General features: G+C 38.8%; 1 protein-coding gene across 1 annotated transcript; it reads right to left on the bottom strand.

Moving 5' to 3' along the window:
- Nucleotides 1-16,225: 16,225 nt before the first annotated feature.
- Nucleotides 16,226-49,936, bottom strand: LOC149312521 (WD repeat-containing protein 1). Its single transcript, XM_089524789.1, has 15 exons — nt 49,741-49,936; nt 47,983-48,104; nt 35,782-35,872; nt 33,013-33,160; nt 31,363-31,543; nt 29,702-29,779; nt 27,318-27,398; nt 24,541-24,774; nt 23,946-24,033; nt 22,749-22,905; nt 21,556-21,643; nt 19,845-19,955; nt 18,140-18,313; nt 17,477-17,621; nt 16,226-16,891 (listed from the first exon to the last, which is right to left on the bottom strand). Exons 1-15 carry the CDS (start codon nt 49,754-49,756, stop codon nt 16,782-16,784), a joined length of 1,824 nt encoding a protein of 607 aa, XP_089380915.1. The 5' UTR covers nt 49,757-49,936; the 3' UTR covers nt 16,226-16,781.
- Between the last annotated feature and the right edge of the window lie 22,153 nt (nt 49,937-72,089).

The following is a 72,089-nucleotide window of genomic DNA, read 5'->3' as shown; positions in this document are numbered from 1 at the left end:
TGACAGTCATAGATGTCCTATGACTTTGCTCACAAAACATATAGATATGGCAACTTCTAACCAATATACTTTCTAAATATGGGAAACCAATAAACTTTTATCTTTCTCAAACTTTTGATTACATTTTAAACAACAAATATCTTAACAATATGAGCTATAACTATGAGGTGGTTATGAGCAATGATAAATTTCTTTCTTTCATGGCTAAAACTAGAAGCTCCTCCCTGCCCTAGTATCATTGTAAAACTAGTGCCAAAGTAAATAGATATGTTAAATATACATTTTGCAATGTAGAGATGAAAATAAAGTGTGAAGTAACTATTACTGTGGACTGTAAACTAAAGTGTCATAGAATTATAGAACTGGAGACAAGGACCATTCAGTCTAACCCACTGCTGTGCAGTAATACACAGTCAAAGAACTCCCAACAGATGACCATCCAACCTCTGTTCAAAAGACTCCAAAGAAGGAGACTCCACCACTCTCCAATGTGTGTTGACAGAACCCCCAAAAAAGAGTTTTGTGTCTCTGTGTGCTACTGTTCATGTTGCATGTAAAAAGTCTTGGGATATAAAAAATATAAACATACCATATATATTTGACTATAAGTCGATGTCAGGTTTTGGGGCCAGAATAATGGATTTTGGTATGACTCATGCATAAGTAAAGGGTAAAACTTAAAACAAAGGATGAAGCCAAAGAAAACAATGCCAAAGAACTTGGAAAATTCCAGTAGGCATAACTATTTGAGCTCATACTGAAGACTGGATAGATGAGATGGTGATTCCAGGGCAGATTACCCTCTTGCCTTTCACCAGGGGCATGGTTCCTTTGTTATATATAATGTTAAAGCCCAGTACTTACATTGATCCATGTATAAGTTGAGTCAAGTTTTTAGATCAATTATTTGACTAAAATTTCTAGACTTATACATGAATATACAGTAGCAGAGAAGTGTCAAATCAGGCACAATCTAGAGCAAAATCTAAATGCAAATTATCCTGAGATGTCCTATCAATAATGGCCTATGTTTCTACTTTTGGAGAGGTACTAATTTTAGTAGCAAAGATTTGATGAGGTGGCACAAATGACCTTTGCAAAAGTGTACATATCACTGAGTTAGGATTTACATTGGTGCACAAATCATTGGACTGCTAATGAACCACTTACTGTAAAACAGATACATAAAGCATTTACTAATGTACAGTAGATAAGAGATACTGACACTGCCTGGGAAGCAAGTGCCCTGGAAGTGCTGAGGCATTCGAGGAGTAGCAGAGCAATTGAGGGCCTATTGATGGGTTTTGCTCATCAATGAAAACGTGCACCACAGTTTAAAAAAAATTAATAGTAGCAGCAGTTGTTCGATAAGTGTCAGCCAAAAATGGTTTTATTCTGTTAAAATTTCAATTTTTTCTTCATGTAATAATCTCCAAAGTGAAGTCGAAGGCTTTCATGGCCGGTATCCATACTTTGGGGTTGTTTTTTTCAGGCTATGTGGCCATGTTCTAGAAGAGTTTCTTCCTGATGTTTTGCCAGCATCTGTGGCTGGCATCTTCAGAGAATGCTTGCCTGGAAAAAGTTTGGTCTATATATACTGTGTGAGCCTGGGAATGCAGGAGTGATTTGCACGTATATTGTTCTGTTGCTGATGGCAGGCCTCAGGCTGGGAGGCTAATGCAAAAGAGGATTAGTGTCTGCTAATTGGTGATCATTATCTACTGGGAAAGCCCCTGAGTCTGGGAGATTTCTCAGAGTATTGGTGTGTGCTGAGATGTGTGATTTTGAATGAAAGAGAGAACAGTGGGTTCAAAGATGGCAGCTTGTATTTTAGGTGTCAGAAGTCATCTGTGCCACACTTTCAGTTAATATATTTCAGTCTCACCAGCTTGCCTTTCTGTAAAATGAGTGTCTTGTGAACAGTTGCATGCCACTCTGGCACCCATTTTTGATGGTATCCATAATGCTTCAAAATGTGCCTACTGGTACAAACAAGTTGGGAACCTTTGCCACAGAATGAAATGTTAAGAGAATAGGACCAAAGTATGTGTGGCATTAGATATATTTTTTCATCTAACACAAAGATTTTTAAAGATGCAAATTGCAGCAGATAGTAAATGTACACTAATTTGTTTTAATATTTTATTTTATTTTTGAAAACATAACATACATAACATACATTTATAACATATATACATACATAAAATAAGGGGTCAAAGCAGGCCTGGAGGGGGAATCTAACATTTTCTCCTCTGTGGCAGTTCTGGGGAAAGAAAACTATTTCTGACTGGGGCATTTGCTAATGGGCAAAGTCCCTTTGCCATTAGGAACAACAGATTTATAGATTTGGCCCTTGGAACAGAATACTGGTTTCGCCACTACAAAACAATGCATGCCTTCGACAAACATGCAGATTGTTGCATGAGCAAAGTATTTGGAATATTTTATTGTGTAAAATGTGGGGGGAAGCACCACCCTGTGACTCAGCAGTGGTTCATGGAAGATGGATACGATCATCTAATAATCTCTCTTCAGAAAAATCAACAGGATTGATCAGGTATTACCCAAATAATACATGGAAATGAAGGGTATTTACCAACATTTGGCAAATGATAGCAAAGTAAATGACCTGATGATCTACATTACACATTTTTGTATAGGTAATCTACTATTAATAATAAATAAATAAATAAAGTTTTTATTTATATACCGCCCTTCCATCAGATCAGGGCGGTTTACAGCAATTAAAACACAATACAATAATGAACAATTAAAAACATAGCATAATTACAAAAAGCATAAAAACAAAAGGCCCCAGGTTAGCCAGTCCCGTTGCCAGTGCGGCGGAGGAGGCCTATAGGACCTTATTCAGGGAATGCGGTCCGGAACAGAAAGGTCTTTAGGTCCCGTCTGAATTGGGCCAGGGAGGTAGCTGAGCGGAGCTCTATGGGCAGCGTGTTCCAAAGGGCCGGGGCGGCGATGGAAAATGTCCTCCTGGTAGTGGAGACCAATCTCGCCCCGGGAATCCTAAGTAATTGCTGCCCAGATGTTCTGAGGGTGCGGGGCGGAGAGTATGGGGAGAGGCGGTCCTTCAGGTATCCTGGGCCCAAGCCATTTAGGGCTTTATAGGTCATCACCAACACCTTATATTGCGCCCGGAATTTAGGGTGGTTCCACTCTTTGGTGATCTCTCTCCATCATCAGCGGGTTCTAATTAGCTGACTTGGCAGTTGCCACACTCCAGATTGCATTGGGCAGCATTTCCCTGTCACTTCAGTTTCTCATACTGTTCCAGAGTCATCCTATGGCAGAGAATTTGGAGAAGTTTAAATGACAGCTGCTAGATTTCAGACCTTGAAACTGCTGCTGTTGCTGTATACCTTCAAATCATTTCTGATTTATGGAGACCCTGAGATGAACCTATAATTGGATTTTCTTGGCAAGAGTTTTAATGTTTACTGGAAAGTATGTTTTAAATATGTTTTAAGTGTGCTTAGCTACATGGTTTAAAAAATAATATTGTTGTTTAATCCTTTTAAAAACTTTTGTAAATTAACATTTTAGCTTTATCTTTTTAACTTATTGTAAGCCACCTTGAATCGCATTTTGGGAGAAAGTGAGATATAAATCCAATAAATTAATAATAAAACAAGATTTGCCTTTGTCTCCCTCTCAAGCTGAGTCAGTGTGACTTACCCAAGATCACCTAGTGGGTTTCTATGGCCAAGCAGGGACCTGAACCCTGGTCTTTTTATAGTCACAGTCCAATACTCAAAACACTATGCCATTTTCTTGAGACTTTGTTGACACTGAGATTGCCAGAAACTGCACCACAAAACTTCTAAACCTCCCAACAAAACCTCTACAGACACCAGAACCTCCTTCTTCCTATCGTCTTCTTCTTCCTTTTCCTTTCTCCTTCCTGTCATGATGATAACATAGAAAGCCAGTGCGGGTGCCATCAGAATTCAATGGAAACATCAGCAGTGGTCACCTAAAACATGTAATTCACTGGTGGGAGAGAAATTTATGGTGGTATAATTGCCTGTAAAATTGCACTTCTTAAAATGTTTTTAACCCCAAAGCTTTTTTTCCTATTTCAAGTCATACCACTTGTAACGAACCCCCTCTTAAAGATGGCAGGCGCTTGGGCTTTACTTATCCCACCGCTACCATCTATTATGCTGCCACCATTTATGTCACGGGTGTCCAAACCACAAGCCTTCTCCCCTTATGGCCAGCGCCTGGGACTTCTGTTATCCCACCGCTGCCACACAATTTCTAGTATGAACCCCCTTTCTCCTGGCCAGTTCTTTGTTTAATATAGTAGCGAGGACTTATTATAAACTTGACCGACACTTCTTGAAATGAACCAACATATAAACTTTATCAACACAATGGTTGAACATTTCTTTCTTGAACTGCATGATATTATGTAATGTAATGGATGTCTTTGGGGTTATTGGTGTTATTAGTTTTATAATTGGTTTTAAAAGGTGATTGAATGATGGATATTTTTATTGTTGTATTTTATTGCTTAATGTGGGGGGATTTCTTTTATTGGATTTGCTGTTGTCATATTTTAACTGATTGTAAACCGCTGTGATCATTGGAATAGCGGTATACAAATAAAGATTCATTCATTCATTCATTCATTCACTATGTAGCTGCTAGTTAAGGCACAGGTTATTTAATTACAATTATCATTTGACCCCGCTCTTAACACTTTAATGTTCTCCAGACGTCTCTCTATTACTCAGAGACCTTCAAATGGTCCAACTTTATTCAGTTAATTTGTTATGACAACAACAATAGTTAGGCTTGCATTGAACTAAAAAATAAATTGGACTTAGAGCTGAACATGTCCTTCTCATATAACAGTAACAGATGGGGTCCATCTACAACTAACTCTTTTCTCCGCACATCATTAAATGTTTGGCTGAAATGGAAGCATCTATCAACTCCAAGCTCCTTCTCTATCTGACATTTCTTTATACATCAGCTTTTTATAGATTCATCTAAAATGATTCAATATAGACACTGGACAGAATAGGGATTGTATAGGGTCCAAGACCTATTTTTGAAAGAGAATCCTAAATCAAAGGTGGAATTATTAATATCTCTTGCTCCTTTTTGTTCCAAGTTAACTGCAACTATATGAAATCATGGTATTCCAGAAAGCCCTGGCTACCACTGAAGATTCTCCCTGTACCCTAACACTATTTGAACACTACTGTGTTAAGGACACAATGGCCTGTTACAGACTGCCAAAATAAAGCTGCTTCGGGTCTCTTTGGCGGTATTCTATTTAAATGATGCATGCATCCTAAGAATCCAGAAGCTGCACCAAAGCTGCTCTCCAGTGCTTAGGAATGGAGTGTGGCTTTGGCGCGACCTCTGGACTCTTAGGACCCATGCATCATTTCAATAGCATACCTCCAAAGAGACCCGAAGCAGCTTTATTTTGGCAGTCTGTAACAGGCCAATATGTTTAAAAGGACTTTCTAGTAAGTTTTATAATTTAATCATGGATAATATAAATAGGAATGGCCAGCTTGTAAAAGGGGGATAGGAACTGTACTTAAACATAACCATTTTTGATGCTGAATGGTTGAATGGTTCTCCTCCCTTTAAATCCCAATCAGCTTCCCTTAAAGAACGCTCCTTGAAACTGATACACAAATGGCACCTTACTCCAACTACATTAGTGAGAATTACAAATAACACGCTTTCTAAGTGCTGGAGGGGTTGTGCTTGTATGGGTACATTTATACACATGTAGTTATATTGTGATAAGATCTATCAATTTTGGCTCTCTGGACGTTCGACTTTCTCAAGAATGAAAGCCTTGTTCCTTGTATTACTTTTGTCCGTATTTATTGGTAATAAGAAGAACTTAAAATGTAAATACACAATTTATTTCCTTCTTGCTGTTACTGATTTTGAGATAGCTCTGAACCGGAAGACGTCTTGTTTGCTCATGGAGAACTGGTGGCAAAGGATCTGGAATGCCTTATGAATGGAAAAGTTATCTGACAGGATCCACAAACCCACTTCATGTCATACTCCTTTGGAGGAGAAATGGTTCCCCTTTATGACTTTTGCTAATTTTTTATGGCACCGTCTCAACATTTGAACTTATGGAATGATGTTGTTTTCTGATTTGATCCATCTGCTCCATGATATATATTGTATTCATGAATTTTTTTTTAACTTTTCTTAATGAATTACAATTTTAATAAAAATGTTGAAAAAAAATCCTTGTCTCAACTTGGAAGGTAAGTGGTGTCAGCCCTGATTTGTACTTGGATGGGAGCCCGCCAATGAATATCAGGTGCTGTAGGCTATATTTCAGAGGAAGGAACTGGCAAAACCACCTCTGAGTATTCCTTGCCTAAGAAAGCCCTATGAAATTCATGGGGCTGCCATAAATTGACAAGTGACTTGAAGGTGCATACACACACCCATCCACCTCTCCCAATGTGCCATTCCCTACTTTATTGTATATGTTTCCTTTCACCTCTGTATTATTATTATTTTTGTATTCAGCTATTTTTAAATGTCCAAGATTATGTTTTAATAAGAATAACACTACCAAGAGAAGAAATAGCTTGTTATATACCCATGCTGTTAACAGTAAATACCATTTACATTGAAATAAAGTAGAAAAACATGGCATGTGACCTGAAAGGATCTGAAGCTCTCATTGGTCTACTCAAGTTGTTGTGACAGCCTTTGTTCCTTCACTTTAACTCAGTTTCCGTATTAAGAGCAAGATAAAAATCCATTATCAGATAAAAGACCTTTATAATGGGTGGGATCTTCATTTTTTTAGTACTAAAACAAAGTCTGTATGGAATTTGGCAAGGGTTTGGTATTTTAATGTGACACATATATACTTTTATTATTAAGTGTAAAAAAAAAAGGTCAATATGCTTCAACAGTGTGCCAAGTTACAACACAAAATTTTATAGAAAAGCCATTCAGGGCTGGTCATGGGAAAAGATCATAAGGCAGGAATTCCTTTTATTTTAAAAGACAGGTGGGGGATAAAGACATTGTTTGGTAAAGAAAGTGGTTCGGTTTTTCTACCCAGTACTCAGAAGTCTTGCACTAACTTCACCATCCCATTCTCAAGGAAAGTGTTAACTATTTGGCAAAAATACAGATAACTGCTAGTTCCACCACAGTCTCCCCTTTGGCCTTTTTAATGACATCTAAAGTTTAAGCCTGATGATATATATAAATAATTTGCTAGATTAAAGCAAACAGGTGTGGCTAGAATTGGATATTTCAGATAAAAGGTAAGCCCCTGGAGACTGGTCACAAAACTGGTTATGTATTATTATTATTATTATTATTATTATTATTATCCTTTATTTATAATGCGCTGTAAATTTACCCAGCGCTGTACATAAATTTTTTAGTCAGACGGTTCCCTGCCCTCAGGCTTACAATCTAAAAAGACACGACACAAAAGGAGAAGGGAGTGGTGGTGGGGAATAGGATCAGGTCCAGCAGATCTTCTCCACCTCCGAGGCCTGGACCAAGGCAGATGGACTGGAGGAAGGGCTTGTTTTGTGGCCTACACTGATACAGTATCTTCTAAATTCAGTAGAACATGGACTATAAAAGTGAGTTATGACTGATTTGGTCTCACAATGCTGAAGTTACCTCACTTGCAGAACATAGACACAGATGCTCAGGGTCAATGTACTAAACATTCCATGTCAATTATTCCCATAGAGCCAGAGGGATCATCTCCAACGTCTACAAAATCATCATAAGAAGACTTGTTTCACAAACAAAAAGGGTAAAATTAATTTGGGAATAAAAACTTTTTTAAAAAAAATATCTCTTTCAAATTGGGAAAATTTGGACCATCTTCCATACTAATCAGTTTCCACTCCAAAGAATTAAGTGATCAAAACAGTTCATACATTCCATTTAACACACTACATCAAGAGTCCACTTTCACACAACTGTTGGGAGATAGTGTGGTTGTCACACCAGATCAGACTGATTTATTGGCAAAGGCACTGCCCCAGATGTGGACCACCACCAAAATTGGGAAAAACTTGAGAAAAGTGAGGTCCCAGAGGATTCCTCCTTGCGCCCAGTGGGTTGGCCAGAGCTGGATACAGGCAGATTGGAAAACATGGGTCTTTTGCTCCAAAGCGTTGGATTTTGCAATAAACTGGTTACAAACCAAATGAGAGAAAATATTACTTTCTCAGAATTATTATTAACATTTTCCATCTTACATGGGGAAAATTCAGAATTGCCACATGAAAAGCTGAAAAAGCTCTAATAATAATAATAATAATAATAATAATAATAATAATAATAATACCCCACCTCTCCAATGTGTTTGAGGCAGCTAACAACATTTTAAAAAATTAAAAAACAATAAAATACAATATCCCAGAACGCCACCCACCCACCATAAGTAATAAATCATAACAATGAACAATAACAATAAAACAATACTGTTAAGATTATTAAAATGGACAAGACAGGGTAATCAATGGGGGCAATTGAGATGCTAATCTGGGAAGGCCTGTTGGAAGTGATCCGTCTTGACCGCCTTTTTAAAGCTGTCAAGATTGGTGATATGCCAGGTCTCCGGCAGGCCATTCCATAACTTAGGAGCGGCAGAAGAGAAGGTCCTCTGGGTAACTGCATCCAGATTAGTTTTTGCTGGCTGCAGTAAATGTTTCCCAGAGGTCCTAAGTGTGTGGGGCAGATTATATGGGAGAAGGTGATCCCGTAGATAAGATGGAGCAAGCCATGAACGGTTTTAAGGGCTCCCCCCCCCAGAATTGAAACAGTAAGTTTTCTAGACTTGAAACAGTAAGAGCTTGGAAAACTACAGAATCTCTCCCTCCCTTCTTCCTCCATATTGGTTTGATAGGCTTTGGTGGACTGCTTTCGCTGAAAGATTGATAGCTAAATCTCAAAGAGGGGAGAAACAACAAAAGACAACTTAGAGGAAATATAGTACCTTACATCGTAGACCAAAGCCTACCATTGATACAATATCTTCCAAAAGCAGTAGAATGTTGAATATAAGGAGTGACATGTTTAAATGATACAGTAGTCATATAAAGATAAATGACATAAATAACATTTAGGGGGAGGAGGAAACTAGTGTATGCTGATTCCATTATGGGGAAAAAAGCAGGATAACCATGGGAAATATATTTTCTTACTCCAGCTAGATAATATTATTATGAATGAAAGTGAAAGCAATGTGATGTTATAAATATATAAATACACAGTGCCACTCCCTAGGATCCTGGGAAAATATAATTGCTGGTCTCCCACATCAGATAGTTTAGGCTGTGAAAACTGGTTGATAAATACTAAATATCAGCCAAAATACCTACATGTATATACAGCAAATGGGGAATAGAAGGAAAGCATATGAGTTAGGATGGTAGCATCAAGATAACCTCAAAATTGCCTTATTAGAAATAACAATTTAAGCAGTAATTAGGAATGGCTATATACCAAATGCATGCGACCTCCACATGTTGGGAATTTACTAAAGGAACAAATGGAATCTCATCATAATGGACATGTGATCCTGCTTATGAACTGGATTTGCAAACAGCTTATTGCCATAAAGTGTCAGGACAGAATCCTATGTTTTATAGGACTGATTTAATTAGGATGTAGCCAATTATACCATATTTATGAAGCATGTCATAAAATGAATGAGATGAATTTAACTAGCTGGTTAAGCAACAGAATGCACACTTAAGAATAGCATTAAAAAGATTGCTAAAATGAAGAGCACTCATTTAAAGATTATTTTTCCTTTAGAGAAATATTGTGTAATTGTCTGTTTCTGAAAAAAAAAACAACAACACAAGGCATCCATTGCAATTAATTTGAGGCTATGATTAGGCTGTGAATGAAAAGTCCCTTTTGAAAAAAGGATAATAAGTTTTATTTCTATTTTCCTGCCTCTCCTGACCGATCGAAGATAAAATAAATACAATCATATAGACTTACTGGCTCTCCTCAGATCACTACACTATGAAGAGATACTATGAAATGGAACCAATGCACCATCTAGTGCTAGGATGACAGCTTTGCAAGCCAAATATCTCTTCAACATCAAATTTTGAAAATTAAGACGAAGCCCCCTGATTTGTTGTGACATGTAAAAAGAAGCAAAGCTAAAAAGCAGGAATTGGCAGGCCAAAACTCTTTCAATACCTATATTCTTAACATTTTCTTGTAGTCTTCCTCTAATTTGATAATATGTTAAACATCGTAATCCTATTCCTTCTTCCTATAGTTCCTGTATTGTTTTTATTCTTTCTTCTTTTCCGTTTTTAGCTAGAATATCATTGTAGGTGATCCAGCTCCCTTTGCAAGATTGGGGGGGGGGGGGTAGGGGCTAATTTTGTATTGCAACTTTTACTGTACACCGCTATGATCATTGCGGAATAGCGGTCTATAAATAAAACATTATTATTATTATTATTATTATTATTATTATTATTGGTCTGATTTTGCCGCCGCCCCCATGGCTACACCTGGCTAGCCTTATGTATTATCTGCTATCTGATCAATCAAAAGAACAATTTGTATGGGAAGACTGAAGGGGAACTGTATTTTTTCCCTTTCTTGAAGAAAAGCAACAGGTGGGATTATTTTCAGTAGACAAGCAGCCGGAAAGGGAAGCGTTACAGTCTGCTCCTCATCTGTTCCGTTTCATTTGCTTGGCTGTAGAGATATGAGCAAAGTGGAAAACATCACAACACTGACATCTACACTCAAAACTGTATTTTTCTCCATGGCAAGTTGACTTGCGTAAGGAAATGTCATGCTTGGGTACATGTACGAATGGTTAATATCCACTATTTGCTTCCGAACGGTGTATAGAGACACTGATGTCTGAAACTAAGACTACACAAATTGTGTATGAATATAGTAATGTTATTCTGAAGCTGAAAAAATAGTCCTTGCTTGTGAAAATATTGATAACTGGAACCCATAAAGTACTGTATTTTCTGGCATATAAGACTACTTTTTAACCCAGGAAAATCTTCTCAAAAGTCGGAGGTCGTCTTATACGCCGGGTGTCGTCTTATAGGGCAGGTGCTGAGACTTCCGAGCTGGACTGGAGAATCTGCAGTCGCTGCATATGGTGGGGGGAGCTCAAAAACGGCCGCGGCCGCATTCCCACCATATGCGGTGATCGTATGAAAGCAGCTACCGCTCTGATAGTCTTGGAGACAGGGGGCACTGGGCAGGCAGGGAGAGCTGACCAATCCAAGCAGGCTTTGTATACAACAAGGTTTCCTGTTAAGGACCTGCATTTCATTTAAATTAACATATTGAAATCAAATCTGATGTTTTTTAAATTTTTATTTGGTATACGTTGGAAGAGGGGTAGTCTTATACAGCGACTACATCCCAAACTCTATATTTTAACTGGAAAAGTTGGGCGTCGTCTTATATGCCCAGTCGTCTTATACGCTGGAAAATACGGTTATCTATTTATATTCTAGTTCTAGAATGTGTCAGACATTGAAGATAATAATACTATATGCAAGGTAACAAATAATGCCCAGTTCCAGAATCATGCACATCTGCCATTAAAACAGGATTTAGTTACAGGTTTTGAAGGTATGTAGAGAGATCTTGTAGCATCTTTGAGAATATCTGAAAGAATTTGGCAACACTAGCTTATGTAGACTTCAGTCTACTTCCTCAGATGCGCATTTTGAAAGTGTTTATATTAAAATCCTTTCTTTTCAATTTTGTCTTGATTTCTTTCATACCCCCCCCTCTTTTTTGTTTTTCAGAAAACACATCCTGAAAAATTACAATAAATTTTGGATGGTTTTAAAAGAAAAAAGATAAGCCGTGCCAGTGTTGGCGGGAGAAAAGGTTAAACTGGTTGTGAAAGAGACTACCGCCCTTCAACTTGTCGAAGATGATTTTGTGAATTTCATTCAGCCTTCCTCAAAAAACTCTATCCTGTTTCAAGATTGAGAAACAGAACTGAGATCATGTAGCGTACATGAACACTTTATGCATGCAATGTCATCTCTAGCAATGCCTGCAAAGTTCTTAAACCAAGGCCCAAGAAGTTTCTTGAGGGTCATCGCTCATTGGCTAAAGCATTTATTTACAAGCGTCTTAATGTATGACAGACTTTGAAAGGTATTGCATGATCTGTATGTCATGTGCACTACCACTGGCACAATTTTTATAAAAGGATTTCAAAAATCAGAAGAGGATATTGTAAAATACAGTGATGGTAAGAGAGAGATGAATTGTGTGTCCATTTCAAAGTTCCTCAATGAAGGTAGCAATGAAAGGGCAACAGCAGCAGAAACTGCAATCCCTCATTGCGTCTACACCACAGATACATGTTTGCCCTCATCCTCAACCTTGTGGCAATGCAAAACATGGAAAATCGGGATTACTAAGTCCAGACAATTTTTTTAAAAGTCTCAGCCTTTCAAGTAATATTTTGCTGCTTGATGGAAAAGTGTAAACTGCGGCCCAAACAGAATCAATCAGCATAGAGAGCAATTTGCATTTGCATCACTGTAGTGTGCATTTGAAGATTCAAAACAAAAATGGATGGAATTTGGCATCTGAATGCACTAAAGCAATTACATGGACTCCTGTCTACTTTGCCTGAAAAAGTGGATGACATGAAGAGCTACTGTGGCATCTCTGAGTTCAAATTTAAATGGCTATTCCAGCAGGATGTGCCAAGCAAACCAGGTAACAGTGTGGTGGTGGGGTTATGCAAAGGTAACAAAATCGACAAAAGATGACATTTACCTGTATAAGCAGCCTGGAACACCATAGAAAGTCCAGCTGGGTCACAGTGTGATGATGACTTGAGTTGTATCAAATTTCCATATTGGATGAAATGTGGTGAGACGATTTTGCTCACCAGAATCAACTTGGCAAAAGTTCTGCTACCCAAGACCTACTGTATACTGGCACCATCCAAGATAATACATCTTCCTCTAACTCACATTACTTCTAGGACAGCAAATAAAACCAGCAGATGGTGCACCACGTGTGGAAAATAAGCTTGGAAGGATCACTGCAGAATCTAGGTGACAGTGGTTGGCACAAAGAATGACCTTTCACGGTGTGTCAATTTCCTCAACAGGAATTATTTTGTTATTAGGGGGCAGTGAGGAATTACCTCAATGGTAATATTTATGCTAGATCTTCCTTCAAATAAATTTTAGAAAAATCTTTTGAATTCACAACAAAGCTGTCCTGTATCCAGACCCCTTTTTTGCACCAAGGGATGTGTGTTAAGATATTCAACAAGAAATTGTCAACCTCATGTCTTTGCTGGCTCCTAAAGCATGGGTACTAATTAACCGTCTAATTAAAAAGATTGTATGTACAGCACTGTGTACTTTTACAGCGCTTTATAAATAAAGGACAATAATAATAATAATAATAATAATAATAATAATAATAATAATAATAATAACTGTAGATTATCCTTCATCCTACACTCATGACCAATCCTGTGGACATGGATCATTTTTCTTCACTAAAATACATTGCCATTCCTCTGGGATCAGAAAGAAACTCCAAAATCAGTCAGTGAACTTAAAAAAAGCCTGGTGGCGCAGTGGGTAAATGCCTGTACTGCAGCCATTCACTCGAAACCACAAGGTTGCGAGTTCAAGACTAGCAAAAGGGCCCAAGCTCGACTCAGGCTTGCATCCTTCCGAGGTCGCTAAAATGAGTACCCAGACTGTTGGGGACAAATTAGCTTACTTGCTAATTAGCTTACTTGCTGTTCACCGCTATGATCTTTGGAATAGCGGTATATATATAAAACAAACAAACAAACAAAAAAATAGGCTAGTACAAAAACAGTAACCCTTTCTTTTAAGGTAGGTTGTTGGCAGTAAAACCTTTATTAACAGGGTTTAACCTGAAACAGAATTCCACCACATTTTAAAAAGATCCCAATTGTGCCATATTGGTGATGGGGGGAAATTAATCATATGTATTTCCTAAAGGAACAGGCTTTAACCACTGTATATACTCATGTATACATCTGGTAATTTTAGTCAAAAATTGATCCCCCCCAAAAACACTGAGTTGACTTATCCATGAGTCAATTTAAGTACTGTACTGTAATTCTTATTTTAAAAAGGAACTATCCCCTGGTGAAAGGCAAGAATTTAATATGTCCTGGAAACACTGATCTCCCTTTGCTCTCTCATCCATCTCACCTTTAGGGTGAGCACAGACAGTTATGGCTGCCACAATTTTATAAGTTCTTTGGCATTGTTTTCCTTTGCTTTATATCCTTTGTTACAGGTTTTACCCTCGCCTTATCCACAGTCCATATCAAAATTCATAATTTTGCCTCCAAAAAATCTAACTTTGGCTTACATGTGAGGCTGATCTATAGTCGAGTATATATGGTATTGCATTATACTTCAGTTCTATACATGACTATAAATCCCACTTTAGTCAATCTGAATCTACTTTGAAATGCATGAAAGACTGTAGCTCTGGCATCTTCTATCCTTTATTCTAAGAACCTCGGTAATTTTTGGTGGATAAGAATGCATTTTCAAGAATTACCAGAGTATATTCAACTCCTTGGTAGCATGAATTCAATACCAGCGAGGGGCTCCAGGTCGACTCAGCCTGGCATCCTTCTGTAGGTTGCTAAAATGAGTACCCAGCTTGTCAGGGGCAATCAGCTTACACTTTGTAAATCGTTTAGTACACTAGAAAGCGATATAGAAATGTACTTGCTATTGTTTCTCATATGCCGCACTCAGGCTGGCATCCTGCTGGTTTATTCCCACTAGCGTAGAGCTATTCAATCGTTGAATGGCAAGTCAACAAATAGGTAAATCCCACTATCCTAGTCAGAATATTCAGGCTATTGTTGCCTTCCTAAATGTAATGCTGAGCTCTATGATCTTCCTGAACCTGCCTCTTCTGTCATGGGTGGGATAGGGGTGGAATATGGTGGGGAATCTTGAAGAAAGGCCCAGATTTGCTGAAAACGAATATACCAATGTACATTAGTCCTCTTTTGGTATGAAGTCCAGCTGTTATTTTGCCAACTTTTTAAGAATGCTCCCCACACAGGGAATCTTACATATATGGCTCAGGTCCAAGCTATTTGGCAGACTGTATCTCGCTGTATGGACTGGCCTGGGCTCTAAGATCCTCAGAAGAAACCCTTCTCTTAGAAACCCACAACCATTGCAAACACAGTTGGCAGGGACATGAGAGAGGGCCTTCTTGGTAGCTGCCCTGAGACTCTGGAACTCCCTTCCCAGAAAGGCCAAAATGGCCCCCTCCTTGTTGTCCTTCTGATGGCAGGCTAAGACCTTTTTTGTTTAGATGAGCGTTAAAAATGAAATTTTTTTAAAGTAAGTCCTGTGGGTGGTGTATTGTTTTAAAATGTATTCATTTTTAAATGAATGATCTTTTTAATATTGTAATAGTTTAATACCATTTTAACTTTCAATTTTGTTAGTGTTTTAACTACTGTGTTTTTTAGACTGTAAGATTGGGTCCCAATCTTGGGAGAAAAGCGGGATAAAAATAAATATAACAATCATCATCTGTGTAACAATGAAAGCAGTGCTACAACATTTCCCCACAGCCTTTTCAAAGTCAGGGGCCTCTTCTTCACCACAACCTAAACATGGCTATTGTGAAAAAGAATACAGGGTGTTTTGGCACAGACACAGTTCTGGACAACACAAGATAACACCTTTCTGGCCATTGAAATAAATGTAACCTCCGAGCCTGCATTTAGTGGAATTTAGAGTAAAATGTATTTTGAAAGAAACACAACAAAAGAGGGTAAAACTCTAAAGCAGAAATTTGTTTGTACCGGGTTTGGAATAGGTCCTCATAATGATCAGTTCAAGGCACAATAATGCTTTATTTCACTTTAATTCCTGTACTGAAAAAAGCATTTTCATAATTACTGTATGTTTTCTTACATTAACATTGTTTTCCTTATGAAACAGGCATATTTAAAGCAAATCTAGATGCATCCCTTTCCTGACAGACAAATCATGATCAAATATTCTCATTTGTTCAAAAAGGTAACAAAGGTATATCTGGAAAAATGCCTCGACATTTATTTGTAAACTTTAAATTCTAAAAGAATGGCAAAGTACAACAAACCCCCACATTTTAATCTTAAAAATAACTACAAATCTGGACATGAAATACAGAGAAGTTTATTATGGATGTACCCCACTTCGTTATCTGGTGAAGGAAAACTGAGGCAACAATTTGGTGCATTACAGACAAGCCAATATACAGTAGCTGCACACCACGATTCATTTTTGGATCACAACTAGCATTCTTACTATGACTGTTAGTACAGAAATGTTCTGCAATTAGAAAAAAATGAGAATTCTCTCATGCTGTACAATACCATGTGCAAGTATGTGTGTCTTAGATATTAAAAAATAAGGAACCAAATCAGTTTAAAATTCCTCTACGCCAAACTGCTAGGCTGTAGACCCTGGAATGTTCAGCACACAATTTTTATAAGCTCCAGACATAATTTAAGTGCTTCTCATGTGCAAACCATTACTGACTAAAGCTTTTCATAGGTCATTTAATTACAGATAAGAACACCCTCTGCAAAGATATGAGAATATGCTATAAGACCCCAGAGGCCATTACAGATTTGCTAACTTTAAGAAAGAGAAATGCCATATTTCACTCCAGTAGTTCTAGTCCCTGATGAGGTTCTCCTGATTGAAGGCATTTTATTTGTAGGAAATAGACCACTCTTTAACAGATGCATCATGCGATGTTGTTACCAAGGTATATTCATCCAGCCATGCCAAGCTGCTTACATGATGCAATCTGTGGGCATCTGGCAAAGGAAAAACGAAAAACAAATGTGAATGCTTGCACCTCACCTGTGTAGAATGATGTCCAATATTTATGAAGGTACACTCTTTTCCACATGATGTCACTTGCGCACTGGGTGCTACAACACTGGTTTCTATTCCATTCATAGGGCAAAATACCTTATCTTTCAGCATCAAGCAGTCTGTATTTCCCTCATGTCGCTATTAAGAGATGCCTGGGCACCAGGAGCGCAGCAAAGAGCTGCAATAAGACTTTGTTGTATGGCAACACAACAGGAGAAAAGGTGATAACAAGAGCAATGTCAACAGACTATAGCTGTAACTTCTCACTTTCCTCTAATTCTGTACAAGCAGAATTAAGGACTTTTGAAGCCATGCCTGAAGAACCTATTCAGAAATCTCAAGTCACCTTTACATAGACTTTATTTTTTGAGGAAAATATAGGTCTAAAGAAATGTTTTTATTACTTTATCAAAGGTATCTATAAACAAGAGACTTTACACTGGCAAGTACTCTGTTATCATGCCAGATTAGCATTTCTCCTTCAGACTGAGATTAATCTGTAACAAATATATATTTAAAATTACCTTGTATTTTGACTCTGGTTTCTGGGTCACTCAGTGTCCAAACATATACCATCATATCCATGCCCCCTGAAGCAAAGTGTTCATTATCTGGTGACCATGCAATGCAGACAATTTTTGCATGGTGTCCATAAAATGCATTATGTTCCTATTTAGAGAAAATACAAAAGATATTATGAGCAATTTTTAAACCTAAAAGGGAGTTCATTGTCAACAATTTATGAACATTAATATTCTATTAATACCAAAACTATAAGATAAAAATATGATACAGGTAGGGCTGAATATCCCTATTTAATGTCACTTTTAAAAACAGATTTAAATACATATACAAATGTTTAGTGAGAAGGAGAACAGATTTAAAACCAAAAAACCAAAACAAAACCTTGCAATTTTTAGGACAATACCCAGTTCTTCCACTGCTGTTCTAGTAATCCAAATGCTACCAGCTTTGTGTTTGCAAAAGCCTCCCCTCAAATAAAATGGTCAAGAATGTTAGTTGTGCTCCACGGTTTTTCAATAACCAAATAAATCTGTAAGGAATATGTGGAATAAAACTTCAGGTAGTCTCAACACAAGGTTACTAGATTTGCATAGTTAAAATTTGCTTCTTGTTTTTGAGAAATAAAAGTAAAAATAGTGTGGTGGTCACACAAGAGTCCTTACCGCGTAGCCATCAGCCACACTAAACACAGTGACAACCTTGCTGGCATCTGTCACTGCCAGAAAGGCACCGTCATGGGAATAGGCCAGATCAGTCACAGGGCCTTTCACTTCCAATGTCTTTTCATCTCTTTTCAAGGACGTTCCCTGAATTGCATACAAGTAAACGTTTCCATCCTAAAAGTCAAAATATTATAAGGTTGAACTCCATTCACTGTGCAAATATCATTAAGGGCCTTGTCAGTCTTCAAATTTTCTGTTGTCTACACTGAGAATTATTTTAGAAGCATGTTATCAGTTTTCACATATGACTGCCACAAAATCAAAAGGGGCAGTGGAGTATCCCTTTGCTTAAAGACTTGGAAAAAATGTTTCCTTGTGACACTATAAACGTCAAAATTTGACTGCTTATAAAACTGAAACCCTGCAATCTAATAAATGTGGTTTCCATGATCTGTTTAATGATGTTTACAAGTGTGTCTAACTTCAAACCAGAATGATTAAAAAAAATCACAAATCAAGCAAGTAAAAATACATAATATTGAAATTTATCCTTATCCACATTTATTCCAGTTTTTGAATAGACACACCACATATTTATTTCCAGTTTTCATGAAAATTAGTGGTGAACTTTATTCAGGTTTGTCACAGAAATTCTGATCAACAGCTGAAAGGTTATCAAGGCTTAAAGCATTTTGCTAGCAAAGATATCTTGTGCTAAGTTTCATTCTGAAGATATGGAAAGCTATCAATACACCAGTGCTTTGCTTTTCCATTATGTATGCTATACATGGCTATAAATTGCTATACATGGTTTTAAATCTGCAGCTTGTACACATGTATACAAACTGCACACATATTATATACAGTGGGCCTTTATTATCCGCTGGGGTTTGGTTCCAGGACCCTCTGTGGATAACAAAATGGCAGAGCAAAATGGTGTCCCTTACATAAAATGGAAAATCAAGGTTTGTTATTGACATTTATACTTCTTTTGAATATTTTCAAGCTGTGGATGCTTGAATCCATGGATAAAAAAATCTGTGGATAAGGAGGGCCAACTGTATAAGTAACTACCTTAACTATAAGTTAAAGTTGCCTTAACTCTGGTGTTCAATGGTTTTGTGGGGTTTTTATCATTGGACTGTTCTCTGATCAGTAATGATGTTTCACAATGTCACAAACCGTGCTTCTTTGAAACATACCTTTCAAACACCCGCACTCTTTCTTGATCTTTTGGGCTGAAATCCTCACAGGAGGATGAAGTGCCCAGGATAACCAAACATGTTCATCAGTATTCTCATTTTATACCACCTTATGAAGAATATAGCCTTAGGTGTATTTTAATAGTATGTAGAGAGAGTAGCTAAAAGAAGTTGGCAGCATGAGCTTTCATAGACTTCAGTCTATATACTCAGATGCATTATATTTTAATACTTTGTGAAGCTTAAACCAGTATTAGCTCATAACTTGGGTCTTAAATTGGCTTTTTCCTTGATAAACAAATAACAATGAATACCAATTATGCATTTACTGCAGAGAAAACCCTAAGAGGAAAAGCTGGTCATGAGACAATGAAGACTTTAACTTAGAGAGTATCTTTACTACAAAAAGAATATTACCACATTCACTGCCACACTGCTATAGTACCTGCCAAGGGCTTAGTGATCAGAAGCTGTTACTTTTATGAAGCAAATAAAATTCTTACTGTTCCTCCAACTGCTGCCATGCCACCTCCTGGGTGAACCGCTACTGCTTCTGGTTCAAAACCTGGGTTATCAACCACAAAACATTTCTTCTTATCTTTCATCAAGACAATCTGCAATGGCAGAGAAATATGCAATTCATTCCTACTTCCATCAAAATAAAGTTCTAATATGTGCTCTGATGTTTATACTGTTATGAAAGTATCCCATTTGTACAATGTTACATTTGTAAAGCTGACAATAAAATAAAATAGCGAAAAGAGAAAAAGAAATTTTCTATTCTGTAGGTTCAAAAGATTTACAACTTTGCAGATTATAGCACAGTTTAAAAATCCAACCTATCACTGCCGAATTAAATTTGAATTTGGGATACATCCAAATACTATCGCACACCTATTTGCCGTCGATGTTGCTGGATGGGTGCATCCTGGGTAACATCTGGCTATAATCTGAGTTCAGCCAGCTGATTTGCAAAGTCGGGATGTTACCCGGGGTGCACCTGTGGCAAAAACATGTGCGATAGTATCTGGATATATCCCGAATTGAATTTGGCAGTGGTAAGTCGGTTTTTTAAACTGTGTGATAATTTTCTTTGTATTATATGTGATGGCTATGTAAAAAGGCGAAACAGTACTGGTTTCAAATACACAAATTAATTACAGAGATTTTGCAAATTAAAATATGTAAAAGCTCCCAAAATATATTTATTAGGAATGTTAGATAACAATTTAGAAAAAAGTCAGGAAAATATTGTTTTATATAACAGTAGATGCTAGAATAATTTATGCAATATATATATATATATATATATATGGAAAAATTAAGACATTCCAGACACATCAGAATGGATATGGAAGATGTATGACTGTATGGACAATGACAAACTGATACAACTAATCAGAAATATACATATAGAAAGATTTAAAAAGGACTGAGCAAATTACTTAAAGTTTTTCAAAAAGTTAAATAACTGGAGTGGAATTAAAAATATAAGTAAAGATTGAAAATGAATGAATAAAATGTTTATAGACATACAGAATATTACTGATGAATAGAATGGGAGTAATATTTATTGTGAAATTTACAAACTTCTACAGGGTTGTTTCATTAAAGATTTTTGGTTCCGATATAAGAAAGTTAGATGGGATAGTGGAAAGAAAATATAATTTTTTCTCTTGGAAAAATTAAAAGTACAGAGTATCTTAACTGTATGACCCAAAAATTAAGAGGATAGGAATTTTGTCTTGTTATTATTGTTATTAGTGGTATTTGTTTGCTGATGTGCTGTTAAAGTTATTGTTCTTATCTGTGATTGTTCTGTCTTTGAATGTTGTTATGGCATTCACACACATATGGCAGGTCTGTGAACATGCCAGCACATGCAAGGGGATGCTATTCAGGATATTCACACATTCATTGAAGGCTATAATGTGTCAATGGTTCATCAGTTAGAATGCTATAATTAGGTGAATTAATGAAATCAATTAAAGGTGTTGTTGGTGTGTGAGTTTTTTTTGGCTAACTGATTGGCCAAATTGGACCTAAACTAGCCTTGATCTCTCTCTGCCAAGCCTACCTCATGAGGCTATTGTGAGGATAAATGTAAAAGGAGAGGTTCAGTGTTACTCCTTGTACTTGTTGGAGGAAAAGTGAAAATTAATGTAGTTGCTAAATAAAATAAAATATTTGCAGTCCATTTTTTATAATACACACCTCTCCAATGCATACAACCACAGCATATCCGCCAGGTCCAACAGCTATACATTTGGGCTGAACATCCATTTTTATAGCATCTTGGCCACTAAAAGGAAAAGAAAAAATGTTTTTCCCCCTAGATAGAGGACCAAAGGTCACAGGCAAATATGTACTGTGATAAAAAGAGTAAAAGGGGTGTGTGGGTGTAAGGCAATGGAGGATTTTGAAGGTAAAAATAAGGTATTTATAATAGATCTGAAAACAATTGGGTATCACATGGTAAGTGATTTTGGCAGCAGAGTACAGGAGTGTTATGAGATGATCAATCAGAAAAGACTGCAAGGGATACTGGTAATTTTCTTCATCACTTCAAACAATATGAAAAGTGGCCACAAATTAGCATTTTACGCTAAGACAGGACTGGAGAAAGAGGCCTGCTATATAGCCGCCAAAGCACTCATAGCCTGAAGTCACCAGACACCTTAAAAAGCATAAAAAAATTATTGAGAAGCACCTCCAAACATTTTCCCCACTCACCTTCAAAATGGAGGAATTGGGCATATTTCAGATTCCTGAAACTAGAAGTGATATCGTATCTAGGAACATGTTGCACATTCCACATTGTTGTTATTTTTAATAATGTGATACATTTCTTTTAATTACTTGCTGATCTAGTAATGTTTTATTCTCAGATTTCTTTCATACCTTACTCTGTTTCAGTGTTCTGTTTATATTTTGACCAACTGTTACTATATAACTATTCCAACAGCCATTCTATCTACTTAAGAGGATAAAGCTGAGCCAAGAGGATAAACCCTCAGAACCAACAGTAGAGGTGGTTACAGAATTACTCTGTCAATTGAATGTGACTTTTGATAGACACAGTTATCATAGTAAACTATGAAAAGTAAGTGAAAAGGCAGGCCCAAATCCATGAGGTTTCTCTAGAGAGAGAAAAGAACCACTGAACATGATGCTCTTCCTCATTGCCATTCCCTTCTCCTTTTGTGTCATGTCTTTTTAGATTGTAAGCCCGAGGGCAGGGAACCATCTGAATAACTATCTGTAAGCCACTCAGAGCCGTTAGGGCTGAAGAGCGGGGTATAAATACTGTAAATAAACAAACAAAGAAAGAAAATAAACTAGATTACCAATACAGGGTCATTTTGATTTGCTTTTAGTAAATAATATTGGTGAAATTTAGCACCTACCTGTAATCTTTTTTACTGAGACTGGTGTAACGCACAGTATCATCCATGCTGCAACTGACCAGCTGCTCCATTTCATCCACAGCCATTCGTGAAACCAAATTTGTGTGTCCTTTCCCCAAAAAACCATCATTTTCCCCTGTATCAGAATCCCAATAATGTGAACAAAATATTAAGGAAATTTATTTCATGATAAGTAGAAACAGTAAGCTCCAGTATTTAACCAACAATCAAAATGATTCAGTTCCAAAGATGTGCTAGGTAGGGTTAGAACACAATAAACACATTGATAGCTAATAAGATGTAGTACCAAGATATGTGTGATCTATCTCCCAACAACTTTAAATAAGCAAACAACAATAAGACAACACACAAATGTCATTGAAGGAGCCCTGGTGGCGCAGTGGTTAAATGCCTGTACTGCAGCCATTGACTCAAAACCACAAGGTTGCGAGTTCAAGACCAGCAAAAGGGCCCAAGCTCGACTCAGGCTTGCATCCTTCCGAGGTCGCTAAAATGAGTACCCAGACTGTTGGGGGCAAATTAGCTTACTTGCTAATTAGCTTAATTGCTGTTCACCGCTATGATCTTTGGAATAGTGGTATATAAATAAAACAAATTATTAATTAAATTATTATTATTGCTTTGAGGATAATTTCAGAGAGTTGCACTAAGTTCTTTCAAGGTTGCTGAAAATGTCCTGTGCAAAAGAGCACCAGAAAGGAGCCTGAAATTCAGCAAGCGACTACATGGACACATCTTTTGTGTTAAAGATGCTAGGTAACTTAGTACCAAAAATTACACGGCAAATTGCAGCCTCAATGAGAGAACAGAATAATTAGTATGCTTTTAATATGTTTTTTTATTTAGCACAGTGCTTCATGGACTCCTTTGAGAATCAGATGACTATTATGGAACCCTTCCCCAGAAAAAAATACATAAACTTATAAACTCAAAATTTTGTATAAAATTAAATTCATAGCTTTCGAAATACACCTCCTCCATACAGTCCCAATAAACATTTGAAAAGATTTATTTTCAACTTAAAATGAACTGTGACAGCAGTTCAAATATGAACTGACTTCTGATACTAGCCTATTTGCCTATGAAGTTCCAGTGAGTAGCAAGGAGTAGAAGAAATAATCTACTGACCTCAAATTTCTACCTGCAAAAAAGGTTATTTGGCTATTCAAAGGATATTAATATGTCCATCATGACTCCCAGAGTAAATATAGGATTTTCCTCCATTTTTATGCACTGTAAGACATTGTATTGATTTACTGTGACCCTGCAAAAGAATACATATAATTTACATTTTATTTTAAAATAGAATGAAACTTAATTAAATATTTCACAAAATGAAACAGTATGAGGTTGTTTTCACTTGCCCAAGGTGACTTTCTTATCTCTCTGATTTAAGCCCCAAGGAGGGCAAGAAACATAAGCCAAGTGTGTCAGAAACACCACTGGGCTTGGCATACAGAACTAACTTATGGTCTTTTGGATCCTATCCACAGCCTGAATGGCCCCTAAAATATTCAGAGAGAGGTGACATACTCCCAAATCAAGGTATGGGTTTTTCTGGTTCAAATTTATTAACATTTCTTTCCCACAATCCAATGCTTAAGAATTGGTATGTTTATCTTAAATGAAAAGATTGCCTCTTTAGTAACTATGTTAACTGAACAGTTCAGCCAACAAAACAGAGGATCAATATGATTGTAAGGACTGTTAGAAATTTCCCTACAACAGCAATCCCAAAACTAGCAAGTGCATGCATAACAACCCAACAAACCTTTATGATGCGAAGAGGTTTATCTGGGTTATTCTCATCCAGATAGTTGATGTAGCCAGAAAGAGAAATAGTCAACAAGTGGCCTTTTTGCCATAAGCAACCCAACTGCTGATCCAGAACATTTGATCCCATATTAAATGTATTCACTATACTATTGGCACCAACATCCCATATCTTAGCTGTTTTGTCTCCAGAAGCTGAAAGCAAGCGATTGCCATCTGGACTCCAACTAATCTGTTGGGGAAAGAAAAAAAAAAAGAACACAAGATTTTGAATTACAGCTTCATAGTATGCATCAGAGATGACCTCTGAAGTGCCTGGAACAGTGTTCTCCAGATCATAAAAAAACAAGACCTTGTGCGAGATCTGCCTTCATCATAAAGCCAGTGTTATTATGGCTGCCCCAGTACAGCCAGCAAATGTTGAACAAAATAAAAAAAATTAGCTTACACTTTGTAAACTGTTTATGGAGTGCTTAAGTACACTGATAAGCGGTATAGAAATGTACTTGCTATTGCTAAAAAGAAAATTGTTACAGAGACGCTGCATTCTTACAACCTAGAAATGGTTCCCTACAGAGGGAAACTAGGGCTAGTAAGTAATCAAAGAAGTCTTAGATTGAAATCCCATATACTGTCAGAGTAAATTCCAATGCACAGAGTGGGACTCTTTTCATCAACTGTCACAGTTTTAATTTACTTGCATGAGGAGCAGAAGAAATGGTTTTGTAACAGCAAATAATGACAAAAGTTTTTTTGTGTTTTTTTTGGGCTATGTGGCCATGTTCTAGAAGAGTTTCTTCCTGACGTTTCGCCAGCATCCGTGGCTGGCATCTTCAGAGAATGCTTGCCTGGAAAGGAGTTAGGTATATATATATATATTGTGTGACCGGGGAAGGCAGGAAGGATTTGCATGTGTTTTGTTCTGTTGTTAATGGCAGACCTAAGGGTGGGAGGGTCTGCAAAGGAGGATTAGTGTCTGCTTGATTAGCGCTCATTTGTCTGCTGGGAAACCCCCGACCCTGAGAGGTTTCTCATTTGCATTTGTTGAGTCTTTATCTTGCTGTTTTTCAGGAATGGTAACCAAACCTTGTTTACTTTAAAGGTTTCCTCTTTCCTGTTGAAATTGTCCAGTGTCTGTGGATTTCAGTGGCTTCCCTGTGCATCCTGACATGGTAGTTGTTGGCATGGTCTAGAATTTCAGTGTTTTCGAACAGTATTTTATGCCCAAGATGGTTTGTAACATGTTCTGCTTCTGCCGATTTTTCTGGCTGACCCAATCTGCAATGTTACTCATGTTCCTTGATTCTTGTTTGCACCCTGCATTTGGTGGTCCCTATGTAGACTTGTCCACAGCTGCATGGTAAGCGGTAGACTCCTGTGGCTGTGAGAGGGTCTCTCTGGTCCTTGGCTGAGCAAAGCATTTGCTGGGTTTTTTTCATTGGCTTGTAAACCATTTGAAGGTTGTGCTTCCTCACCACTTTACCTATTCTGTCTGTGACTCCTTTGATGTATGGTAAAAATACCTTCCCTTTGGGTGGCTGCTTGTCTTCACTCCTACGGGTTTTTCTGGGTCTGTCAGCCCTTCTGATGTCTGAGCTGGAATAACCATTAGCCTGTAGAGCGCAGTCCAGGTGCTTCAGTTCATCTTCCAAAAAGTGGGGTTCACAGATGCATTTTTCCTAGTCTACCAGTGTTTTGATTATGTTTCTTTTTTGTCTTGGGTGATGGTTGGAGTTCTTGTGCAGGTATCTGTCTCTGTGTGTAGATTTTCTGTATACCGTGTGACCCAAACGTTGGCTCGGTTTGTGGATGACTAGGACATCCAAGAATGGCAGTGTTCCTTCCTTTTCTTTTTCCATAGTGAATTGGATGTTGGGGTGGATGTTGTACAGATGGTTCAAATAATGACAAATTTACTTGCCCTCAAACAAACCACTTGGCCTTTTAGCCTGCCACCTAATGCATTTTTTGTTTTTGCATGTTTTGATCTTGACTATTGGAGGAGGGGATGGCAGAAGAGTTTGAGTTTTGCTTTGCTTTAATTTTTGTTAAACACTAATACACAGGTATATTTCTTGCTTGTTCAGATGAAAATACCACTGGCTCAATGGTCCTAGTGTAGGTGGGACTAGCAACCAGATTATAATCTATACTCTCTGAGCCCTTCTGCATCGATCATTTGTATCCAGAGATCACCATATTCCACCAACACTCACTCCTCATCCTACTATATTTCAGATGTACCAGAGGTGGACAACTGGTGAATTCACTTTTCTCTGTGCTGGATTAGGGTCTAAATGGCTATCATATTCAATTTATGTTTATGGCCTATTTTTTTATCCTGCCATCACTTCAATTGTAATTCATATTTTCAGTCTCACACCCAGGGGTGAATCATCATAAAGTGGAATGTTGGTTTCAGACTGATGTTAGTTTAAAAGTTGTTCTGGTACCTTTTTGATGTTACATGCCAGAAATTTTACATTGATAGGCAGTTTGATCTTACAAAACTGACTCTTCTGCTTCGGGAACCCAGCTGAGTTTCCCAAAACCCTTTTGGTAGCCGAACTGTTAATTTTGGAGTGGGGAGAACCAATTTCTTTATGGCTGACAAGTGATTCAAGAATTCTGCCACACATGCAGTTTTAGTGCCTGTGGTGCAAGGTACTGGTGATGCGTGTGATAAAAGCAAATTCGCTGGACAGAGGTCAGTAAGCAGCATCACATATGACACCATCACTCAGGACAGATGAGGAGTGAATCAGATATACTTACTGCATAAATGCCTCCATCGTGTGCCTTATTTCCACCTAGAGCAGCAACTTTCTCTCCAGTTTTGCCATCATAAATAAAAATCTTTCAAAGCCAAAAAGAGACAATCATTAGTTAACTGCTTTTACAGTGCCTAAATCATAGAAAACATTAAGACTACCGTATTTTCTGGCATATAAGACGACTGGGCGTATAAGACGACTCCCAACTTTTCCAGTTAAAATAGTTTGGGATATACACGCCATATAAGACTACCCCTCTTCCAACGCACACCAAATAAAAACATCAGATTTGATTTCAATCTGGTAATTTTAATTCAAATGCTTATGACATACAGATACTTAGCAGGAAAACCTGTTGTATACAAAGCCTGCTTGGATTGGTTAGCTCTCCCTGCCTGCCCAGCCCTCCCTGTCTCCAAGACTATCAGAGTGGTATTGCAAACACGGCTTTTCCCCCCATACTCTGGGCGTCCCGGACACCTGCAGCTTGCTCCGTCCTTCAGTTACATATGCGGCGACTGCAGATTCTCCAGTCTAGCTCAGATTTTTCAGCACCTGCCCTATAAGATAACACCCGGCATATAAGACGACCCCCATCTTTTGAGAAGATTTTCCTGGATTAAAAAGTAGTTTTATACACCAGAAAATACAGTACTTGTCTGCAACTATCAAATCAAGATTTTCAGGCAATTTGGTGATATAACCTCAACATCAAAAAATACCAAGAAATTTTGAATTACTTAAGAATCTAAAGATTTCAAACACAGCAAGATATTAGGTTTACAGTTCCTGTTTACCTTAGGGTCAACATAAGTCTGAAATGACTGGAACCAATTTATAACCTGCTTCTCCTCCAAAGAGCTTAAGGACTCTCCTGGGCATAGACTGCCCCAGGCTCCCCCAAAACATGGTGGAAATGCTCCTATGTCCCCTAGAGAGCATTTGGGGGCTATTATTATTATTATTTGTATAATCCTGGAGGTCGGGGCAGCTCCCCACCCTTTCACAGTTGCCCATCTTGGGCTATAAATTATTGTATATACTCAACAATAAACTATCATATATACTTGACATCATGTATAAGTCAAGGTCAGGTTTGGGGCCAAAATTATGGATTTTGTCATGACCCATGAATAGGTCGAGGCTCCTTTAGTGTGTGTATGTGTGTGTATGGCAAGAGAGACTCTCATTGAGGCTCTTGCTTCATGCTTCAGCATTCATTTCAGCCAGATGCACGGATGGGAGAGGGATTCTTAAACAAATAGCAATATCAATCAATCAGTCACCCAGGACTCTTTCTGCTAGGCTTCAGAGAGAAATAAACTCTCCACACAGCATGGGGAAATCTGAAAGAGCCGCTATTACATTACACAGTGACCTGTAAGTAAGTCAACCTGGGGTTTTGGGGTCAATTTTTGGACATAGATTTTTAGACTTATAGATGAGTATATATGGTATTTAAATTCCTCACACTGGCACAACATTAAAGGCACTTTGAGAAATTACCATGAATCTAGCAAAATCCAACTGTTTGGAGCCCTGCTTCTACCTGCTGTATTGTTAGCACAATACTAAATAATGATCTTCTAAGTCCTCAATATTTTATTTATTATATGGGTTCCACATGCACCAACATGCAGATAACTATCTTCCCTGGTTCCCGCTCAATTTTTTTTATTAACCATAAAAAAAGATAAAAAAAAGAAAGGAGGCCTGAGCATTGCAAATCAAACTGCTTCTTTGCCCATCACAAGCACCATACTTGTGCTATACTGGGCACTGGAGGTTGAGGCCTCACCTCTGCCTTATATTCAGTTCCTAGCTAGGCTAACTTGTCTCTGAGCTTCTTCAGTTTGATTTCTGCCCAACAAGCAAGGATACAGAAGATCCAATAGGTTTCAAAAGTTGTTTACGTGTTGGAGCACTGACTTGTATTCAAGTCCTTTAACCAGATATTTTTCTTTTAGCCAGTTTGCCTTCCACGACATGGGTGTTTTTATGAATGGCAAGATGCACCATCCATCTGTGAATGGGTAAGCCTCCACCTACAGCACACACATGGTGTGATAGTGCCTGCAGGCTACACTCAAAATACAAGATTTAACCACTGGCACCAAAACATTGGGGCCCCTCAGATAACTTGTTATGAAACTGCCTTCTCAGACTCCATTTGGCTGAGCATACTCTCCTTTGACTGGCCATGACTCTTCAAAGTTTTAAACATAAGGCCTTTTCTACCTATTTAGCTGAGATCCTTTAGCTGAAGTTAATGGGGATGAAGTCTGCAATCTTTAGCAATCAAAACATTTCCTCCACCATAAAGCTAGAGAGGCTTTTTTCTTTCCTCCAACTGCACCTTACTAGTAAGAAATGGGATATGTTTACCTGGCCATCTGCACTGGCTGTAGCAAGCCTATTTCCATCAGGAGAAAACCGTACGCAGTTAACAAAACGGCTGTGATCCTGTAGAAGAAGAAGAAGACGACAGCAGGATGTTAACTTCCTAAAATGGAATGTCTGTTATTTTGATCTCTTAGCTGCTCTCTATCTTCAATCTGTTAAAGATTGGGTAAAAAAATGAAAAAAAAAAAAACGTCCTGTTTTGGGCATGTAAGGCCTAAGCAGTCTAAAATACAAGTTGTCCCTTAGAGAATTATTGGTACCCCACAGTGGAGTCAGAACTGGCAAGCAGGAAAACCAGGTAGACTAAAGAGGTGTCCAGAAGATGGGGGTCTAAGAGAAGCATTCTGTACAAAACAAATAATATAAATACTCTTGATGCAATGTATCATTTCCCCAGAAAAGTGTTAAAATTTATTTAACATGTGGCAGAATGAAGGACACAGTGAAATAACAGTCAGGTACTCATATGCGCACCATGATCCTCCATCCATTCTCTGCTTCATCAGAGATCATCTGCAGAAATCTGTTTATACATCACATTTTGTGAAGGAACTCTGCAGTGCCTCATTAATTACTGTCTCACCAACAAGAGTAAAATATATTTTTCAGGAATCCCACTATGTCTGTTGCAAAAGTGCCAAATTCTTAAAAACATGTACACATTACATTTCTGAAGGTCCAGGAACTGCACAGAGCTACATGCTTCCCACCCAAATTTTAAAGAAAATACATTTTATTTTGTCAGTGCCCTACTCTCTCAAGAAGCCATAGGCGACAATTCTGCCAGCTTTTGAGACTTCCCTGGCCTGTTTTAAGCTCAGAAGAGGTCCTCCACTTTTGGCACTCGAAAAAGCTCCCTGCCCCCCAGCCTAAAACAGTGAGAGAAGGATAACCTCCTGGCATAATTGGCCTCTATGGTCTCTAAAGGGCTGGTAGAAAAGTCTTTTCAGTAAAAAATAAAAATAAGGAGTGGGCCACACTAATCACTGGATTTTTGATCTCGTGTACAAATCTCACATATGTTTGGTCACATGGGGCAACACTATTCCAACACTACATATAGGCTTTGTATGGTGACAGCCATAAATGTACATGGTTAAAAATGCTTCAAACAATATTTTAATATTAGACTCTTCAAAAAAGAAAATGTGAAGACATGTACATACCACTCTTTTCAAACTTATAGTCTACTGGCCACTTAGATGTATAAGCTAAAAAAAGTATTAAGACATCCAAAAGAGATACAAATAAAAACAGCCCTTTCATGTGAAGAAGTGCTCACATGAACAAGAAGCAACAGAGCAGCTAAGGTTCCCCAAGCCTAGGCCTAGGGGAAGAATTTATGTGAATAGATTTTTTATGTGTGTAAGCTTTTCTGAAACCTGAAATCTTGGCTATAAGCGGTTTAAGGTCTTTGGGCAGGTATGCAGAGATGTACATGTGCATATTTTCCTTCCTGTACATGTCCACACCTAATTCTTTGGAACAGCCAAAAGTCACCAGAATACAAGGTGTAATCAGAAATTGCTTCTTACCCACTTTGTGAAAAGTGATTTCTGCATGTATGGGGAAATGGGGTGGGGGTGGGGAATTGGGACTGATAATAAAACTGACATGCAGATAAGCAAAGAAAGCCAACATACACTTATTGTAAACTTGAATTTGAATGGTGGTCCTTCAAAGAAAGCTGCACAGCTGTCATCACTGCCAGTTGCTAAGCGGTAAGGTCTTGTCTGCTTAATATCTACACTATTGATAACTTTGTTGTGGCCAGCGATCTCACCTACTGAAGAACCGGTATCCCACAGAAACACTGCTCCAAATCTATAGGTGAGAAACAATCACATGAAATAAGAAAGAAGAGCTATATACAGGACTTAATTTCTTCATCAATCAGCATCTGGAATGTACCTGACAATAACAATTAGATCACACAGTTTATCATAAGCAAGCATTGCTTCTCATTGTTTTTAGGCACTCTGTACATTGTGCATAAATAAATAGTATAATGAACCAAAACACCTGCTTCATGAACTCAGGAGAAGAATGAACCTCTGTAATACTATTCTGGCCAGCCATCTGAAGCTCCTTTTAAATACTAAAACAATTCATCTCATTTCCATGCTCATGGAATAACTTAGGGGGTGAAACATACCAGCAGTTTCAACTGGCTTCGGGGTGGCGTGGGGGGTGCAGCCTTCAGATGACACATGCCCTGCAACTGCCCCCAAGCCAGCATCATGCCACCTGCCTGACCAGACAACCAGCAGCATTGTGGTACTCCGGCGGCATGCTGCAGGAGCACTGAAAAGCAGCCACAGAAAAGGCACCCTTTTTCCAGGGCAAAAGGGGCAGCATTTTGCAGCTTCTTTTTGCCCTGGAAAAGAGTCAGATCGGAGCCATGGAGTGCAGTTGCTGCGGCCCTGATCCAGTGCTCAAAGGGGCAGCATCAAGCCGTCCCTTTATAGGGCCGTCTGTTTCAGCCCCTAATCAGCAAGGGGTTGAGCCAGGTCTATATAAACAGCTGTTTCTTTAATGTATTCCTTTTGTATGGTCTATATCAGCAAAGAGCAGAGTGAATTTACTGTAGTTATAACACCAGCAGCATCCCTGAAGAATTGCTCTTGTTATGAGTGCTTAATATCTTAAGGGCATTTACTGAAGCCTATTTCTTATATAATATCACTGAAAAGAAAAAAGGAGTAAAAAATAATGCCAATGTTTCTAGAAAAGAATGAATCTCATGCTACACTTGGGCAGCAATGCAGCTGACTCCACTTCCTGATTATCATTTTACTTCTGAAATGGAAAAAGACTATCAATAGAGAGTATCCATCAACATTAACAGATTATATTAATGTTCTCCTAAAATGAAGTTGTAATTTAAAGGAAAACAGGAATAATACAGAAGCAGATACATATCACCTACACATCCTATTTTATCTGATCTGATTCCTTTGAAGCATACCTTTCCTTTTTCCCTATCTTAACTACAAGAATTCTTTAGAAAGAGCAACTTTAGTCCAGTAGATTATTTTTGTGGAAGGAAGGAGACTGGAATATACATTCCAAGAAGCAGCTTTCTTTCCAGTAGTTATGTTAAACAGATTTATGGTTTAAGAGATTCAGAAGAGGAGCTTGTTGAATCACTGAGACTGTTTCCAGGGATATGTGCTATTAAAAGATCGCTAGCTGTCAAATGAACTCTGAATCTAGAAATCAAAGCACAAGAAACAGATACATTCTTCTGTAAGACTATGAGAATTTGATTAATATTTTCTCTTCCTACTCACTTTTCCCTTCCTTCCCCAACAGCAGCAAGCCTCTTGCTGTCTTCAGTCCATGCAATGTCTTTTATTTTTCCTGCAAAAGGCTGATATTCATACTTCAGCAAATGTTCCTTCTGTGTGGTATCCCAAATTCTAAGCTTTCCAGAGATATCTGTCATAGAACAGCAGCAGATGAAATTACTATTCCAATTAGATCAAGTTGTTGCATATAACCATCAAATACTACAGTCAAATTTTCAGTCACACCTCTTCTAAATCACCTGTCATTTAGGACATTATGAATGCTAGCATTTTATGTAAATTGTAGCTATCATGACTGGTTTGCTATACATAAAGTTTTGCAACAAATTTTCTCAGAATGATGGATAACATACCGTGTTGATGCTGATCTTTGAATGTTTCAACATGGTATATGCAAATAAGCTGCTCATCTACATTTATTTTACTTGTCTATTTTTAACCACAACAGAAGAAATGTTGACCTATGTTTGTATTGTCCATATAACATGCTTGCTTTTGTGTGGGCTTTATAAAGATCAGTTTGAAAAAGTTGATGGATCAAATATTTCTAATACCCCCTCCTATGTATATGCACTTGTTTTCCAAAAATCTCTAAAAACAAAACAAAATTTCATGCAAATCACTGTAACATCAATACTGTATTCTTTTTATGTTTAGAAGGTTTCCTCTCTATTTAACTTCTGCCTATTCAATGAGATGAGAACTAGACTGTGCTGTTACCATACCACTGTGCGGATAGTAGGCGGAAGACTAATAAGATGGGAACTCCATAAGATGCTTGCAAAAATACTGTACTGAGAGCAGCAGCATCTCCCACTGGTCACCCAGTGTTTGGCACTTGGGGGCTGGGGGAAACATGTGGCTGAGATTTACCATATTTATGGAAATGTTTCTGCCTTTAATATATTTTTTTGCATAGATTCTTTGGAGTCTAAATAATTCATCATCCTATTTTAGTTTCAAATTCAAAAGTGGAGTGACTATGCATTATTAAGGGCAGCAAAGAGGGGATCCCAGGAGAACAGATATGATCTTGTTGCTTCTCATAGATTGATTGCATAGGTGGAGCCTTGCATACCCGCCTTGAATCCCATTGAGGGAGAAAGGCAGGATATAAATCCTGGAAATAAAGTAAAAACTAAATGCAACCATCATAGTTTGCATGCCCAAATGTAGTGGTAACATAAAGCATTTGATCCCTCCAGGAAAAGCATAAAGACCAGGCTGCTTGCATTGACAGTGCCATCAATAAGAATCAAGGGAGGAAACAGGAGATCAGCCCAACCTACATTCCACTCTGTCCCACCATGCATGAAGTCTACTTAGAAAGTCTTCAGTGACTGGTTTAAAAAAACAACATACATTTATGCCTGAAATCACTTCTCGACAGTAACGCCCTGAGAAGCCTTCCTCCATATATGAAAGTTTGCCTTGAATGAAGCTGACAGGGTTTGGGATAGAATTAGTGCTTTGCTCAATACATTTCAGTCATCAAGATCATGCTTATTCAAAGAAATGCTGTGAGACTACTACAGATTCTTTTACAATGTGCCAAGTAAAAAGAACAAAGAATAACAGAGGGGATTACAATGTTTTGGGGAATACCAAGGTGACAGGTAAGAGGCTAACCGTTACGGTCTGGGAATCTTCAAAGTTATTTATTCAAACTATGCTTTGAATTCATTCAAGGTGGAGATATCTAAAAAAGTGGTCTTCTAGTGCTTCTTGTGTTCTGCAGGTCCCCAGCAAAAGTGGCTGATGGAAACTCACAACATCAGCTGTGGATCCAACCATGACCAGAGATGTGGCCATGCCCCCTGACATTTAAAAGCAAATTTCTAATCCTTTATTGAGGACAAAAACAAGACTTAAAAATATGTCGGCAACATTTGGCAAGTTAAGAGAGTGAGAAATATTTCTAACTGCAGGAGGCAAATTTGCATAACTTATAGAGAAAATTTATAGAGCAAGTTTTTGTAGAAAAAGAGCAGTACAGATCTCAGAGTTTTGTGGATTTTGGAATATCTGCATACACATAATGATTTTTCTTGGAGACGGGACCCAAGTCTGAACAACAAATTCATTTATGTTTTGTATACCGTTTATACACATAGCCTGAAAACAAATTTATACACAATTTTTTAAAAAATAATTTTGTCCATAAAACAAAGTTTGTGTACAATGAACCATCAGAAAGCAAAAGTGTCACTATCTCAACACCCATGAAAATAGTTTTGGAATATTTTGGAATTCAGAATTCTGGATAAGGGAGACACTACCTGTAATTCATGCAAAGGTTTCTTGTGTTTTTTAAGTTGGAAAATGGAAATCCACTACAACTTTTGCAAAACAACTTGAATTTTGGCCTCAAAATACCCTAATTCAATTTGGAAACCTAGTGCATAAACATTCAAAGTCACACTACTGATTAGCATTTATGTATCATTTTCAAATGTTCAGAGCACTCCTCATATATTTTCTTCTTGAAATCCTTATAGCAGTGTATGTGTGTATGTATGTGTATTCAATGGCGATCACATTATACAATGTTCAGAACAGAACCACACTCATAACAAAAAACATAACAGAAAAGGGAACCAAAGCCCACTGAAATTAATGACCTTAAGTAGGTCTCAGACAGCACAGGATTTCAGCCACAGATTACAAATAGACTTTGCTTTTGGCAAAATAGGTAATAGCTACATTATGATGTTTTTTCTAAGCAACATGCGTAGTGGCATTATACTGTACCTCCAGATGCAATGTAGAAGCCACTGGGTGCATACTTGGCGACCACAGCTTGATGGGCATGTTCAGTGTAGATGTCAGCAATTGCTGGATTCTATGAGAAAAGTATAATTTCAAAATATAACTTTTCAAACAGGCACCTCTTGTCAACACCCTCTGCCACCAACACTCTCAAAACAGAAATAAAGACTTTGGCCAAAGTACAGAGACAGATTCCAACAGCTAGTAGTTACCCATGTTTAACTTTCTAATACCCCCTCCTATGTATATGCACTTGTTTTCCAAATATCTCTAAAAACAAAACAAAATTTCATGCAAATCACTGTAACATCAATACTGTATTCTTTTTATGTTTAGCAGGTTTCCTCTCTATTTAATTTCTGCCAAGCAGAAGCCAGATCATTGAAGCAAATTCCTAGGGACAGTTGCCAAACTCATTTAACTATGTCCCCAACATCTGATTCTCAATTATACCAGTGGTTGCCTCCAGATCTAACAAGATCATCATGGACAATATTTCTCCTACCATGGACTAGTTAGTACTAAATTCTCAGACTATATAGAAATTAAACACTGGACTGGCAAGTCAAGGATCATGCTGTCATTTGTGTGTATCTGAAGCACTAAGACGGCCACTGATTCCTCCACTGAACTAAATTAAAGAGAAAAATGGAGGGAATGAAATCCGGTTGCAACATTAGTGTTAGAATTTGACTTCCTGAGGAACAGTCTGATGGAAAACAACCAAAACAAAACCTGTCTGCCCTTCTAAAAGAGGAACTCAAGCCATGAGCAGGCAGTAGTTGCTACATGAGGTAAAGGACTCTGCTTGCTCATCTTCTTTCTGCACCCAAATTCCACATATCTGAGGTTTTTTGTTAAACAAGTTGGATTATGTGCATATACGTTCTGTATTACAGACCAATATGCATACACACCAAATGTATATGCTCCAACTCCAAATAAGTGTAAGTTCTAAATGCATATTCGGAAGGGTGCAGGGAGGATAGAGAGCTGCCATGTAATGGGTTACACTGTACTGCAGCCATTCACTCAAGACCACAAGGTTGCGAGTTCAAGACCAGCAAAAGGGCCCAAGCTCGACTCAGGCTTGCATCCTTCCGAGGTCGCTAAAATGAGTACCCAGACTGTTGGGGGCTAATTAGCTTACTTGCAAATTAGCTTACTTGCTGTTCACCGCTATGATCTCTGGAATAGCGGTATATAAATAAAATTTATTATTATTATTATTATTATTATTATTACACGAACACAGGTCTTTATAAACAGCAACTCAAAAAGTGAGGACAATCCTGACACTGCCACCACTTGCACCATGAAAAATGTGACTGTGGAACCCAATGATGTGGGATGGAAGTTTTCCAAGGGAAAAACATACATTACAACACTTTTCCACAGAGTATTCCAGTTTTAAAAATGTGTTTATTAGAATACAATTAGCAATTGCAACACAGGTCAAGTTGGACAATCAAAGATTTGTCTTAGAAATCATATATATTTCTGAATGCATATCTATTTTCAGGCATGTTGAAGTATCTAGGCTAATGTCTTATTTTCAACATCTTCTTTTTCTTCTTAGGTTTTAAACATATGACTTACGTTTAAATTATTTTAAAGCAATCCAATAAAAATAATTTCTAAAATCTCAGTAAGAATAATTGACTTATTTTTTTGGCCTTAATCAAGTTTTTTCAGTTCAAATACCTTTTGGCTGTTAAAAAGTCAAATAACAATTCGGTGTCCAACATTAACATGACATTTTGAATTTAATAAACAAAACTGAAGAAGTCTAGCATGTAAATGAGTTTCCCAACAAAACAGCCAAAAAAGCTTCCAGAAAAACCACATCACTGAAGACAGTTAATGTCTCACCAAGCAAAGACAATCAGGAACTCCATCTATGGACTCAGCTGCCTGCACCTAAAACCCAACTCTGAATTTAAGCTGGTATCCTTCAAGAAGCATGCAAAATTCAAACCATCAGCAACTCAGAGGTTTCAAATTAATAGGGACCCTATTCTACAAGGCAAATTGGAAACTGATTTAAAAACTGAGACACTGGGTATTATCTTTTGGGGTGTTTGTGTGTTCAGTTTATTTATTTTAAAAAACATATCACAAAAGGACAATACACTTCATACCTAACACCTATACAAAAACAACACACATCATACCTAACATCTGTACAAAAACAGATAATACATTAATAACAAACAAAACACCACTTCTATTGGTATTATTTTCTCAATTGTTTTGATACTGAATCATTATGACGTTACTTTTTTGTCTCCAAACTATATATCTCTTATCACCAATACTTACCTATTTCTATTACCTAATCTAAACCAATTACAAATTCATTACCTCCTTTCTGTTGGAAATACATTTTCAATACTTTCCACTGTGTTTCAAATTTTTCTAATGATTTGTTTTAACATCTGAATCAACTTATCAATTTTCCATACAGTCTTATAATTTCAGAATCCAGTCTTTTACATGTGGACATTCTTTTTTCTTCCACTTGCTTGCATTTAACACTTGTGTGGCTGTGGTCATAAAAATATAGGTTTTCTGTACTTTTTCTCCAGATTCTCATTTGTTATCATACTTAGCAGGTAAATTTTTGGGTCAGCATTCTCTTTTATATTCAAAATTTTTGTTACTTGGTTATGGATTGAGTTGCAATATCTTCTGGCCAATTTACATGACCACCACAAGTGATAAAAGGTTCACGGTTCATTTTCAAATTTCCAATACAGTGGACCCTTGTTATACACTGGGGTTTGGTTCCAAGATCCCCCGTGTATAACAAAATCCGTGTATGCTCAAGTCCCATTAAATATAATGACATAGCAAAATGGTGTCCCTTATAAAAAATAAAAAATCAAGGTAAATGTATACTTTTTTGGGACATTTTCAAACCGTGTATGCTTGAATCCGTGTATAAAAAATCCGTGTATAAGAAGGGCCGACTGTATATACTTTTAATGTTCTTATTCATTTTAGCTAACTTCTAAGGAGTGAGATGCCACCTATATTCCATTTTATATTTTTTTCCTTCAAATCATAGTTTAAGGTGTATTAATTCTTTTGGACCATGATTTTCCCCACCGTTGTAATAAAATATTTCACCCTAAAACATGGGCCCACAGACACTGGCTATTTTCAAGCTTCTTCTACAATACAGATTTGAAAAATGACAGAACGGATGGCAGTTTAATCATTCGGGCAAGATTTAAACATAGGTACACTAACACAAAAAGTGCATAACATATGTCCGAGATATATTGTAAATAATTACAAAGGACAAACATAGCTACAGGCACTTCCAGCATGTCATCAAAACTGAGGGGAGAATGTGGCTACTTAACACTGCTGTGGTTCCTCCACCTGTATATTTGGCATCCAGCCTGTAACACACTTTCTATAAATATAACACAGTAACTCCATAATACATAACTCCAGAGTACAAAATATATAAGCACAAAGGAACCTGTACTGGGGCTAACATTTGCACAACATTTTAATATTTTCTAAATTAAGTTTTTGTAAAATGCCTAGTGTATAACAAATTCCATCCAGAAACCTTATCTCTACAGCAGTCATCACTGAAATCATTCCAAAACATGCATTCCTTGTTTTAAATTTATAAAAGTGATTCAGAGTCCCAGTGAATCAGCAGTATGGTACTGAGTTTCTTTCAACACCCACACATCACAATTCCACCCTGCCACACACACACACACAACCTGTCACTGAATGTTTGCTAGATAAGCAAAGATACCTAAGGTTCCTTCTGTTAAATGAGGGTTTATTCAGCTAGGATCTGAAAACAGCAGAAAAGCTCTTCCTTTGGAACCATTGGGCCAAATGTGATATCCACAGATCACCTAAAAGGGTCAGAAGAAGAATTCATACCATATTCAGAGAAGCAGTTTAAATATCCTTTACATAAGTACCAAATGATAAAACCTCTAAAGCATTTTCTCGTGTCCATACAGACATCCAGCATATGCACCAACACTCCCATCCTGTTGAGTGAATATATTGGTCCTTCAAAAAGGATCAAACCCACAATAGCAATTCATAAATGATCACCAAATCCACTACTTAGGGCCTAGCCTCCTGTCTGTGACATATGCAAACATAACTCAAGGTATGCCAGGTGCTGCTCAATCTCTCCATCCTGCTCAGCTGAGAGTGTATGCCAAGGAAATGGGCATTCCATTGAAAGCTGATATAGCTTCATGTTCACTCCCTCTGTACATTTAAGAGAGCCAGCATGGTTTAGTAGTTTCAGGGTTGGAATATGACTACAATAACCAGGGTTCAAATCCCCACTCAGCCATGGGAAACCACAGGGTGACTAAATCACACTCTCTCAGCGTCAAGGCAAAGGCAAACTCCCTCTCAACAAAATTTGCCAAGAAGACCCTCTGATAAGAGTCCCCTTAGTGTCACCATAAGTCAGAAATGTCCTGAAGGCACACAACAACCACAACACATTGTTTCAAGAAAAACTGCTGTTTTGTATCTTCTGGTTTCCTCGCTATGTTTTTATTAAAGGGTTCTGCTAAATCTGGGTTCTCTGCTATTGAAAAAGATGCACTGTTGCATCTGGGCATGCCCTGGGGTGGCATCATCTTAGTTTGATGTTATCCTATGAATTTGTTTTAGAGAATATGTTATACATGGTCATGTTCATGCACTTTAAATCTGCTTCCTTGTGGTGTGAATGCTGATAGACAATGGACAAAGATCTTCCAAGTCCTTGTGGATGCAAGGAGACTATGGCTAAAATCCTATTAAAGCACCAACACTGCAGTTTATGGCAGCGGATGAAGTCTGCTCCTTTCCTGAGCTGCACAACAACAAGCCAATATGGGGGGGGGGGCATATATGTGCCTGGATATTGCCCGGCTTACTTGTGCTGCCAGGGAAATTAGCAGCCTTCATCCACTAGGCCCTCCAGCATGCTTGCTTGTTTCTTTCAGTTGGCTCTTTTCTTCCGCTATGTAAAGCAAGGCACACCGAACCTGCCTGCACTCCCATGACCAATCACTGGTCAAAAGGTGGTACTCCGTATACCAGGTTATAACAGAATATTAATTTTTGTCCATGAATTTGAATTGTTGAGTTTTCCATTTGAATTGTTGAGTTTTCCATTATTCACAGCATCTGAAGTAGATTTATTTCTTGGCACCTTTTCCTACCCAAGCTTTGTTTTGTTTGTATGCTAACAACAGTAGCAACAGTAGCCATATGATGATGATGATGATGAGTGTTAGAAGTACTATTAATATACAAAAATGTTTAAAAAATTTTTTTAGAGAACATGCATGGCCAGTCTGTGGCTCAAGAATGCTTATGGCTCATGTGTCCATGCAGTCTGCAGTTCATGGCATGCCTCTCAAGATGCAAACAGACTGGTCACCTTCAGTCACCTGGGTTGCAGGCATCAAAGGCAGAGAGAAGATTGTTTGTAAGCTTAGAGAAGAGTGACATATCAAAAAGTATTGCCTACTTTTGGAAAACCAAGGCGAGGTTGCAGGCGGTAGAGGCCCATCCTCTCTTTCTCTAGCCATGCTCTGCTGCCTCCCCAGCATGGCCATAAGGAAATGGGAAGTTTTTGTTTCCATTTTCTCAATTGTAACAACAGTATATGGAAATAAGCCAGGATTGTAAACCATAGTTTAAAGTTGCCACAATTGGCTCAGCACTGGTTAAGACTAAACTCAATTTCTCTAGGCTAACATATAAACCATGTGATTAGATGAAATTGGGAGCAAGAGTTTCCAGTTCCCTCATGTCTGTCTTGGAAGTATACACACATGAAGTTAAGGTTCATTTGTGCAATGAGGTTTAGAATTATGTAAATTAGTTTCAAGCTCATATATTTCAAACGCAGCCAGCTGTACATTTCTAACACACACTACAAACCCGAGTCTTTCATCCTATTTCTCAAACAGAGCTACTCTGCATATGGGGATGAGAATGAGCATGAGGAGAGAATGCTTACTATTTATTCCCAATACTAGTTAAAATAAATGAAAATCATAATATGGTTTCAAAGCTGATTGATTTGAAATAGCAAGAAACAATGTCAAGTTTAGACATAACAAAGAACTGTGGTTTGTTTTAAATATGAAATTGAAGCCTTTATTGTTTTCATGTGTGCAGAAGAGAGGCACACGAAGTTCTCGTGTGCCGAGGTGAGCCCACAATGCATTGTGTTGGACTCCTGATAATTAAATGTAAATGAAAATTTGAACTAAGCTGTACTTTACTCTTTTCTTGCCTTTTTGTTTCACCTGACAAATTGCTGTTTTTTCAGCACACATCTACACACCATGGAGGGGGGGTTAGAATATAACCATCTGATGATTTCCTATTTAAAAGATTCCGTAGGTACAGCTGATAATACCAAGACTTACTAGAAGGTTGGTTTCTTCTTTCTTGTTTGAGTCAATAGTAATAGCAAGTACTGCATATACCCATGTATAAGTCTAGAAATGTTAGTCAAAAAATTGACCCCAAAAACCTAGGTCGACTTATTCATGGGTCAATGTAAATACTATACTTTAACTGTTATTAAAAAGAGAACCATCCCTGGTAAAAGGTAAGAGTGGTATCTGTCTTGGAAGCACTGACCTCTCTCTGCTTTCTCTTCCATTCATCCTTCAGTGTGAGCCAAAACTATTATGCCTGCCAGAAGTTTGTATGTTCTTTGGCATTGTTTTCCTTTGCTTCATCATTTGGATCTTTTGTTGCATGTCCCTAAGTTTTACCCTTGACCTATCCAAGGGTCATATCAAAATCCATAATTTTGCCCCCAAAACCTGCCCTCAACTTATACATGAGGTTGACTTAGAGTCAAGTATATACGGTACATTTCTACAATGCTTATCAGTGAACTAGCACTCCCTAAGCAGTTTATAACGTCTAAGCCAATTGCCCCCAACAAGCTGGGTACTCATTTACTAAAAAGACTAAAGCTAGAACATTAAGGCTATGATAATTTCTGTAGCATCCAACATTCACACCTCCTCTTTCAGCAAACACAAACAAGAGAAACTCACTTTGACAAGTCACTGAAACCAGAAACTAAGGCCTGTTACAGACTGCCAAAACAAAGCTGCTTCGGGTCTCTTTGGAGGTATGCTATTTAAATGATGCATGGGTCCTAAGAGTCCAGAGGTCGCGCCAAAGCCACACTCCATTCCTAAGCACTGGAGTGCAGCTTTGGTGCAGCTTCCGGATTCTTAGGATGCATGCATCATTTAAGCGGCATACCTCCAAAGAGACCAGAAGCAGCTTTATTTTGGCAGTCTGTAACAGGAATAAGAAAGCTCTGAAAGAAAAAAAGAACAACATATTTAAGGTTGGTGATGAACCAATCAACCAAAACTTAAATGCATTCAGCTATGTAGTACTCTAATTCAAAAAGGTTTTCCCCCCCAGCACTGAAATGTGATATACATGTGACAGCCTGCAACTTACTCTCTAATACTGTGGTGGAAGAGGGAGCCACCAAAGTAAAATATTAATGCAGTTGGATAATCCAGTCTTAACTGATGATTTCATGGTGCTTTCTAGAACAGTTTAAGAACTTCCACGTGGTACACCTTACCTCCCATACTGTTTGTTATAAACACAGGACAAGATGCCTGAAAGATATAGTCAAGGGTGAAAAAGTCTACCTATATGAACTGACAACTTATTTTATATTAATTTATAATCTATCACATTTTCACTCATCCTTCCTTGAATGATTTACTTGATGGGCTTACATTTTACATATTTTAGCAAATGGCTGGCTGCTTGTTGAAATATAATTCTGAACGAATTACTGCTAGATTATACTATGCTTTCTCTTTGATCACTACAGGTATACCTCAGTTACACAGAAACTAGAAGTCTGTGTTTCTCCAGCCCTCCACCATTCTTCCTATTGTGCTACTAAAAATGTCAAGCTAGATAGAGGACAAGGAGGAAAGGGGGACTGGGTGGCCATAAGAAAACTTTATAAAACAGCTTCTTTGTTAAAGGTTTGTTAATGGAGGCATTGAAATGTTGCTGTGTCAAAATTGTACCCCCTCCCAACTCAAACACAGTTCACAAGCATGGTGCATAATTAAGAAGCTGCCTCACCCCCTATTTAAATCAAGCTGACACACCTAGACTAAAATTAAACACGCAAGAGCTACAATCTTCAACCTTTTCTGTTTAAGGAAAAGTGTAGGGTTTGTGATGGGGTGGTGGTGGTGGTTAAGTTGTGTAAAGTGTTGAGAAGAGGATGGTGGAACCTTCAATGCACAACTGGATGCTACATCTTATCTCACATGGAGGGTTGCCAAAGCCAACCAACCAATAAGGAGATCAGAGTCAAAGGCTACAGTCTTCAGCCCAACTTAATGTGAGTCAGTTTTACATAATTTAATGTCATTTGCAAGTATATGTGTACATGATGGGGAGAAAAGTAGGTGCTTAATTTTCTGTTCAGTATTTCCATCACAGAAGTCCAGGTTCAGGTTTACTACCTTAGTGAGGATGATGGCTGCATGGTGTTGAAAACATTCTTTATAATGCTCTGCTTAAAGACCTCCTTCCTTGGAGGTCTTTAAGCAGAGGCTAGATGGCCATCTGCTGGGGATGCTTTGATTTGGATTTCCTGCATGGCAAGGGGTTGGACTGGATGGCCCTTGTGGTCTCTTCCAACTCTATGATTCAGAATTACAACATTCAGATACAACCAGGAAGCCTGTTCAGTCACACAAAATGCTACTTCCAAGCTGGACGCTGCCATTCTGCAATAAAGGAATTTTAAAGAGAGTGAAAGCTGCTAAATTCTCAAAATATTTGGTGTTCTCCATCAGGGCATGAATTAAGAGATTTGTTTCTTATCACGTTACACCAGTTACTGTGAATAGTCATTATGATTATTTTGAATATATTTAAGCGTCAGACTAATAAGCCACTCTGATAGCCTTTAGGGCCGAAGGGCGGGGTATAAATACCATAAAATAAATAATTGTCAGTTTTACTATATGAATATCATTGACAATGGATCACTTTACCTGCTTTACACCCGTGTTTGTGTTTTCTGCTTTCACACATCTCAGGAAATGCAGTCTAGTCTACAAAAGCTTATTCCATAATTACTGGTAGCCTTCAAAGTCTTCCAAGACTGTTTTTGTTTTTTATCCAAATGCCAGAACCAACATACTCTATATTCATACACACAACTGCATTCATGATGGGCTTGGAATACAGTACACAAGAACAAGTGTGATATAGCAAATCAAGTGGTGCACTGGGGTGCACTATGCTGCCCTGACTTTGCTGGAAGAGGAATGGAATGCAAATGTGATTTTATAAAATTGTAGTTTTGATCTCAACAGTATTCTTAGTATTCCAGTCTCATTATATACAGGGGCATAGTAAAATGGTGTTCCTTATACACATAGCAAAATCTAGGTTTTATTTTTGGAATTGATATTTTTGGAATATTTTCAAGAAATGGATGGTGGCTTGAAAATATCAAACTGTGCATTCAAGCCATGAATACAGAATCCATGGATACAGAAGGCTCACTGTATACACTTTAATTTTATGTACTCTCTCTATATAATTTTGCTGTCCAGTTTACAAATTCTATTCTAGGAAAACATTTTAAGATTGCTGTTGGGAGTGTCTTTCAACACCAGCATCCAAGGCAAAACGCTACAGATTGTTTAATCTTATAAAGTATATTGGCTTGAGCTTAGCAACTGGAGCTTCAGAACCGAGTACCTCCTATTATTCATTCTATCTCACAATGGTCAACTTGAATGAAGCAATAACCAGCCTTTCTGTTATCCTTGCACACATCTGCAGAGGCTAGCAAACTGTGTCCATGGTAGTCCTCCTGTGGCAGATGTATCACCAAACAGAAGTGTACTGTGAGTGACAGTAAAGGCACTAATCCCCATGGTTTGGTTTGATTACTGCCTACTCTTCTACAGATCACAATACAGTACTGGAAGGGCTCCATTAATGAAACGGAACAAGCCTCCTTCTCCAGTCCAAACATATCACAACATTTTGCTTTCCAAGTTGTACAACTCCCCCCCCCCCCCGGTAATTATTTATGTGTATTCATACATTTTGATGGATGGCCAGCCAAGATTTGGGGTCACCGCAATCTGTCCCTCTTCCTCCCAGGAGTACAGGGATTTGTCAGATGCCATTTTGAGCTCTGGAGGCAGACCATTCCTGATAAGCACCGCAATCTGAGAACACTCCCCCAGCTCTAGATCCATCATAAAGAACTGGGTTGGGACTCAGTTGGGCAGGGAATGCACACCACAACAAATCTGTCAAAGACTGTTTCCACATAATGGTTTGGAAATGATTTCTGCAAAATGTAATGTCTGGCTTCTCTAAAGACACTAGCAGCAATATTATGTATTTGTAACACAGGAATCTTCTTCTAGTCACTTCCAAAAATCAACACTGTCCATGTAAGAAATGCCTAACCATGTGGTTTTCAGCACTGCAAAGAGGAATTTTCCATGAGTAATTCCCAGTAATAAAAAGTTTCACCAGACTGAAGGGCTGTGTCCCTAGAAACACAAACATTGCTAGCAGAGGTACGCTTTTTAGACGAGTTGACTGAGAAAAACTATGGTGGGTACTGATAACTTAAGTCCAAAACACTTTGTAGGAATAATCCAGTTTGAGACTGCTTTAACTGCCCTGGCTCAGTGCTAGCGAATTCTGGGAACTGTAGTTTTGTGACACATTTGGCCTTTTCTGTCAGGATAGCTCTGGAGCCACAACCAAATACAATCCCTAGGATTCCCTAGCACTGAGCCAGGGCAGTTAAAGCGGTCTCAAAGTGGATGATTTCTGCATTTTGGACCTTAAATTTAAATACCATGACAGTTTCCTTGCTGCCGGCCATGGCTTTAGGCCCCAGAACTGCTGACTGTGCTGTTCTGTCCTGAGGCAACATAAGCAACCGCAAAAAGCCTTTTGTAATTACAGTCTAAACCATGCTATGTTAAAAAAGGAAGACATTTACAAGTTCTCATTTTCATCCAAAAACATTTCCCTAATGAAGCACATCCCAGTAAAAAGGGGGGAGGGAGGCAACCACTGGATTCTGCCTCTGCTAATTGTAAGATAATGAAAAGCACAACGAGAGAAAGGAGGTGAAGTTGAATTCTTAAGAATTCTTCAGCATCACGATATCGGCTTCATCTATACTGCAGCAATAATCCGATCTGAGACTGCTTTAACTGTCTTGGCTATGAAACTCTGGGAACTGTAGTTTGTTGTAGCCCCAGAACTCTTTGACAGAGAAGACTAAGGCCTGTTACAGACTGCCAAAATAAAGCTGCTTTGGGTCTCTTTGGAGGTATGCTGTTTAAATGATGCATGCATCCTAAGAATCCGGAAGCAGTACCAAAGCTGCACTCCAGTGCTTAGGAATGGAGTGTGGCTTTGGTGCGACCTCCGGACTCTTAGGACCCATGCATCATTTAAATAGCATACCTCCAAAGAGACACGAAGCGGCTTTATTTTGGCAGTCTGTAACAGGCCTAAATGTCTCACAAAACAGTTAAAGCGGGCTGAAACTGGAATATTTATGCAGAGTATTTTGGACCTAAATTATCAGCACCCGCCATAGTTCTTCTCAGTCAACTTGTCCAAAAAGTGTACCTCTGCTAGCTCCACTCTGGGGCCACAACAAACTACCATTCCCAGAACTCCATAGCCTTGAGCCAAGCCAGTTAAGGCGGTGTCAAAACAGATTATTGTTCCAGTGCGGATGCATAAATATTTTATATAAATATAAATATTCAACCCTTTAGGGCTGAAGGGCGGGTATAAATAAATAAATATCCAACTTTCACCATTCATTAGGATCAACATTAGAAACATGACCCACAACACCTCTCTGTACAAAACCACCACCATTTTAGTTTCCAAGAAGGCAATTCCTGGATGCAAAGCTCATCTCTTGGTTTATTCTCAGCTGCTGTGAGTCATTTTTCCTCTTCTGGACCTAATAATGCATTCCCTATCCAACTGCCCCAAGACCAGCCTGACCTTGGAATTAGCCCTCAGGAAAGCTATATATTTAAAATAAAGCACATATTACGAAGGAAGGGAAGGGGAGAGGAAGGGATACATTACATCGATGTTGCGGATGATGACACATTTCCCGTTCGTGTACAGAAAGTTGTTGCCCTTCGGGTCTCCCCCAATGATTTTGGAGACGCCTCTTTCGACCTGAGGGAGGCTGGCAAACACTTTTTCTACACATAATAAAAGAGAAAGAGAGAGAGAGTAAAATAATAATAGTAACAATAAATAAAAATAAAATAATAATATTTTATAATAATAAAAATAAAATAAATAAAAATAAAATAATAATATTTTATAACAACAATAATATAAAATAAAATAAATAGAAATAAAATAAAAATATTTTATAACAACAATAATATAAAATAAAATAAATAGAAATAAAATAAAAATATTTTATAGCAATAACATAAAATAAAATAAATAAAAATAAAATAAAAACATTTTATAGCAACAATAATATAAAATAAAATAAATAAAATAAAAATATTTAATAATAATAAAAATAAAATAAAAATATTTTATAACAATAATATAAAATAAAAAAATAAAACAAAAATATTTTATAACAATAATAATATAAAATAAAAAAATAAAAAATTAATAATAATAATAATAAATTATAACAATAATATAAAATAAAATAAATAAAATAAAAATATTTAATAATAATAAAAATAAAATAAAAATATTTTATAACAATAATATAAAATAAAATAAATAAAAATAAATAGAAATATTTTATAACAATAATAATATAAAATAAAAAATAAAAAAATTAATAATAATAATAATAAATTATAACAATAATATAAAATAAAATAAATAAAAATAAAATTAAAATATTTAATAATAGTAAAAATAAAATAAATAAAAATTAAAAAAATATTTTATAACAATAATATAAAATAAAATAAAATAAATAAAAATAAAATAAAAATATTTTATAATAAAAATAAAAATAAAATAAATAAAAATAAAATAAAAATATTTTATAATAAAAATAAAATAAAATATTTTATAATAATATTAAAAGAAAAATATAATAACAATAATACAATATTAATAATAATAATGAAAATAATAATAATAAAAATTATTTTTATCCTGCCTCTTCGATAGGATCGGGGTGGCTTACAACAGTAATAATAACAGTAATAAAACCCATACAGTATGAAAACAAATCCCACTATCCCCTCCCTCCCATTAAACAAATAGCCTAATAATCCCCACACAACAACAATAATAAGAATACAAGCAGCAATGGATCACCAAGACCTCTGGAAAAAACAAGAAGCAACAACAACAACAACAACAACAACTCCTCCTCCTCAAGCAGCCCCTATGTAACTTGTTGCTGGGAATATCAACTAAATGGGAGGAGAGAGAGAGAGGGTCCATAGTGGCTCACCTTCCCAATTCTCTTAGGGATTGAGAGAGAAAGGACAGGTGATGAAACGCTAATTTTGCTAATTGCAATGTGCAAATTGCATATATATATATATATATAAATGGAACCGTTTCTTTGCCCTAATTTTTCTAATTGCATTGTGCAAATTGACAATACACACACACACACATATACATGGGAGGGGGATACTTTGCAATGCAGGGATCCCCTCAAGGTGGAATAATGTGGAATTATGGGAAATAACGTTGAATAATGGTTCCTTCCCTTCCCTTGCAAGAGGCAGGGAAGGGAAGGGGAGAGCAGTGCCTGGGTGACAGCCAGAGCCAGGCGTTGGCATGGCCAGGGGCGACCCTCCTCCCTCCCTCCTCCTTCCATGGAGGGGCTGCAGCACTTACTCAGCTCATGAGGCATCTTCGCTTCTCAACTGCGACAAATGCCACCTTTTTAGAATGGAGAGCCAAAATCCTCGCCCGACCGCGCCGTCCACTCCCAGAGCCACCAATAACCAGGAAGCGCCCGCTCGCACCGCTTTTTCCTCCTCGCTCGCTCGCGCTCTCCCCCTGGCTTTGACCATATATAGTCAACTCTGCTCGCGCGCGCTTCCAGCCAAGGCTGCCGCGCCTAGAGCCCGCCCGTCCCGGAAATGCCGCCCAGCAAGCCCCGCCCTCCCAGGGAAAAGGATGCTGCTGCTGCTGCTGCTGCTAACACCAGCTCCAACAGCACCTCCCAGGTCTCCGATGACGTCAGCGCGCACCTCGACGTCAGCGATAGACGCAGAAATAGATAAACTGATACCAGGCTCTCGGTTTCCGGGTTCGAACTGCTGCCCATAGAAACAAGGGATGTCTACAATACATCCGCACTGGAAGGATAATCCGGTTTCATCACGGTCCTGGCTCAATGTTGTGGGAATCTGGGAACTGGGGTTTTGTGAGACCTCTGGTGCCCACAATAAAGCACAGTTCCCAGACTTATTATTACTATGATTATCATCAATGCTGGCTTCCCCAGCATTAAGCCATGGAGGTTAAAGTGGGGTCAATCCGGGTTATTTTTGCAGTGTGGATGCAGCAGCCTCAAAAAAACTATTCCAATCGTTAATTGTAATTGTAATTTATTCTAATTGTGTGGGTGGGAAGGGCTTTTTCTTTGCAACACTGAAAGCCACAATGCCTTGCTTTTCCAAGTAAGAGTTGGAAGAGACCCCAAGGGCCATCCAGTCCAACCCCATTCTGCCATGCAGGAACTCTCCATCGAAGCATCCCCATTGACAGATGGCCATCCAGCCTCTGTTTAAAGACCTCCACTACACTCCAAGGAAGATTGTTCCGCTGTCGAACAGCCCTGACTGTCCGGAGGTTCCTCCTAATGTTGAGCTGGAATCTCTTTTCCTGTAGCTTGCATCCATTGTTCCGGGTCCTAGTCTCTGGAGCAGCAGAAAACAAGCTCGCTCCCTCCTCAATATAACATCCCTTCAAATACTTAAACAGGGCTATCAAGCAACCTCTTAACCATCTCTTTCCAAGGCTAAACATACACAGCTCCCTAAGTCTTTCCTCATAAGGCAGTGGTTCCCAACCTTTGTAATGCCTTGACCCTTTAATACAGTTCCTCATGTTGTGGCGACCCCCAACCGTACAATTATTTTCATTGCTACGTGCAAATATGTGTTTTCAAATGGTCTTAGGTGACCCCTGTGAAAGGGTCGTTCGACCACCAAAGGGGTCCCGACCCACAGGTTGGGAACCACTGTCATAAGGCATGGCTTCCAGGCCCTTCACCATTATGGTGGACCTCCTCTGGACACGCTCCAGTTTGCCAACATCCTTTCTGAATACGGCGTATCTGCATGCAAGTCAGCTGAAGAAAAGCTCCTGCCTGGATCCCAGCTTTGTGGACTGGGGCCAACCTGCCTCTCTTTATAACAATAGCATTTACATTTCTATATCGCTTAATAATAAAATCACTAGCACTCCCTCAGTGGTTTACAATGCGTAAGCCAGTTGCCCCCAACAAGCTGTGTACTCATTTTATGGACAGCTGAGTGGACCCTGGAGCCCTGCCTGGGATTAGAACTCACAACCTTCTGGCTGCAATACTGGCATGTAAGCACTGCGCCACCAAGGCTCCCTAATGCAAATGTATTCTGCGCAGTGTCTGTGGATCCTGCAGAGATGTGACCGAGGTTGACACACCTGGCTGTGGTTTCTCACGAATAAACCGCCTGCGTTGACCCTAAATGTTGTGGTATTGGCCACAAAATACAAGCCATTCTTTTTCCTGGAACCATGTATGGATGTGAGAGCTGGACAGCGAAGAAACAAGACTGGAAGAAAATCAGTTCATTTGAGATGTGCTGGAAAAGAGTGCTGAGGATTCCTTTAAAATATATATATATATATATATATATATTCCATAGTCTTTTATATTTCCATGTTTCCATATTTATAGAAACATTCAAAAAGAGGCTTAAAATTCTTCTTTTTTGTCAAGCCTTCCTCCCTGAAGAATGAAGTTATCTACCCTGTTGCCCTTGAAGGCGAATGATTGTGCATAGAGTTCTGTAATTGTATGGTTTTATTATGGGATTTTATCCTTTTATGAAATGTCTGTATGGTTTTAATTGTCTGTACACCGCTTTGATCTGTGGAAAAGCGGTATATAAATAAAATGTATTATTATTATTATTATTATTATTATTCCTCATTCAACAATATAAACATATTTGTTTACCAATCTAAGAGAGTGCTGAGGATCCCGTGGAAGGCCAAAAAGGACAAATAAATGGGTCCTAAAGCAGATCAAGCCAGCCAGAGATCTCCCTGGAAGCCAAGATGACAAAACTGAGGCCTGTTACAGACTGCCAAAATAAAGCTGCTTCGGGTCTCTTTGGAGGTATGCTGTTTAAATGATGCATGGGTCCTAAGAGTCCGGAGGTCACGCCAAAGCCACACTCCATTCCTAAGCACCGGAGTGCAGCTTTGGTGCAGCTTCCGGATTCTTAGGATGCATGCATCATTTAAACAGCATATCTCCAAAGAGACTCGAAGCAGCTTTATTTTGGCAGTCTGTAACAGGCCTGAGGCTGTCATATCTCAGACACATCATGGGAAGGCATGACTCACTGGACAAAACAGTAATGCTAGGAAAGGTAGAAGGAAGTAGAAAGAGAGGAAAGCCGCATAGTAGATGGAGGGGCTCTATTAGGGAGGTCATGGTGCATTCCTATGCAGCAGGCTTTTTAAAATCAGGCGAGCCTGGTTTTATTTGGGGAATGGGGTTGTTTCGGATTTTTAGATTATGTTTTTAACTTTTGTATGTCTTAAATTTCAATGTTGTGTTAATATTTTTTAAATTTTTGTTTTAATGTGCTTTTATATTGTGAGCTGCCTTGGGTCCCTTTTTTGGGATAAAAGGCGGCATAAAAATAAAACAAACAAACAAACAAAATAAGCAGAACAGTGAAGGACAGAGTTGCCATGAGTCGAGAGATCAACTCAAAGGTGGTTAACAACAACATCAGCCCTAGAGCTCCCTGCCAGTGTTGCCAACAAGCCTCGAAGACATTACATTCCCCGCAATGTTTTACCCAAATCCTTGGAATCCCCCAATATTTATTGGAATATTCAGTCAAAATCCCTGGAAAGAAATTAATTAAATTCCCCGGATTCCAGGGAAATTGGCAACGCTGCTCCCTGCCCTCCTCCTGGTGTTTAATTCATTGAAGCTCCTCCTGTCTTACCTTTCTGAAACCCGCCTAGCGCTAGGCTGGACATAGAAAAAGAAGTAACCATTGAAGAGAAAATGAAACCATGCAGCAACATGAACAATTGTATAAAACCATTCCAAAACACAGGTATAAATGTGTGCCAGAGCGTTATTGTAATAATAATAAAAAATATAATAAAATGTACAATGCAATTGGGGCGGCTTACAAGGTTAAAATATACAGTCCAATTGTCCTCTTTCCCACCCATGCCCACTGGATTTCCAGACGGTGCTCCATCTGCAACTCCTCCAAATCATCTTGATTAAATCTGAACTTATTCACTCTCATTCAGGCTACTAGCAAAGTCAGGCAAGATTTAAGGGTGATAATTGCATGATTTGTGGCAGGTGATCTGACATCCTCCTTCTCCAGGACATGTCCTACATTTCAGTCTTCTGTTCAGGAGGAATTCCAAAATGGCTTCCATTTTGAGTGCGACTAAGAAGCACGAATTTACATTTCTATGAGTGTTTTTAGATTTTATATAGTAACTTCCTCCATTTGATTTTACCTAGACTCTTCAGAATTGCTGATAGCATTCTGAGTCCACTTTCTCTGCAGTTTTACCTCTGATCCGGACTTCTGGCGGCTGCATTGCTAATGTATAGTCCCCACCCTTCTAACCTCAAATCCATTTAATTTACCTTTTATCTGTTAGCTCTTGTATGAGTGTGTGCTTTGTGTGTGAATGTTGTAATCCCTTTTGCTGTATTAATAAAAATGCATTTTAATTTGCATTCTAGAATCTAGTTCTTGGAACCAGTAAACACAGGTAAAAGACCCCCTGCTTTTTAATGTTACCAAAAAACCTTGAGCTAATTGATTGATTCCACCATAAAAAGTCATTTGAAGCAATTTAGATAACATGTATGTTCACAAACTGCTCAAGCCCAATACTCCCCCCCCCTCCAAAAAAAGAAAAAAAAGAAACCTGGGGTACAGAAAATCACATTTGCTCAAAAGAGATTTATGAAAACCTCTACACGTAGGAGGTACTGTTAGAATACACACATGCACTAGTGTGTGTCATTTCCTACTTATGGCGACCTTAAGGCACTCCTATTACAGGTTTTCTTGGCAAGATTTGTTCAGAAGGGGTTTGCCACTGTCTTCCTCTGAGTCTGAGAGCTTGTGACTTGTCCAGGGTCATCCAATGAGTTTCCATGGCCAGGCAGGGATTTGAACCCTGGTCTCCAGAATTGTAGAGCCAGTGTGATGTAGTGATTTGAATGTTGCACTATGACTCTGGAGAGCAAGATTTAATTCCAGCTTGGCCATGAAACCAACTGGGTGATCTTGGGCAAGTCATACACTCTCAGCCTCAGGAAGAGGCAATGGCAAACCTCCTCTAAACAAATCTTGCCAACAAAAACCCATGCTAGGCTTGCTTTAAGGTCGCCAGAAGTCAGAAATGACTTAAAGGTACACAGCGCTCCAGAGTCAATGGCCTGTTACAGACTGCCAAAATAAAGTTGCTTCGGGTCTCTTTGGAGGTATGCTATTTAAATGATGCATGGGTCCTAAGAGTCCGGAGGTTGCGCCAAAGCCCCACTCCATTCCTAAGCACTGGAGTGCAGCTTTGGTACAGCTTCCAGATTCTTAGGGTGCATGCATCATTTAAACAGCATACCTCCAAAGAGACCCGAAGCAGCTTTATTTTGGCAGTCTGTAACAGGCCATTGTCTCACACTCAAACCACTACATCATGCTGGGTCAAACCCACAGTACTCTCACAGTACTGACAACTGGCTGAAAAAGCTAAAAACGGATCATTGCCTGTTCAGTCACCTTGGCAATAATGGACTGTTTGAAATTGGTCTCTATCCTCCCAAGCCTGTTGTGTCAATGGAAGAATTTATTTACTGCCTCCTTTCAGCAATGAGAAATAGACCCATCCCACAGGGAGGCATTAACTATGTAGCCAGTACCGTATTAGCATATTTAATTAGTCAGGGAGTCCGAGTACTACATAATTATTGCACTCTGATTCTACTTAAATTGCCATATTAGGAGACAGCATTCACATAAAGACATCATTTAATTTCTATACACCTCATCCCTAGTCTCTTGATAAGTCATACCACAGAATCATCTGGAACACAAACTCCCCATCACAGGTATTCCGTTCAATCAATCAGGTCTCTGTGATAAAAGTCAGGCCAGCATTTTGGTCTAGAGCCAAATCCTGAATGGCTGCTCTCACACAACACCTTTTCAGGGTTAAAAAACAGAAAATAATTGAGATCGTGGACTTCAAGTTCAGGAAAACGGAGGGGCGACTGTATCTGAAAAGTATCTACAACAGTCAGTTCTGTAATTAATGTCTGAATCATAGAATAGAATCACAGAGTTGGAAGAGACCGCAAGGGCCATCCAGTCCAACCACCTGCCATGCAGGAAATCCAGATCAAAGCATCCCCGACAGATGGCCATCCAGCCTCCGTTTGAAGACTTCCAAGGAGGGAGACTCCACTACACTCCGAGGGAGTGTGTTCCACTGGCTCCTTTCAGCAGTGAAAGCAGTGAACTGAGTTTGATTTCAAACTGCTTTAAAGTGGTAAGTGGTCATTAGCTGATATGACTGGACTGAATTTGTATTTTTAAAGTTTGTAATCATTTTAATTGCATTCAGTAAACCACTTAATGAGGTCTTTGCCTTGAAAGGCAGCATACAAATATTAGACATAAATAAATAATTAAACACAGTCCAGAGAGATGAACGCCAGCTATTGGACATGATCTAGTGGAAATCTACCATTTTCTATTAGTCAGTCAGCCAGCTTTTGCTTGGTTTGTAAGGAAAATTGTTCAAGAATAACCTGGAAAAGTATGGTTATTTGACTGTGAAAGTAAGGCAAAGAGGTATCAACTTTTATTTATTTAGAACAAAGAGCAAGCACCATCTCCCCCTCAAAGCTCAAGCTAAGCAGACCACCCTCACAAATAGTACCAACTCAACCAGCAGCAAGACCTGTGGGGCAGAAGATGTTAGTGGTAGATCCAGGCAATCATCATGTACTGGAAGGTTTTTCCCAGACCTTAAAGCATCCTATGGAGAAAGTGGGACAGTTGGAGGCATGGTTAATACTCTCTTGAAAGAAGATGGCAGTAGCAGTTGGAGGCAAGAGATCAGAACTGGAAGAGAGCTTTTAGCACACACATTTTCTAGAGCCTTGAGGACAGGGGAATTGGTTTCAAATTCACACTCAGATGGGGGGAGAGCATGCACTGTAAAGGTGGGGGGAAAGTTCACTTAGAAGATTATTGCACTGGGGTTAAAACGTTCCCCGGTGCATTCTAACTGGGGTGAGCACGGAGCGTGACAGGAACCTGATGGGGCCCAGGCCAGAACGCTAGTTTACTGAACAGCAAAATGCCGCCGCCGCCGAGCGTTCCCATCAGGCTCCAGGGGATGCCATTTCTGGGGATGCTTACTGTCCCCAGAAATGGCGTCCCCTGGAGCCCGATGGGAATGCTCGGCGGCGGCGTTCCACTGTGCAGTAAACTAGCGTTCTGGGCCCCATTGGGTTCCCGTCATGCTCCATGCTCGCCTCCGTTAGAACGCACCGGGGAACGTTTTAACCCCGGCGCGATAATCTTCTTAGGTCTCAAACAGATGGGTCAAAAGTATTCTGACCCAGGAGACATACCCATCAGACTGATACAATGCATCAAGCCACATTGGGGGCATGGAGTTTACATGAGACACACCCTGAATGCGGCCAGAAGCTGCACTGAGCCCGCCTCAACCCAGAAGAGCTGGGCCAAAAAGGAGTGGAAAAAATGCACCCCTTTTGGGAGGCCTAGTTCAGGACCATGGTGGTGGTGCAGATTGGGACTGGGTGTGTGTGGTTACCATGGTCCCAGCACGAATGGTGGTGGCGTGATCCCAGTGCATGCCTTTTGGGTCGTCTGTTTGAGGCTTTACATGTGCAAAAATCAAAAACACCTGGATATCACTTTTTACTTGGATGCATTGTATCATTCTGATGGGTATGTCTCCTGGAATTGGGTCAGAATACTATCTATAGTTTGGGATGACCTGTGGACTTGGTTGCAGCTGTTTTAGATTTGGTGGGAGGTGGTGATGGCCCTGCTTTTTGTGGTGGTTTGGCATAGGAATGTATCCATTCCTATAGTACATACATTACGCACATAGGAATTGATACAATTCATACAATACTGTAGTTGGGTCTGCACTTTATTTATCTCTACACCACTGCTGATGCAACTACTACATGGTCCCAAATGACCATTGGCAATACAGAATGGGTCATTCTATGCTTCTGATATTTGCATATAGGCTGATTTTGGCAGTTGTCTGGCATAAGAACTAGCACCTATCCAAATCCTCCCCCACTTTTCTACAAAACCATAGCTGCTTAGTTAATGTTGCTCGGAGCCAGGCATATGGATGGTTTTCACACACACCCCACCGCAAACTCTTAGCAACCTCTCTCATTTATGAAAATATCTAAGGATTTCTGGCTGGGAAATATTTTTTGGTGGCCCTGGAGAGCTTCTTAGACTAAATCGGCCCGTGGTCCAGCTCAGTAAAAGGTGGATGTTCACTGGGCACTTGTCAAACAGAATCTGGGAAGTTTAAAGTGATTCCAGTCCTGTACATGATCTGTCTTCTAACCTCTCACTTCAATGTTTTAGCCATAGCTAACCAGCCAAACAGTGAAATTTTTATTACTGTGTGGGCTCATCTAGATGTAGCCTGTCAATTTAATTCCCAAAGAACAGACTAGAGGAAGCCCACTGTACATCCTCCTCTCCAACCCTCTGTTATTAAATACAGAGTTCAGTAGTCCTCATTCTCCTCCTCCGTCATCATAATCATACCTTGTTTCTCTTGCTTAATATCTGTTTCTATGCAACAAGAAGAAATGTACTGCATGAGGTGTTCTGTACCAGCTGAGCATGCTATTCCATGTGATACTGTAGATTTGTAATAACAGCTGTGTCATATTTTTTTTTGGTAGAGATATGTGAGGAACTGATCAGGCTTGACTGTGTGTTATGTTTTATTTGTTGCCCCTGACAAATGTTACTTAGGTTGCATCTGCAGGGCAGAAATAATCCAGTTTGACACCACTTTAACTTACAAGAATTCCATAGCATTGAGCCATGCCAATTAAAGTGGTGTCAAACCTGATTATTTCCGCTGTGTGGATGCAGTCTGAGACAAAGGGCAGTACAGTTTAAACTCCATTAACAGCAGTATAGTAATTGTTTTGGGGATCCAGGGTGAGCTTAAATTTTACTGTCTTCTCAGTCCCCACATTGCCAAGAGGAGTGTGGTCCATGCCAGCACGGAGAGCCTTCCAAACCAACTGAATTACAACAGGAACAACATCTGACACAAAATATATGTCTTTGATTCTAACCTCATCACTTTTATTCTCCTAGATGATTTTTTAAAACATATTTTGCCAGATGAAGAAGCCAGTGGAGCTTCAAAAGGTTGCATGATGTGTCTTTTTGCATTTTAGTTGGCCAAAATCTTTTGTGGATTTTTGATTTTGATTCAGTCTCTTTTTGAAGACATCCAGAAAAGGAGACCCCAGCACATCTCTAGGCAATTGGTTCCGTTGCCAAATTGGCCTTACTTCAAAAAGTTCCTTCTACTGTGCAATAACGTTACTCTTCTGTAACTTAAAACCATTAGATCAAGATTTTATTTATTTATTTATATCCTACCTTTCTTCCATCATGGGTTTCAAGATGGCATACAGCATCTAAAAGGAGCACAGTACAATTTAATGTTCTTAAAACAAAAGTTAAAACACAAATTAAACTTGATGTTAAAAGCACAAGTTGAAAACAGCATGAAAAACATCAATATAATAATAATAATAATAATAATAATAATATATTTATTTATTTATATCCCGCCTCTCCCTGTGTTGGATCGGGGCAGGCAACAAGATATCAAAAACAATAAAATCAAGTTAAAAAACAAAACAAAACAAAAAACAAAAACAAAAAACAAAACACGGAAACAATAGTTAAAAGACTTATAATATTTCAATTCCCAAACTCCCTCCCACCCTATAAAACAATAAAACAATTCCCAACTGATGGCCAATAATGAATCAAGATCACTCAATCCAATGGGAACAATTAGGTAAGTGGAAAAATTGGAAGTCAGTTCGGGAAGGTTTGCTGGAAAAGATCCATTTTTATTGCCTTCTTGAAGGCACCTAAAGATGTTATTTGGCGGATCTTGTCCGGTAAATCGTTCCAGAGTTTTGGAGCGGCAATGGAAAATGTCCTCTGGGAAGTGGTTAATAGTCTAGTTCTCTCTGACTGCAATAGATTCATCCCAGAGGACCTGAGAGTGCGGGAAGGATTATATGGGAGGAGGCGTTCCCTCAGGTATGTTGGACCCAAGCCATTTAGGGCTTTATAGGTAATAACCAACACCTTATACTGTGCCTGGAAGCAAATGGGGAGCCAGTGTAGGGATTTTAAAATAGGTGTAATGGATTCAAATTTTGAACTCCCTGTTACCAATCTGGCTGCCATATTTTGAACCAGCTGCAGCTTCCGAGCATGGCATGAGGGTTGCCCCAAGTAAAGCGCATTGCAGAAATGAAGACAGTATTAAAACAGTATTAGCATGAAATACAAACACTACACTCCTCCCCATTGATTAGTTAATTAATTTTATATCCCGCAATTCTCCCAAAGTTGGACCCAAAGTGCGGTGCCTCACAGAGGAAATCATATAATACAATTTTTAAAATTATTACATCAATCTCATTTCAAACAGTATAAAATTATTTTGAAAAGCTTGCTTAAACAGAAAAATCTTTGCCTCCTGGTGAAAGGTAAGCAGGGAGGGGGCCAGTCTAGTCTCCAGTAGAAGGGAATTCCAGAAACTGGGAGCATCCACCGAGAAGACTCTCTCTTGTGTCATCATCAAGCATACATGTGGCAGGGCTGAGAAAGCCTTCCACTGTAGATCTAGGGACTCTTGCAGGATTTTATGGGGAAATATGGCCTTTCAGATAGTCTTTCAGATAGTATTTCCTACTATGAGCTGGCCTGGGCTCTGTGATAACCAGGAGAGGCCCTTCTCTCAGTCCCACCACCATTGCAAACACATTCTGTAGGAGCTCAAAAGAGTCTTCTCAGTGGCTGACCCTACACTCTGGAACTTCCTTCCCAGGGAGGCCAGAATGACCCCCCTCCTTGTTGTCCTTTCATTGGCAGACCAAAACCTTTTAATTCAGGCAGGCTTTTAAAACAGAAGGTTTTTAAACAATAGGCTAGGAGGTGCTATACTGTTTTTAAGTACTTTCTAAAACTACATTTTATTCTTTTAATGAGTGATGTGTTTTAATACAGTAATAGTCATTTAATGCTCACTTTTGTATGTTTTTATTGTATTGTTCTTTTAAATTCTAAGCTGTTTTGAGTCCCAATTTTCGGAGAACACTGGAATATAAACATCATCATCATTATCATCTCAACCTAAAAACACAGGGCTTTATAGGTCATGATCAGCACTTTGAATGGTGCCTGGAAACTAATGAGTTATATGCACCCTATTACTTGCCCTGGTCAGTATTCTGGATAGAACATTGTGGGCCAGCTGAAGTTTCTGAACAGTTTTCAAAGGCAGCCCCATGTGTAGTGCATTAAAGCAGTCCAAACAGGACATAATCAAGGCATGTGTCCCTATAGCCAGATCTAATGCCTCAAGGAACGGGCGCGGCTGGTACACTAGTTTTAGCTGCGTGGATGCAGTCCTGGTTACTGAGGAAACCTGGGTATTCAGGCTGAGAGTTGAGTCCAGGAGAACATCCAAGCTGTGTGCCAGAGATTTCAAGGGTAGTAACCCTCATTCAGGACAGGTGAAGTTTTTATTCCCTGATCTCCCTTACAATTGACCAGGAATACCTCTCTCTTATCTGGATTATGTTTCAACTTGTTTGCCCTCATCCAGTTGATTACTGACAACAGACATTGGTTCAGTACTGAGACTGTTCCATGGTATCAGATGGAAAGGAGAGGCAGAATGGAAGTCATAAGCATATTGGTGACACTACACCCTCAAACTCTGGATAACCTCTGCCAGCAGTTTCATGTAGATATTAAGTAGCACAGGGGTGAGGAAACAGAACTCCAAGGGAACCCACAGACCAATGGCCAGGGAGTCAAACAGGATTCTCCCAGCACCACCTCCTGAATTCGCCTTTAACCACTGCATAATGGTGCTCCCAAGTCCCATCCCAGAGAGGAGGTGGCTGACAGATAGCATGGTTGATGGTATCAAAAGCTGCTGAACCAACAGGGACACATTCCCCCTGTATAGTTCTCTGCATAGGTTATCCAGCAAGGCAGCCAAACTGTCTCCCTCCCATAACCAGGCCTGAAGCCAGATTGAAATGGATTTAGATAATCCATCTCAGCAGAAACTCCTGGAGCTGGGATACCATCACATGCTCTAGAAACTTACCCAAAAATGGAAAGTTAGAGACTGGCAGATAAATTATTCAGAACTATGGGATCTAGTGAAGCCTTTTTATTATTATTATTCAGGCATGAAGGAAACTTCTGTTGCTACAGTGAGGAATGTAGCACTCCCCTTACACACTCAACTCCTCTCCTTCTAGCTATTTTCAGAAGCCAGAAAGGGCAAGGATCCAGTATATATATGGTGGCTCTCACCTCCAAGGATCATGCCCACATCCTCAGGATAGACAAACTGAAATGTATACAATAATACAGGTCAAGCAGATGCTAAGACTATATCCACTGGACCTGTCCTAACTACAGCATCCAAGTCAAAGCGAATCTGAGCAATTTTGTCTGCAAATTGTTTTGCAATTTCTTCATAGAAAACAGACTGTGCAAAAGGGATCCAGAGCTTGAAATTTTATAAAGGTGATTTATGTAGGGGAGAAGAAAAATGGTGTTAATTTCTGTTCTTCAAGAAGTATGTTAAACATATTTTTCTGGTTTAAAAAAAATGACTATAAAGCCTCCAAAATGACTGCCTCCTTGAATGATGCTTTAGAATTACAAATAAACATTATTCATGACACTATCATCAGTTATTCTTTTAATTTGTAAAAATAATGCCATAATTCCCATTACCTCTCAAAGTGAAGTTTTATGGGTCATGTTGTTATTTCCAAGCTCTGGCAGACTCTATGACAAACTGGATAATAGGCTTATCTTTGACCTCCTTTTTGTCATAACAAGCAACAATGAAACCCAGCATAATTACAACGTGGAGTTTAACAACCACCTGGCTCTAGTGGTTCCTCAAAGCACAGAATATAGCTTAGTCAAGAAACCTGCCCACCTTTTTGATATTGTGCTTTGTACCACGGGGGTTATTAAAAGAATGAAGTGGAATATATTAAACACGCTGTTTAGCAGTTCATTTTGGCATTTGCATGAAGCTTCGATGGTTAAACTGTTAACAGTGAATTTATCCTGTTTTAGTAGTACTGATTTTGTTTTATTTCAATTTACTGTTTTTAAAATGCCTTTTTAATTTCCCAGCCAACCCCCATATAATGTTTATTGTGAGCTGCTTGAGGAACAGCTTGCTGCAGAAAAGTGGAGTATAAATAAACCATGTGATTATTATGAAGATGTAATTCAAATAATGTAGTTTTAAAATATTCAATTGCTTTTTCTTAATATATTTTTATAATTTAGTTTTGTAATAAAGAGCATACACGAAGGAAATGGATGTGTGTGTATAACTCACGTTTGGAAAATCATCATGGGTGCACTAGACCTTTTGCTGTCGAACATCCCTTGCATGTTATCTGGCACCTAAGGTAGGGAAAAGGCAGGGAATCCTACAAACTCTTCTCCTGGCAGAGAATAAAAATACAGTGACAACACATTCAGAAACTTAGAGGTTGTACAGACCGGCCATTAAGGCCGCCCTGGGGACGGAGTCGGGGTGTGGCATCCACATGACATATGGACTAACTCCACCCCCAGGCCAATGTGACATTGCGCACCACACCATATGGAATGCAGTGTCATGGCGCTCCTCTGGCGCTATGTCTTCATGATGCAGCATCAAAGGAGTGCAGAAAAGCTGTGCCATGGTGCCCTTTCCAGGGCTTTTTACAGCTTCTTTTTGTGCTACAGAAAGGCGAGATTGGGGCCGCAGCATGTAGTTGCCACTGCCCCAGTCCGGCACTAAAATGGGCAATCTGTTGAGCCCCCTTCTGGCCTTTCATTACACACCAGATATTCTGAATCAGAACTAATCAAATTGTTACTCTCAGTACAAGTAGGGTTGCCATATCCCGCCGGGGGGCGGGACAATCCCGGTTTGGGCGATGCCAACCCGGTCCCGGTCCGGTTTGGCGCCCAAACCGGGATGGCCCCGCCCACCGCAGCCACCTCAGCCCCCGCGGCGGCTCCAAGGCCTTGCTGAGGCCTGGGAAGGCTCTCCGCGGTTGGAGCTCCAGCCGCGGAGACGCTCCCTCCCGGGCCCCAGTGAGGCCTTTGAGGCGGCTCCGTGGTCAGAGCTCCGGCCGCGGGGTCCTCCAAGGCCTGCGCGAGGCCAGGGAGGAGGAGGAGGCCGCTTCCCACCGCGGCGATCGCCGCGATGAGGGGAGGCCCCCACCTCCTTCCCGGCCTGGGAGCCGGCCGAGGCTTCTTCCCAGGCCGGGAGGAGGAGGAGGCCACTTCCCCTCGCGGCAATCACCGCGATGAGGGGCGGCCCCTGCCTCCTTCCCGGCCTGGGAGCCGGCTGAAGCTTCTTCCCAGGCCGGGAGGAGGAGGAGGCCGCTTCCCCTCGTGGCAATCGCCGCGATGAGGGGCGGCCCCCGCCTCCTTCCAGGCCTGGGAGGAGGCCTAGGCTCCCTCCCAGGCTGGGAGGAGGAGGAGGAGGACAAGGTTTAAAAATCTAGGACTTTTTTTTTAAATTTCCTAGCCAGGAAATTTAAAAAAAAAATGTCCTACATTTTCAAACCTTGTCCTACATTTGTCCCAGTTTGGAGGTCCTCCATTATGGCAACCCTAAGTACAAGGTATCTATTGAATTAACAGGAATTTGGCATTTTATACATACATATATTTGAGTGAGTCCATTCTAATTGGGGAATAAGAACAAAATAGAGTCTTGAGGGTGCTACCTCCATCTCCTTGATAGTAGGGCCAGCTCTGATAATCAATTTCACTTAATGGTGGTTCATGTTGACAAAGACTATATCAATCCAGGTTGTGGGTGCAGGGAAGATGGCACATTCAGCTTCTTGATAAATATCTCTATAGATATGATCCTAATTCATGAAAGTCTATAAATTCTTGCACCATAATTGTGCCAGAATGTTTTTGGTCAATAGTACAATAGTATATAAATGTAAATATAAAGTCAGAGGTGGGAATAATTCAGTCTTCTAGATGTTGTTTCACTTCATGTTCCATCAGCCCTAGCCAACTTAGCCAATTTTGAGGAATGTTGGGAGATACTGTCCAGTGATATCTGAAGGGGATCTGATTCTCATTTTTAAAATATAAATAAATAAAATATTATAGTACAGTTTATGGCCTGTAATTTGGTAGCCGTTTGGAGTTTTTCTTGGTCAAAATTACACAAATCCACAGTGATCTTTATACTTCATATCTTGAGGCATTAAGATCCTTTATCCTGTATTTGTTGTTTTTTTAAAAAAATAGTTCTTTCCTTTCTCAAATGTGAAAAAAACCCTATTGATTTTTGTATATTCTTCAAAGTGAATGAGTAGAAGCAAAAGTCTACTGTCATCTACAGCTAGAAACTATGATATGGTTTGTAGATACAAATGCAGTCTCTGTTCTGACAGTGATTGGTGTTTCACTGTGATGTACAAATTACAAAACTGTATTGATCTAGCTTTTGCTTGTTTCAATTGAAATGCACATGTATAACAAAAAGCATAATTTGAATTAGGGAACTTTCAGTACTATTGATAATTTAGTGTGAGATACTAAACACATCCTTAACTCTGTTTGGTGTGATCTGCACTTCAGAAATAATGTATTTTGATACCACTTTAACTGCAATGGCTTCATGATATGTAACTCCATGGTTTCATGAAGAAACGTGGATTTAAACTAGAACCCCCCCCACCCCACCCCCGCAAAAGCGAGTTGATTTTCGCATGATGTAATTGTTGAACCTGTGTTAATCCAAATGGAAAGTGGATTGAAAGTAGACAAAAACTGCTCCTTTTTACTTTTGGAAAATCATGAAAGTAAAAAGGAGTTGCTTTTGTTTACTTTCCATTCAGGTTAACATGACGTGTGTGAAAATCAACCTGCTTTTGTGGTTTTTTCTAGCTTTTAAATCCCAGCAAATCATTCCTGTGAATGATTTGCTGCTGTTTCTTGCCTGGTTATTCATGGGTTAATGGCACTTTAATCACGTTTCACCTCGACGTGTGAAAACCATTAGTGCAATTGCATGATAATAACAGGTTGTTGATGGGATAATATCACTTTGAACACGACGTCATGTAAAAACCATTAGCACAATTGCAGGATTATCACTGGTTAATCACCAGTATGGCCTTTGACAAGCCCCCCCCCCCCCATGATTTTCTTGCAAACAAGCTAGTAAAAGGTGGGCTAGACAATGTAACTGTTAGGTAGATTTGTAATTGGTTGACCGGCCGAACCCAAATGGTGCTCAGCAATGGCTCCTCTTCGAAGTTTGAGAATGAAATGCTAGAATGGTGGCATTTAGAGAATGATTTTTAACTAGAGTAATTGTCAAGTCATTTGGATCTGTCTGAAAAAAATAAAAGATAGGCCAGTAGGGATAAGAAGAATAAGTAGAAGAGGATAAGAGGATGTATGAAATGAAAGAGAAGAAGGAAAAGGAGACAGAAAGAGATTGGAAGGGGGAAGAGAGAGATAAGAGATAGGAGTGATTAGACTGGGGAATAGAGAGAAGTTAGAAGAGGAAAAGAAAAGAAAGGATAGATCAAATGACTTGATTGAATATGATATTGAAAAGATAAAGAAATTTTATTTAAGTAGGAATTATAGTTTTATTATAGGATCATATATAATGTATTAATATAATTTTGATGGGTTAACACAATTGTAATCTAAATATAATTCTACAGAAATATATGGAATTGTAATAGAAAAATTATGATGGTGGAGGGTTTTGAATGAATAAATGTATTATGTTTTAATTTGAATACTCAATAAAAATATTTTAAAAACAATAGCTCGTCTTCATCCTGGAAAGAAATGACAGGGTTCTGTCCTGGGTCTGGTGCTATTCAACATCTTTATCAATGACTTCGATGAAGGAATAGAGCGCATGCTTATCAAATTTGCAGATGATACCAAATTAGGAGGAGTAGCTAATACTCCAGAGGACAGAAGCAAAATTCAAAATGACCTTAGAAAGCTGGGCCAGAACTAACAAAATGAACTTCAACAGGGAGAAATGTAAGACACTGCACTTAGGTAGAAAAAATGAAATGCATAGATATAAGATGGGGGACACCTGGCTTAAGCAGACTACATGTGAAAGGGATCTAGGAGTGGACCACAAGTTGAACATGAGTCAACAGTGCGATGTGGCAGCTAAAAAGGCCAATACGATTTTAGGCTGCATCAATAGATGTATAGATCAAGGGAAGTAGTAGTGCCACCAGGGACGTAGCCAAGGGGGGGATCTTGGGGTCCGGACCCCCCCTTCCATTAGAAAAATGAATGGTATGTGCTGCTGCGCCGCTGCACCCAAGCCCCATTATAATGGTGGCACTTAGTCTGGACCCCCCCCCCCCCTTCCTAAAATCCTGGCTACGTCCCTGGTGCCACTCTATTTTGCTTTGGTCAGGCCCCACCTGGAATACTGTGTTCTGGGCACCACAATTCATAAAGGATGTTGACAAGTTGGAGTATGTCCAGAGGAGGGCCACCAAAATGGTGAAGGGTCTGGAAATCATACCCTATGATATTTAGGGAGCTGAGTATGTTTAGCCTGGAGAAGAGACGGTTAATGGATGATATGATAGCCCTGTTTAAGTATTTGAAGGGGTGTCATATTGAGGAGAGAGCAAGCTTGTTTTCTGCTGCTCCAGAGAACAGGACCCGGAACAATGGATGCAAGCTACAGGAAAAGAAATTCCACTTCAACATTAGGAGGAATCTCCTGGCAGTAAGAGCTGTTTGGCAGTGGAACACACTCTCTCTGAGTCTAGTGGAGTCTTTAAACAGAGGCTGGATGGCCATCTGTCAAAGATGCTTTGATTGTGAGTTACCACACAATCCTTCCTCCAACTAGCTCATTGTTATAGTCATGGTTCCAGCCCTCCTTTTATCCTCACAAACCTCAGTTTTGGCTGAGAATGAGATAGGGTTAAGATGAGCTTTGTCACTGAATTCTGAAACCTTGTTTCTCCCTAGCTAGTTCAACATACTAATCAGTGCCCCACACTGACACACAGATCCTTGTTGTTTTGAAATGTGAACTGTTACATATACGGGTTTATAAAGAGTTTTTCCCATATGCTTCATTTGCAGCAACTTTGCCTTGAACAACAAACATGAGTGGCTGTGACATCTGTTACTGCTGAATTGGTGAAGGGCCATTTTTGGAAATGCAGCAGAAGAAAATGAGGAAAGTCTTACCAATGTTGTATGCCAGCCATGCAAACAAGGGACATCAGAGCCTGTTGACTGCATCACTGAAGCAAGCCAGTGTTGAAAAAGCAAATCCAATTAAAACAAACAATGAGAACTTCAATTTTGATTATGAAAAAAAAAAAAAATGAAGAAGCCAGATTGCATCAAATAAGATGTAAAGTGCAGTTGTGTACGGGAGACCTCAGTCCTAGAGTTACATCTCAAGAAAACCAATGTGAAGGAAATGATTCAATTACTAAATTTGTAGAAGAATTTGTGCCTTGTCCCCAGAGAGAAAATGATTCTACTGCTTTTAATGAGCTTTCTAATAAGCAAGAAGAAGAACCACTATGTGAGATGCTTACACAAAATATAATGAAAAACAGAATGACTAGTAAAATGCACACCGCTACTCCAGTGTTCATTCAACATAGGACTGTGCTTAGGGTGCTGAAAGAAAAGAAGAAGGAAGGCTTGCCATCCCCATCTATGTTTCTCCCAAGACCAGTTTCTTGCTGTATTTCTGCAACATTTGATAAACTTCCATCTTTGCCTACTGAGAATAAAATGAATGAGGCATGTGGAAATCAGAGAATATCACATATTGCAAAATTTAAAGGAGATATGGGCCTGTTACAGACTGCCAAAATAAAGCTGCTTCTGGTCTCTTTGGAGGCATGCTATTTAAATGATGCATGGGTTCTAAGAGTCCGGAGGTCGCACCAAAGCCACACTCCATTCCTAAGCACCGGAGTGCAGCTTTTGGTGCAGCTTCCAGATTCCTAGGATGCATGCATTATTTAAATAGCATACCTTCAAAGAGACCCAAAGCAGCTTTATTTTGGCAGTCTGTAACAGGCCCCTGTTGTGAACAGCAGTAGCCAGCACAAGGCAGTGATTTAGGTACTGTAGGCCAAAGAAGAGAGCTATGACTGAAGGTGCACAAAACAAAGGTCAGCAACTATATGATAAAGACAATTTGTCTAAAAAAAGACCAAGAATAGAAAATGATTGTTTCTTCAGTGTAGTACCCACTTTAATATGGCAGCTCAGGCTAATACCTTTTAAAAGTGATCAGCTGATAAAATGCCCTCATTGTAACCAGCCTTTGGTTGTCTTAAACCACCCTGATGTTGATTCACCAGAGATAATAAATGTAATGTTATAAATAAGTACAAAGGTAGTGTCCTAAAAGCAGTGTTATCTGAGAGAACTATTAGCAGTCTTGATGTGAAGGGACATCATAAAAGACTGATGTCACAGAATTTTACTAGAAAAATTCAAGTGAAAACACAGAATGCATTAAAAATTAAATTAAAGAAGACCCACAAAATTAACTACAAGCTGGAATCCACAAGGTGGGATGCAGTTCCTGTTGCCCTAAGAAATGCCCTAAGACATTTTGTGTCTTACATCTGTAATTGCTCTTTCCTTCCTTCCTTCCTTAATAGAATAGTCTTAGAACAGTTCACCAGTTCATTAGAATTACATTGGAATATGTACTGTAAATTTGTGTGATTTTAAATTCAGTATATTACATTAGGAGGAGGACAGGTAGTTCTAATGTTTGCTAGTTGAAATCTGATTCTAGTTCAGTAGAATGGTCCTAGAGTATAAAATCCTGTGGGAAAGGTTGCAATATAGCCATCTTGAATAGTCATTGATAGACGGTTTCTCTGTAGATTTGTTTCACAATCTTTAATAGACTTCTGTGATTCCTTGCATTGATTAAGTGCTGCCTAAAGCTGTTCTAAATCTCCTGCCAATTAGTTCCAGTAGATGAACCCAAGTTTGGTTTCATGAAGGAGATTATTATTTTATACACTTCTTTAATATACCCCATTTTGTTTCTAAGCTAAACAATCTCTGTCAGAGTTTCTTATGGGGAAGATAATTTTAGTTGCACTTTTCTGCATGTTTTGAAGCTCTACAATCCTTTCTGAGCTATGTTAGCCAGAGCTGTATGGCCAGAACTATAACATAAATATGTCAGTATGACATTACTGACAACTAAATTTTGGATCCATTTCTTAGTGCTCTGTAGGAATTCACTTTTTCATGGCCATCACTTATTGATTTTGATATTTTAATTGAGCTGTCAGTGCATATATGGAGCTACAGTAGGTTTTCTGGCTTCATGGTGTATCACTGTACTACTTTGCCAGTTATTCTTTTTGGTGGTATTTTTACCAGGAAGCTGTTAGTAATCTTTAAGCCAGGTATGAATAACTGTGGCCAGGCAATGTTTATGTGACTGCTGCAGCCTGTTCAGAAAAATGAATGGGCATATAATAATTGTGTTTACCTTGGCACTATTGATTCAAGTTTCATTTTTGAAACAACCCTGAAAAATTAGGCACTCAACCTACGAGAGAAAGTGTCCTGTAACAGTTCCCATTGAATATGTGTGGGAGCTATGGAAGGATGCTGTACTGTTGCACAGCTTCTGTGCATTTAATCAGGAATTTGCAATATTCATTGTCTTTAAAAAAAATCAGTTTCCACATATTCTCATGAAGCCATGCTGTGCAATGGCCTGATATTGCATACATTTATTGCCAAAAGAAAAGGTTTGTAGGTGAGACTAGGAAAGAGATGAACATTTTTTTATTTTTCTTTAAAAAAATTAACATTGTCACAAAATGTTAACTTTTTGAACTTCAGTATTGACTTATATGCACACATTCAAATTTCAGCGGTCACTGCAGTTTTACATGGGAAAAAAACTTTATTGTTTAAGTGTTTAAATACCGTATATACTCAACTATAAGTCGACCTCATGTATAAGTTGAGGGCAAGTTTTGGGGCTGAAATTATGGATTTTGCTATGACTTGTGGATAAGTCGAGGGCAAAACTTAGGGGCACATAGCAAAGGATCTAAAGGACGAAGAAAAGCAAAACAAAGAACTTGCAAAATTCCATCAGACGTAACTCTTTGTGCTTAGTCTTAAGGCTGGCTGGATGAGAGGATAGAGGGGATCGGTGCATCCAGGACAGATTATACTCTTGCTTTTCACCAGGAGATGGTTCCTTTTTTTAAAATCAGAGTTAAGAAACAGTTCTTACCCATGGATAAGTCGATTCAGATTTTTTGGGTCAATTTTTTGAGTATATACAGTATGTGTTTAAATTTGTGTTTGGCCTATTATTACTACCTGAAAACTTGAAGGCTTGAAATTTTTGCTATTTTGATGACTTATCTAACTGGAAATGTTTTAAGCTTTCCTTGCATGCCTGGACATTAAATGATGTGTCTTTTGACATGTAGATGTACATATAAATGTACAAAGCATATCTGCTGGCTACATCTATTTTAATTAAATATTTTTATATTATAATGTTAAAATCAAATGGCTGATGCACTTCGGATTTCTATTAGTAGATGAGTTTTCATTGTCTTTTCCTACTTAAGTTTTAAAAAGGCAGCAATAGCAATAATAATAGCAGCTTCATGTATATACAGTACCACTGTTTCTAAGCATTTTACAACGGTAAACTAATTGCCCCCAACAAGCTGGGTCCTCATTTTAGTGACCTCAGAAGGATGCCAGGCTGAGTCATTCCTGAGTCCCTGGCTGGGATTGAACTCACAACCTTGTGGTTTGTGTGTGAGTGACTACAGTACTGGCATGTAACCACTGTGCCACCCAGGCAGCACTCCTTTAGGTTCTTATGACCATCTTGCATATAGCAACAACTGGTACTAGAAGTAAGGAGGATTCTGTGCAGGCTGATGACATGCCTAAAATCATATGCACATAGTTAGCCACACCACTTTCAGTACACAGAAATGTGTAGTTTTAGTGAGTGCAAAAAGTGAATTCACATGGATATTATTGATTTGTACCACATCAATTGTATCAACAGTCACCAGTCTAGTTAAAAAAACTACTATTGCACTAGTTGCAGTGGGGAAATTGTTCCTTTGTGTGTTGCAATGCATTTTTTTTCTAAGCAGGCTTGAAAGCTGTGCTTTAAGCATAATATCATCTAGTGTGTTTGGTGACAAAAAACTAACAGTAGACTAAGGTTTTTCCTTGTCTTTCTTTTAGCGAGTAGGTCTACACATATAGGATGAATTGTGTTTGCTTTTAACCTTTTCTTTTTCTCATTTGATGGCTAGTGTTTGTTAATTTTACAGTGAGCTTGAACGCAACCCAGATTCTGTGCAAAGTAAGCCATCACATCGGTGGGTTCTTAACTGCAATGTAAGTGGAAAGTATGTAGAGAAGTATTTTAGGTTAGTACTGCAGGCAGACTTCCAGTCTTTAAGCATCCACAGCTTGAAGATTATATATATATATATATATATATATATATATATATATATATTCCAAAAAGCAAACCTTGAT

The sequence above is a fragment of the Sceloporus occidentalis genome, unplaced genomic scaffold (genome assembly GCF_023333645.1).
Source record: "Sceloporus occidentalis isolate IW3139 unplaced genomic scaffold, rSceOcc1.0.p SCAF_5, whole genome shotgun sequence".
NCBI lineage: Eukaryota > Metazoa > Chordata > Lepidosauria > Squamata > Phrynosomatidae > Sceloporus > Sceloporus occidentalis.
This window is presented reverse-complemented; position numbering and strand designations above follow the sequence as displayed.

Coding starts and splice junctions, on each gene's coding strand:
- LOC149312521 (XM_089524789.1), bottom strand. Junction 31,544..33,012: donor GTTGGGGAAGGAAGGGAAAA/GTGAGTAGGAAG, acceptor TCTCACCTATAG/ATTTGGAGCAGTGTTTCTGT. Junction 29,780..31,362: donor AATTCAAGTTTACAATAAGT/GTATGTTGGCTT, acceptor CTTCTTCTACAG/GATCACAGCCGTTTTGTTAA.